The 70919-nt window shown below is 32.1% G+C and overlaps 7 protein-coding genes and 1 long non-coding RNA gene across 30 annotated transcripts in view; 6 read left to right on the top strand and 2 right to left on the bottom strand.

The window, feature by feature from the left end:
• LOC108903338 overlaps positions 1-7304 on the top strand; it is a 258607-nt gene extending 251303 nt beyond the window's left edge. For 3 of the 5 annotated variants that reach the window (XM_018705490.1, XM_018705503.1, XM_018705481.1), the window contains 5 exons: positions 2254-2835; positions 3058-4279; positions 4332-4474; positions 4531-4683; positions 6951-7304. In XM_018705490.1, the coding sequence (XP_018561006.1) occupies positions 2254-2835; positions 3058-4279; positions 4332-4474; positions 4531-4683; positions 6951-6952 (2102 nt within the window). In that variant the 3' untranslated portion in view covers positions 6953-7304. The remainder of the gene's footprint in view (positions 1-2253; positions 2836-3057; positions 4280-4331; positions 4475-4530; positions 4684-6950) is intronic. The other 2 variants (XM_018705494.1, XM_018705511.1) reach the window with 2 other exon arrangements.
• A 5761-nt stretch (positions 7305-13065) lies between these two features.
• LOC108917991 lies at positions 13066-18733 on the top strand. Of its 8 annotated transcripts, none has more exons than XM_018724836.1 (13): positions 13066-13154; positions 13385-13515; positions 13655-13970; positions 14106-14237; positions 14396-14536; positions 14601-14744; positions 14809-14952; positions 15100-15243; positions 15384-15536; positions 16560-16816; positions 18126-18227; positions 18363-18509; positions 18601-18733. In XM_018724836.1, exons 2-13 carry the CDS (start codon positions 13447-13449, stop codon positions 18652-18654), a joined length of 1803 nt encoding a protein of 600 aa, XP_018580352.1. In that variant the 5' UTR covers positions 13066-13154; positions 13385-13446; the 3' UTR covers positions 18655-18733. The 8 variants fall into 8 exon arrangements, with proteins under 8 accessions (XP_018580352.1, XP_018580367.1, XP_018580360.1 ...); XM_018724851.1 differs by having other exon boundaries at positions 13132-13154; positions 13390-13515; XM_018724844.1 differs by having other exon boundaries at positions 13151-13169.
• A 1610-nt stretch (positions 18734-20343) lies between these two features.
• On the top strand, positions 20344-22086 carry LOC108903227. The gene is made up of 3 exons (XR_001964203.2): positions 20344-20893; positions 20962-21063; positions 21794-22086. It is a non-coding gene; the product is annotated as an uncharacterized LOC108903227 (long non-coding RNA).
• Positions 22087-23703: 1617 nt separating this feature from the next.
• LOC108917970 lies at positions 23704-30293 on the top strand. 3 transcript variants are annotated; one of them, XM_018724809.1, is made up of 11 exons: positions 23704-23806; positions 23869-24195; positions 24260-24587; positions 24762-24980; positions 25111-25266; positions 25487-25696; positions 25846-25947; positions 26153-26391; positions 26500-26601; positions 26650-26808; positions 28891-29108. In XM_018724809.1, exons 2-11 carry the CDS (start codon positions 24151-24153, stop codon positions 28981-28983), a joined length of 1653 nt encoding a protein of 550 aa, XP_018580325.1. In that variant the 5' UTR covers positions 23704-23806; positions 23869-24150; the 3' UTR covers positions 28984-29108. The 3 variants fall into 3 exon arrangements, with proteins under 3 accessions (XP_018580325.1, XP_018580333.1, XP_018580320.1); XM_018724817.2 differs by lacking the exon at positions 28891-29108 and adding an exon at positions 29754-30293 and having other exon boundaries at positions 23704-24195; XM_018724804.1 differs by having other exon boundaries at positions 23704-24195.
• A 4318-nt stretch (positions 30294-34611) lies between these two features.
• LOC108903383 (cyclic AMP-responsive element-binding protein 1) lies at positions 34612-55650 on the top strand. 9 transcript variants are annotated; one of them, XM_023454803.1, is made up of 7 exons: positions 34612-34735; positions 39462-39561; positions 42759-42908; positions 42969-43095; positions 50405-50476; positions 52749-52886; positions 55421-55650. In XM_023454803.1, the coding sequence occupies exons 2-7, from the start codon at positions 39481-39483 to the stop codon at positions 55648-55650; spliced, it is 798 nt and encodes a 265-aa protein (XP_023310571.1). In that variant the 5' UTR covers positions 34612-34735; positions 39462-39480. The 9 variants fall into 9 exon arrangements, with proteins under 9 accessions (XP_023310571.1, XP_023310568.1, XP_023310567.1 ...); XM_023454800.1 differs by having other exon boundaries at positions 39462-39645; positions 42969-43083; XM_023454799.1 differs by having other exon boundaries at positions 39462-39645; positions 52749-52880.
• An 8126-nt stretch (positions 55651-63776) lies between these two features.
• LOC108903165 (lanC-like protein 2) lies at positions 63777-66789 on the bottom strand. Its single transcript, XM_018705257.1, has 8 exons — positions 66653-66789; positions 66434-66598; positions 66233-66375; positions 66024-66171; positions 65754-65968; positions 64370-64478; positions 64132-64278; positions 63777-64065 (listed from the first exon to the last, which is right to left on the bottom strand). The coding sequence occupies exons 1-8, from the start codon at positions 66728-66730 to the stop codon at positions 63883-63885; spliced, it is 1188 nt and encodes a 395-aa protein (XP_018560773.1). The 5' UTR covers positions 66731-66789; the 3' UTR covers positions 63777-63882.
• Positions 66790-67023: 234 nt separating this feature from the next.
• On the bottom strand, positions 67024-68509 carry LOC108903322 (RING finger protein 37). Its single transcript, XM_018705455.1, has 2 exons — positions 68426-68509; positions 67024-68365 (listed from the first exon to the last, which is right to left on the bottom strand). The coding sequence occupies exon 2, from the start codon at positions 68341-68343 to the stop codon at positions 67075-67077; it is 1269 nt and encodes a 422-aa protein (XP_018560971.1). The 5' UTR covers positions 68344-68365; positions 68426-68509; the 3' UTR covers positions 67024-67074.
• Positions 68510-68616: 107 nt separating this feature from the next.
• LOC108903306 overlaps positions 68617-70919 on the top strand; it is an 18291-nt gene continuing 15988 nt past the window's right edge. Inside the window, exons 1-6 of one of the 2 annotated variants that reach the window (XM_018705444.1) lie at positions 68617-68698; positions 69117-69350; positions 69406-69549; positions 69612-69778; positions 70242-70313; positions 70366-70919. The exon at positions 70366-70919 is cut by the window's right edge and continues 617 nt beyond it. In XM_018705444.1, coding sequence (XP_018560960.1) covers positions 69159-69350; positions 69406-69549; positions 69612-69778; positions 70242-70313; positions 70366-70919 — 1129 coding nt within the window. In that variant the 5' untranslated portion in view covers positions 68617-68698; positions 69117-69158. Of the gene's footprint in view, positions 68699-68795; positions 68828-69116; positions 69351-69405; positions 69550-69611; positions 69779-70241; positions 70314-70365 lie in introns of those variants that run through there. The other variant, XM_018705436.2, reaches the window with a different exon arrangement.

Genomic DNA, 70919 nt, shown 5'->3' with positions numbered 1-70919 from the left:
CGCCGCAAGCTTCCTTATGCTATTTGAAGGATTATTAGCAACGTCTTCCAATATTTGTTCCTCTACATGAGGGTCTCGTACTCTCCTCGGGGCTCCTGCTCCACCACGGCGTGGCAAAAAGCTTCCTAAATAAAGGATTCGGAAGAAATTAGTTTCACTAACGTTTTTCACTATTTTTTTTTACCTGTTTCTCTTAAACTACGATCAACTCTTTCAAAAGTTTTTGGACTCGGCAAATGTCGACCCGGAAACCTTTCCTCATAAAGTCTTCTTGCCTCCACGGAGTTGCATAATGCTTCCCCATAAATTAGGTGCATATCAGCATATTCTGCACAGGAATATTCTTCCATTTTTAAATGTTATTTCTAACGGCTTAAAACGAATACCACAATAAAATTGAATTTTTATTCTGTCACGCGCCTTTGACAAGTACTTTAAAATCAACAGGGTCTAACAACGAAAACAATAGAAAAGAACTCCATGGAGACAAGAGCAATAATAATTTGTAGATGTATTTTGGTCATAGATGTTGATTTTACAAGAAACGGCATTATTCATTCCCTTAATTCACCACCAGTAAATGTTTATGGTGAATCTGTAGGCTGGCACTAGCGGGAATGATTTTATTGTAAAAAAATAAATTTTAATTGTTGTTGTATTTGTTACCAATTTTTTTCAAAACCGATTTATCTCGCAAACCGTTCATTTTTTCGAAATAAATAAAGAGTACCATTTTTAAAGAAAAACCTTCAGAGTATCTAATAATAATATTTTCAGTTTGATAAAATTACTTCTGTCAAAATTTTGAGAAAAATTGTGATAGGGCCAGTCCGTTTCTGGACACCTGATAATAGCAAAAAGTTGATTTTAGCATCAAATCGTAGAGCTCCATGTGTAATACAACGTACGAAAATTTTATTAAAATATACAGGGTGGTTTCAAAGTTATAACCCTAAACGTTAATTTCTAGGTACCCCTTTGACCCCCCATAACTCCGTTAGGGGGCACATTAGGAAAAAAAATTATAGGAAGGACTAGTTTTACTTTGACCTCCCCTATACACTCCCGAGAGATTAGGAGGTACTTACCGGACACCCTGTATTTACTAGTTTTAGATAGTATTTGATATGAATTTTTTGCATTTTCACCCAATTACATACAAGATGTTCCATTTAAGGCATATTCTTCCATAGCTCTGATAACACCAGTAATATAAAAGCACATTTCAAATAAAAGTTGAACCAAAACAATTTTCGCACACAGAGTATCCCATTTTCTCTAAGTGTTACCTAATTTCATTTTTTCAAATAGAATAACTTGAAAAATGTGTGCAGAATGTAATATTATTACATGTTTTTAATTTCTTCTTGAATATAACGCCTACTTTGATGAATAGATAGCGGGTTATGTTATGTGGCATTTGTTTTTTAATGATGAAACAGGAACAAAAAAATATAAAAAATTATCTCACAAACTACATATAAAAAGTAGAATCTAGCATACCTAAATAAAATAAAAAGAAAAGTGAATAAAAAGTCAAATCAATCTGTTTCAAAAGCTGGAATTTCTAATGTCCATAATTACTATTTTTCTGTTTGAATTTTTTTTTTTTTTTTTCATAAATGAGAGAACTAATATAATAACACAGAAACGGTACATTTTTGACCCAATATTCAAATAGAAATTCAAAAATGCAATAATATACAAGGTGTTTCATTTGCAAGAATGAAGTTGAGCAACGTCCAGAAAAATGGGACCCCCCTGTATAATCATAAATAGTTTTAGTATGTGAAGAAAATGATTTGGTGTAACTTTTATTTGAAATATTTGTTTATGTTATTAAGATTTCCAGAATTATTGAAAAATTCATCTGAAATGGGACACCATATACACTAGTTTTTACATCCATGATAATATTATTACAATTATTCATCTTTTTGCTTCTCCAAGTCGTAAGAAAAAAATTATAAACTATTTAAAGTAGGAAAGTAAAAGTAACGCCAACAAAAATGCAATATAGAGCAACAAAACGTGGAAGGAAATTTATTTAATTTAACAAATTAAGGTCGTTAAGAAATGGTGCTCCATAGTGCATCCGTCAATTTACAAATAGTAGCATTTTAATCGTTTGTTGCGTAGCTGTCCATCTGTAGTACCTTTTTCTCTTTTTGTGCATGAAGTCTTTAGTAGATTGTTGAATCCGCATCCATTAACCTAAGCTTTGCGCAAAACTTTACCGCAAATACGTTCCAGACTCAAAACAGATACTGAACAAGGGATTAGTAGTGAGAATAGGAAGGGAAGACTCCGCCTCGAACCACACAGTGTGCTCTAAGATGACGACGACTCAGGATACTAACAACACCATGACTACCACAAAAATAACCATCGACCTGTCCCCATCGCCCCCGACGAAGACGGACAACTGTTTCACCTATGCCAAATACAAAAGATCTCAGAACCACAGCTTCAAGTCTACCTCCCTCATACTAAACACCATAAAAGACAAAAACCAAACCAAATACTTCGCCGATAAGACTGGACTAGATTCTAGTTACAAAAAAGACGGTGGTATACCCCAGCAGCTAGAGGCTCTCAAAAAGCTGTACGAGGACGTTCAGAGTGACAGTGACGCTGATAAGGAAGTCCAACTGTTAATGTCCACCATCGCCGAAAGGGACTTGAACAGTTTCGAGGACGATAACAGTAGCGTGGTGTCCGGGAGCTGGAGCAAAATGAGGGCATTCAAGAACATCAGCGAACATTTCAGCAGAACAAGCACCAAGGAGGCTGTGACGAAACACGATCTCAAATTAAACACAAAATCAGAAAAAGGTACTAGTCAGTCTAAATTTAGCTTCGCCTGTCTCTACTCCAGCATATTAGCAAACCATCGAGCGGAAAATAGTTTCAAAAACCATATGTTTTGTCATGATTACATTTTTCTTACACTCAATATTATACTTTTATAAGAACGCTACATTTTTCCAGTCAACTGCAACCATAAGCTTTTAAAACGCAATATAATAACTATTAACTCGTTTTCATTCATTTCAGATATAAAACAAAGACTAACAAACGAGACTATCTCATCCACTTCAAACGTAGATGCCTGCAGAAACACTTCTAAATACGTCATAAGTAAAGAAAACTCATCTCCTGTAGCTTTAAATAAAGTGATTCCAATGACCTCTAGACCAGATCTAAAACCGGCTGTGACTACGAAGAAACTTGCTAGTCCGTCTTTAGTTGGTAGAAGCAACCATTCGTATGATTATCCTGAAAAATTGGGTACGACGCAACCCATCGAAAACACCAGACAATCTCCAAGCAAAGAATTTAAGAGTAGTTTTGATAAAAAACTACAAACGAAACACGTAAACGACAGCATTGTCTTAAGGCAACCGAAGAAGTCGGAAATGACTTACTTCGGCATTAACTTGTCGCCCAAACCGGTGAAAAAAATCTCTCAGGCTGTGATAAGGAAAGAAAGCAAACTGTCCGACAAGCCAGATCTCCTACAGCACTACAAGAAATCTCCCTCGCCCGCGAGAAATGCAGCAGTTAACAAAAATAAACCGCGATTGAAGTCTCCAGAATCAGTTAAAGTAAACAACGAACCAATCTACGAAAATCTGAAGGACACCAAAGGCAGATACAGCAGAGAGTTCGACAGTAGCATTCTAGATGAATTAACGAAGGCAGCTGACCAAATTCTCCAGGCTGTTAACGGTTATACTGATGAAGAAAATCACAATAGGTACAGCACTGATGATGAGGATTCAAAGAAAGTTAGAAATGAGAAATTGGAGACAATATCTGAAACGAAGTCCTGGAAGCAGCAGCAGGCTCAGAGAACCAAATCTAAACCTCCCAACACCAGAACAAAACTGAAACACACATCCTCTACTTCTTCGGTGGAAAGTTTGAGTCGAAGAAAAGTTACGTCTTCCTCGGTTGAAAGGAAATCAACAATCCCAAAAACTACACTTGAACATCAGAGGAAGAAGACGGAAAAAGGAGACTCCAGCACCGCTAAAGCTAATACTAAAGCGAGACGGTTGCAAAGAGCGAGCAGTAGAGAAGCTCTTCTACAGTCTCACGGATCTTCGTCCGAGGATTTGACGGCCAATGTAGAAGTTCCAGTGCGCAAGCCTAGGCTCATCAAGAAAACCAAAGCCATGCAACTCACTGTGACTAACGGTTTAGAGCTCAAGAAACCTACAAGTAGCAGTACCATAAGGAAAAAGGAAGAACTTCCGAGTAAATCGGAAGACAGGTAAAATTCTAATATATGCTGATATGAAGGTAATTATATTGGTGTCTTGTAGAGTACTAAGCAGTTTGCCAGAAATCCGACACAAGACTGCTGTGTCAACGATCAGAAGCACCACCGATAGGTCCACCAGGGATAGGACAAGGCACCGAAGTGAAGATTTGAAGAAAACGCCGCAGAAAAGAGAAGGAAGTAGAGGTAGGCGAAACTTCTTCGTCTCCTAATCTTTCACTAATCTTTATTTTTATTTTTAGGGATAAATCCTTCCACTCGAGAGAGAGAGAAGAACAAAACCACTGCTTTGCATAAGGAGACTGTAACTCATCGAATTTCTACTGCGTATGTACCTGTTTGTAGAAATAGAAGTCGACAAATGCATGCAAGACACCAAGACACAGATTGTCCATGTTTGTGTTCATGAAATTTACAAAACCTACCTTAGGTAGAAAACACAATTAGTATCTATAAATCAAGTTTTCGTACGAATTTTGTAATTGTTTTTGTGGGCCAAGATAGGCTTTTTCTATTAATACTTAGATTTACATACTGATTTCTAATTTATTTATTTGTTTATTTTTCATTCATTTGTAGAGGTAGTTCCTATAACATTTTTGTGAAGTAATCCTTATCATTAGCCAAATTTTTTTTATTTCCACCTCAAAACATTCTTAAATTAACAAAAAGTTGAATATTAAATTAATTTATATTTGGAATCAAAAGGGAATAGTATAAAAAGACAGTAGATGGCGTATTGCATTTCACAGTAAAATAATAGATGGCGCGTACTCTGTTTCTCGTGAAGAATAATAGGTGCCGCTTTATAATTTCATTTTGAAGTAGGAGTGAGTTTTTAAATTCATCTGTGAAAAATTTTATTAAAACATTAAATTAATCATATATTACCATTCGGGGAATTACATACAACCGGTTTTACAAAAATGCCCATTTCCATTCCACTGCTTATCAAATTCATCGGGGTTGGAGACCAACGAAAAATGAAAAGTGAAAAGTAAATCAGTTGAGGTTAGGTTCATACTATTTGTCAACAAATTAAATTTTGTAGAAAAAGTTATACTAAAATATGGATTTAAAGATTTTAAAAATTATTTAAGACTATCAAAGGAAACTATTGAGGTATATATGTATATATTATTGTCTGAAGTTATTTGTGGAATAATTTTATTTTTTTGTCAAAACAATGAGGTTATAAAAAACCCAAAATCATTGAAACGTTTTTTAAATTGTCAAACATTCCAGTAAACTTATTAATGGCTTAATTTTTTATTCAGTGCATCGAACTATTTTATCCAGATGGATTTAAAAACTTGCCCTAGTTATCCCAAAACTGTAAACTGAAAACTTATTTCACAAAAAGTGTAATTTTTCCAAGTGAATTGAAATAAGGAACAATTCTTCAATTCTTTATATTTCTTTTTTAATAATCAATCTTTTTGGTAGGTATCGGAAATGAAAATGTTCAAAGTCTATTCAATCTTACTAAAAATAATTAGATCTTAATATTAATCTAGTAAATTTAACGTTTATAATTAAACGACTAATAAATAGAATAAATGTTCCTAATTTCAATACCAGGAAGGCTTTTACATCTATATATTTCTGTCCCTTATATAACTATATATGATCTTAGTAACTTCTATGCTAGTAATAACCAAATAATAGATACCTACTAACTTTATCTAACAAGTAGTAAGTATATTCCTACTTTTAGAATGGCTGTCTACTCTAATTCTATCCTCCAGTAAATTTAGTTGTCATCATAAAGTAGATACTATTGTGGTTTGATACCTAATGTAGAACTAAAACATAGTTACCGTTAACAGTCATGTCATGTATCATAATCTTCATCAAGCCAAAATAACTTTTCTCATAGTCAAGGTCAGTTAGGCATTTTTAGCTAAAAGTTTCATAAATTAGCTTCTGATAGTTTGAAACTGCATATTAATTAAGTTTGAAATCTTTTCTATTTCTAAGCATTTATGAACTGTCTCTTATCCTTACACTCAATCAGAAGAGAAAAATCAACACAAAGTGCAGATAAAATTTTTATTAAACATTTATTGGTACCGATATTTTTCCAAGATAAAAATTTTGATCACTAAATATGGTTCAATTAAGAAGAATTCTTTTCGGTTTTTTTGGTCTTTAATAATTTCTCACAAAGTAGTTTCCAGGATTTTCATGTGTCATTCGAGCAGCAGCTGCCATCTAGTACACAGCAGCATGTATTAATTTTTAGATTACATTTTTATTCACTTTGAGCATTACATAAAAAGGCTGTGATTCAATTAAAAGCATGCTTTACAGTAATTTTACCTATTTTGTTTGGATGAGTAACCCATATGTTCAAATCTTATCTTATGCTACTGCATATGCTCGAAGGAGGCTACCTCTAGTAAGAGGTAGCCTCCTAATGGCTGGGCAAGTTACAAGGTGAAGAGGGAGATAGCTGCTATGAAGGTACATGCTATCTCTCTCTCGTTGATTGTGTTCCTGTCACGTGGTCAGACAGGGGATGAGTCGTGAGCCAATCACGTTCGGCGAGAGAGAAATAGCATGTACCTTCATACTAACTATATGTCTCTTCACCTTGTACGCTACCTCCAGTAGTAGTAGTAAACGCTCCAAAGTTTAAATGATTCTTTTGTTTTTACAGGAACATCAAGAAATGCCACCGTTCTGATGGAGGGACGAAGCACTAGCTTCCATTTTTAGTTTTATATAAATCGAACTGTTTTTTTTTATTTTATTTAAAGTTTAAGTATACGAAATTGTAATTCCTGCCAAGTTAGCTTTTAAGTATATGACTTAATCTTTACTTAGTTTGTCTTTTTTAAGAAGTTTTGATATGTAGCTCGACAGTAACATTATTGTAAAATAATGCTTTCTTAATGCTTTATTGTTTGTGTTTCCTTGTAATTTATTTTTAACATTCTCAAATAATTGTGATTATAAACTGCTTTGGTTTTGTGATGTTTACGTAATAAAGTTTTTTTTTTAATTTTTCTCAAAGAAATAGTTGTTTTTCTCCACAATATTGTAATGGAATTTAATATACGTATCATTTTTCACACTTCACAAAAATGTTGTTTTGAGTTGCCCTGAAATTTAAATTTCCTTTATTCTAGGGATAATAGAGGTGTGAAACTAAACGCAATTTGTGGTCGATCGTTTTGACTGCCATTACTTTAGCATGAGATAGAGTAATCATAAATGAACAAAAAAGTTGTATTTTACAGGGGCCTAAGATTAACAGTTTTCAAAATACAGCGAGTATTAATATTGGGGAGTTTCATCTCAACGTGACAACAGTGCTTAACTTAACGCTACACAGCTAATGCATACCACTTGTGCACGCGGCGGACTTGTCCTACGGAAAAAATGTAAACAACTACCTATTGTGAAACATTTAATAAATTTCAAGACAATTTTCCAGTTTTTAAATAAAGAAAATATAATGTATTGATTTTGTGGTACGAAGATAGTGTTAGTGCTTAAATTTTAGCTTGAATTTTAGTAATTATGAATCTCTTAAAACAGAAACTTACTGTGAATTTGAAAGATTCACATCATCCAAATAATCATATTAAAAACAATTTAGGTACTCACCAAAAAGCAAAATTCATCAGTAATTTTTAAACGCACAAGTATGAAACAAACTAAAACATATGCTCAAAATGTCCACTATTTTCGATACACGCACGATACCTTCGAATCCAATTTTCGCGCACTCGCTGGAAAATACCCGGATTTAACCTTATTTGATGGGCACCTTGTGAAACTTAAACGAATGTTCTTCTGTTAGGGACATGCTGGTGGGAAAAACGTCGACGGTAAATGCATCGAGCTCTAGCAGAATTGCGGTGAGCCTCCCCATAAATTAATAACATATCCTGATACTCGCGTATGGTAAATATTTTAAAAAAGCAAGGAGAAACACCTCAAAAAAAGGAAATAGTGGTACGCAAAAAACACTCCGATACGGTCTAATTCCAGATACCAATCTGAATTGTGTATTGCTGTTGGTGGACAACTTCGTACCATCGTGTTATTATAATCGCCGCGCCGTTGTCTTATTACTCGATATGAATTTTATCGAACTTTAAATTTATTACAACGCTAATTATTTTTTACAATTAAGCATAGAGAAGTTCAAAAAAGTGATAAACATTAATTGTATTTTATGGTATTCTATGCACGGAGACTTTGATAATTTTTTTCTCGGAAATGGTTGAGTTTAGGAGCCATGTCATATAAGGTTTTTTTGTTTATTTTAATGTATTCTATCGTCTGTTAAAATTAAGGCCGTCAAACTTCTAATACCCTGTATATTTTGTATGGCGACATATAAATACACTAATACTGTAGCAATTTATTAGAAAAAAATGGGGTTTCAATTGTAGTTTGTTTCAAATATTATCTAATTAATTTCAGTCTCAGCAGTATTTCAACACTTTCTAACCAAGAGCGCTTAAAAATGTTTTATAATAAACATTTCGACTTCGACTAACAAAAAACGAGATGATGTCGTTGGAATTATTACTACGTGCATTATTACACAACAAAGTGGGTTTAAAAATAATTGTCTGTCTTTAATTTGACAATTTACTTATCCTTAAAATATGACGTCCTCTGTTACGTCTTTGAAAGAACGCACTTTTTTAAAAAACACCATGTATTACTTACCTTTAAACGATCAGTCAATTTTATTTACGTCTGTAAAATGGCCCACATTAGAGAGATCCCCCTGAGCAACGTGATCACCTTTTTCTCCTTGATAGACTGGTTGACGGCCATAGATATATTTTCTATGGTTGACGGCTCAGGAGAGCTGATCTCTCGCTGGGAGGATGCACAAGGGGCCCAATGGGGTCTAAGTGCTGTAGCTCGGTATACTAAAGCTACCCTCCAAACTATTCCAACAAACTTAAATAACATTTGGTTTACTTTCATTATACATTTATTTCAACAAAATAAATTACAATTAAAAATATTATTAACGTTTAATAACTAAAACTCAGGAACTACCTATCTGATTTTAAAAATGTGTCACATAAGGCACATTCTACATAAGGTAGTTTATATCACATCATTACATCTTATTATGTATATGCAACCATGTAATTATGGCTTTATCATAAATTTTATATACGCTACGTTATCAAATAAATTAAAGGTAGGTACCTAGGATTGCCAGCATCGAGCCGATGTTGACCGACAGAAATAATTATTTCTTTAACCTTTTAACCGTGGATGGGAGACCTTAAGGTCGTTCAGAAAATCGACTTTTGTCTTAGTACAAAGCCCCTTCGTTTTTCAGTTATTTCGGTTTTTTTTCCAAATTTCCGCCCTAGGTTATTTCATTGGTCACTAAGGCCACGAGAGATCGTATACGCTTTGTTCCTAGTAGAATCCTAAACAGTTTCCAACAGTCAGACGCATGCGCATATGGATATAAAGCTTACATAAGGTTCAAAATTCATCGTTTCGAAGCAAATGCGATTGCGTCGGACTGTTGGGAACTAATTCTAATGCACTTGGAACAAAGCTATTATCTTTCAGTTATTATTTGATTTTATTTAAAAATTACAGTAAACGTTCAAATTGTCTGCCGCTTTCAATGATTCAGGCTCTGCACCTTCTTATGAATGCCCTTCGGAGCTTTCAATTATATGTTCGATTGTTCGCTGACTTAACATAAAATTTAAGTTTAAAATTTTTTTAAACAAGAACTACTATTGCTAGTTAAAAATTCTAATAAGCTTCTAATAATAACACAATTCAAGAATATTACGCAAAATAACTGAAAGTAGTGACCAATAAAGTTAACCTATGGCGGAAATTTCGAAAAAAAAAACGAAATAACTGAAAAACGAAGGGACTTTATACTAAGACAAAAGTCAATTTTCTGAACGACCTTAGAGTACCCCATCCACGGTTAAAAGATTATCCATTATATTTACCTGTGTGTACCTGGTGTATCCTCAAGTATAGCGTAGCTTGTACATTATATAATCAATGGTTGCATTTAACATTTGATATACTGTAATGTTACACTATTGTACGTCTGGTTGCGTCTCTGTTGATTCAAAGATACAGGCTACGACTTTTACAGAGTTTGTTCAGAAATCTAAGCCAAGTTTAACATCTAGCTAGACACTCTAAATATATCTCTCTGCCTTTTCATCTGTCGCTATTAGAAAAGGACGACATACCTCCAGACCATTTAGATGTTAGATGTTAGTACCGATACCGAACTAACCTCTTGGATACAGAGTACAGACAACTATTTTATACAAGTTCATGCCTGTCTGATAAAAAAATGGAGGGGGCGAAAAGGTTCCAAGTGACTTAACTGTGGTGACTCATTAAATCACAAATCAAATCAATGTTGAACTTATAACATAAATAATTCATTCACAAAAAAATTAATATTGTTCTAAACGAAACTAGGGGAACCCCAGATTTTGAACTAATAACATTCCTCCACATTTTACAATTTAAATATAAATCATAGGGGGAATGTACCATGAAAAAAAATTGTAAAATCCTCAATGCTGTTATCTCTTTTTCTTGGCAGTAACTTCCAATGTCGTTTATCATTCCGTCGTCGTTTTCCACAATTTCGGCAAAATATCCATTTTAAAAATTGTAAAATAATACGACATTTATAAAGAGAAACAATATTGAAATAATTTGATACACAGAAGGGCGTGGCATCAATATCGCTTCTAATATAATTTGTCCCTCCTCTTCTGACAAAGGGCAGTCGAAATTCCAGGAACCATCTTCATTTTGCCGTGCAATTCGGAAAAATATTACGCCCGTAACATTGTTATTCCGGTCTACAATTACATAAGACATGTTTGTGTCGGAACAAATTTAAGAAAAAGGATAGCAACGTAGAATTTTGATTAGAAAATGTTCTAAAAATTGTTCTTCTTGACTAGTAGACCCCGAAAATCGAAATCTCACAGCAAGGGAGCTCTTCGTGCAGTGTGGCAGAAGTAGAAGACACAACCAATCACACAAACGACTCGTAACAAAATAAGTCGTAGGAAAGATAATAATGACTTTTATATTTCATCAAATGCATTATGCGCATGTGCTACTCTAGAAATTTAGCGGGAACTCGTAACTATCATAACTAACTTAGATTAATAAATTCCCCTAAAAAAATAACCAACAAAGCCAGAATATTTTTATTTGCGTATGTAGCAACCATTTATTCAGGGTAGTAATTGAAGTTGTATAACATCTCGTCTCAATAATACTATAGTAGGATCATATTCGATGCAAAGTAATATAAATCATTGCCTGTCAACGGATCCAGTGACATTCGCTTTTAAGGGTTTTAGAAATTATAGTATATGTAAAACTAGTATAGGTGTATGTAGAATAATTAATATTGCACCATATTTGTTGAGATAAAAATTAAATAACACATTTTTCTTTATTACTTTTGTTTTTAACTTGAGCCCATATCATTCAATCGGATGAACGGTGAACGCCGCTAATGTCTTTCTACCTCAGGTGTCGAATGCCAAGAAAGTGAGGCAGGGGTCTTCTTGGAATTCTATCTCAACAAATATCGTACGGACTGTATAATATTTTTCGCTTCTAGATCTGAACAAGACGAACCGAATGAAAAACATATTTCATCTCATTCTTTCTATGAACGTGTTCAGTTTAATCGAAAGTGAAGTATAAAACAGCAAATTATGAATTAGTCTTTTAGTTGTTTCCACATACACCTGCATTCTACTCCAAAGTTGCCAATATCATATAGGATTACATTTTTCAAGTAAAATTCATTTTAGTTTTTAATTTATTTTATATTCTCATATAATCGTTATTATAAATTGATTTTTGATATTTACTAATATATTTTTTTAAATCTTTTTTCGATAAAAAGTTCTTGTTTTTCTCAAAAATATCCTAGGCACTTCATAAAATCTATGTAAACATTTTCTTTTATTTTACATTATTTAGATTATAAATTATAATTGAATAATTTATAAACTCATGCTATAAACAAGCTTACATAATGAGAAATGTATATCTGGTTGCATACAAGTAATAGCATTATATCTTTTCAGTCATTTAGTAAGTCCAATGAAGTATAGATGGCTAATACTACATTCAAAGTTTCTGTAATTCCTTTTAAAGATGCGTGCACACTAAAAACAATTCACCTCAAAAACGACAATATTTGTCCGTATCCATCGATCTCAAATTTTAAATTTTGGTCAACGTTATGTTTTTCGTTGCGCTTAGTTAATTAACTATATACCTAGATTATATGTAGGTACATATTGTCTGCTACCAAAGAACGAGCTAAATATCACCACTAGATATTCCAATGAAAATTGTGGGAGTTGTTCCTATAAAAATTTTCGGTTTCTTTTTCAAGATTTTGCGTTCAACTTAAAAAACTTAAAACTTAAAAAAATAATATTAGTTTTGGTCATGTCTCAGAAGAATAATATGTCATACATTGTGCAAAACAAAATAAGTTTTTAATGGTGCATTTTATGGATATGAGAGAGGAAAAAAATTTGTTACAGAAAAATGTCTGTGGATACCAAATATGCAAAAATTTTTATTCGAGTCAGTGGCGTATAAATATTGGTCTCTGAAATATGACTATTAATTATTAAGTTTTTTAACTTAAATAATTTGTATGAAATGTGAAACTGTCTAGACAATTTTTTATATGAACTAGGCTCTTGCCTTGATGGACGTATAAGTGTGTACGGTCCCTAACAGTCTAGCAATAGCCATAGAGAAAACATATGTTGAATTGTCTTTCTTTTCTTTGTGCCAGTAGTTTTCAGCACGATAAATGATTAAAAACAGTGTATGTATATATAGTGTAGGTTCGGCTTAGTTACTAATGTGAATGTGCTAATAAAATTAAAAATATACAAATGGGAACGATAAAAAAACATTTTGCAATGCATGTGTAACTGTTGCACTTTTGCATTTTTATTAGAAAAATAAAGCGAACAGAAGAATCTATACGTATTATATTGAACAAGCTTACTATTAAAATTTAAGTACCTCCATTATGGGATCATATATTTTTAGATTAGTAGTAGAAGGAAGAAATGGAATTTATTTGGAAATTAAGGATTTTTGATTAACCACAAATGGCAACATTTTTCCCAAAGATATTTAAAATAACTAGGACAATAATTCCAAAAAAAGAAATTCTATTGGTAAGTTTAAAAATCATTTTCTATTAAAATAATAAATATAGGTAGGTATCTAAAAATTATGATTTTTTTGTCATATAAAGTAATTTAATTAATTCTCGAATTAATTATAGATAGGTACTTTAGATGTTTGCAATTTTAGAAAGTCCTTGCTAAAGACAGATTTGGTTCGGCTTTCAAAAATGATAAGAAAAGGATTATATTCGGGCTTACATCTCTTTTGGAAACCCATAACCAAAGTCAAACAAAAAAAACTAGTACAAGAGGTAGACTAGTCGCATTAAGTGCTATCACATTCGCCGGAGGAGTTACTTTGTGCTATGCTAAGTATGATCCAGATTTTAGAAGTGTTCTTACGGAATATGTTCCTTTCATCGATCCCGTTATAGAAACCATATTTTTGGAGAAAGACAAATCAGATACAAGTAACATTATTCAAGCAAATGATTATAATAAAGGTAAGCGCTAACTATAGGATGCAGAGAAAACATTAATAAATTTAAAATTAACCAATTGAAAAGTAAATTTAAAAACCCTAATATATGCAAATCCAGATATCAGCTAGGGCTCTAAAATATACTTCTCTAATCTAGGCTCTAAATGTTATATTCCATCACTTGGCACCATTAAAGAGAGCACTGGACATATTTTATCCACAACTTATAATGGTATAAAAAAGCCCATTAGTAGTTTATTTTCAAGAAGTGAACCAAATGAAGGCAAAAGTAAGGGTTTTATGATTAACATTGATAAAGTACATATATGATTAATAGAACTGTAAAAACTAATTTGAAACTGAACTTCAACTTTTAAGATGTAGCAATTCAATATATTGATACTTTTTTACTTGAACTTCATTTATCTTTTATCAAACGTAAACCAGATTTCAGCAAGGGCCTTAAGAATTATATTCCATCAGTTGGTACAGTTAAAGATGGTACTGGACATATTTTATCCACAAGTTATAATGGTATAAAGAAACTCGGTAGCTTATTTTGTGAAAGTAAACCAAATGAAGGCAAAGGTAATATTTTCATGCCAATTTGTTTTACTTGAACTTCATTGATATTCTAATAAATGCAAACCAGATTCCAGCAAGGGCCTGAAGGATTATATTCCGTCGTTTGGCACTATTAAAGAAGGTACTGGGTATATTTTATTCACAACTTATAATGGTATAAAGAGACCCATTAGTAGCTTATTTTCTGGAAGTGAACCAAATGAAGTCAAAGGTAATATTTTCATGCCAATTTGTTTTACTTGAGCTTCATTTATATTTTAATAAATGCAAACCAGATTCCAGCAAGGGCCTGAAGGATTATATTCTGTCGTTTAGCACCATTAGAGAGGGTACTGTGTATATTTTATTCACAACTTATAATGGCATAAAGAGACCCATTAGTAGCTTATTTTCTGGAAGCGAACCAAATGAAGGCAAAGGTAAAGACTTCATGATTATCATTGAAAAAGTGTATGATTAACAGAGCTGTAAAAATTAACTTGAAAAAGAACTATTCACTTGTGTGATATAATATTTTCATTCCAATTCCTTTTACTTGTACTTTTATATTCAAAAACACAAATCAGATTCCAGCAAGAGCCTGAATGATTATATTCCATCGTTTGGCACCATTAAAGAGGGTACTGGGTATATTTTATTCACAACTTATAATGGTATAAAGAGACCCATTAGTAGTTTATTTTCCGGAAGTGAACCAAATGAAGGCAAAGGTAAGGACTTTCACGAGTAACATTGGTAAAGTATATGATAAATAAAGCTGTAAAAACTAACTTGAAAATAGAACTTTTAAATTGTAAGGTGTAATCATGACATTTTTCTTTACTTGAACTTCATTTATATTCTAATAAAGGCAAACCAGATTCCAGCAAGGGCTTGAAGGATTATATTCCATCGTTTAGCACCATTCAAGAGGGTACTGGGTATATTTTATTTACAGCGTACAATATTATGAAGAAACCCATTACTATTTTATTTTCTGGAAGTGAAGCAAATGCAGGCAAAGGTAAAGGCTTCATGATTAACAGATTAACAATTATTAATAAGTAAATTCTTAATAGAACAGTTGAGTGAGGAAATATCCTCACTCAACGATAGACCTGTAAAAACAAATGGGGAAGCTCGGGAGTAATTTGATATACAAGTAATACTGTGTAATATTTTGGTAATTTCTAAGTTTTTCAACAAATATGTCGCACTTAACGATAAGTGATCTCGCTCCCTCTTTGTAAAAATTTGCTTTTAAAAGAACTTTTAAGTTGTAAGATATACAGGCTGTTCCAAATTCGCTTCTCACTACAGGAATCTCCGAAACGGCAAGACATACAAAGTAGCTTAAATGCGGGCAAAGTTGCATAATCGAAGGACCAACATTATGCCTCTAAAAAATCAAGGCTAACATGATTAGTTTTCGAAATATTTGAAAATAAACGAAATTTTGGAAATACATTTTTATTTAATTTCAGCATTGTTGGAGGTGATATTGAAAAAAGAAGAACAGCCTGTATGTATTTGTATTTAATAATTAAAAAAAAACAAACGCATATAAAATAAAAAGTTTGCAAAAATAAAAAAAATTGTTTAAAAAATCCAGTAAATAATTCTGAACACCCTGTTTAAAATATTATTGTTATATTTTATAAAATTTAGTTCTAACACCATCTATGAAGTATTTATTCTAAGGGTTTATGAAAAACTCTCTCTTGATACACGAGATACAATAACAAAAGAGTATTTAAAAAAATCTTAACTTAATTAAGCAGTAATTAAGACCAAAGTAATATTAAGGTTGCATAGAGAACTGCGAAGGAGACTTCAATTGGAATAAGGAAATCCATGGTGTTTCGTTTAAAAAATACAAATTTGTACGCCACATTTCCTACACATATCGCTAATTTTTAAATGTCATTTATTTTGCTTCCTTAAAAAGTTACACAAGTCTTCAAAAATATATTGTTTTATTTAATTTTTAAGATAACTTGCTAAACTTTAAAAAAACATAATCATTACATTTTGAATTATCTTTTAGAAAGTACGTGCTCCTTAATGACAGTTCTCAATGGTCTTTCAGAACAACTGAAAATAATTGGTAATATATTGAAGAATTCTCGTGAAAATATATCAAAAGACGATAAATGGAAGTTATTGTGTATGTGGCTGCAAAATATTGACAATATTTACTATGCCATGGAAACATTTAATACACCCACTTCTAGTATAATATTGTCACAGTATCCCAAGTATTCAAAAGATTTAAGCAAACTGATCAGTAGTAGTATATCAAAGGTATATGACATAAATTGTACTAGGACTGTGAATTAATTTAGAGGGATGTAAAATAGATGGGGTAACTTATGCTGTATCGCATAGGACACTTCTGTAACTATATTCATGTCAAAACTCATTAGGCTTTACTTTTTATTACGTGTCATTTTACTGAAGTGTAAACAACATATTTTTTCTCAGCTCCGAAGATGTCGAATTATGAACCAACAAAACACTATTTGCAGGAAGTTTTATTTTCCGTTTAATTAAAAAAAAAGCACTGCTCAAAGACATCGAGTGCTGTTGGAAACTTACGTTGGGCATACTCCATTGATAAAACAGTAATAGTATTGGTTTCGACATTTTAGAAGTGGTAATTTCAATACAGTTGATCAATTAAAAAAGTTTGGAGATGAGTAGTTGGAAGCATTACTTGACCAAGATTCATGGCAAACGCAAGATGAAAATGCTGAATCGTTGAGTGTTGATCGCACAACAGTTTACTAACGTTTAAATGCACTCGGTATGATTCAAAAGCAAGGAAATTGGGTGTCATACGAATGAAGCCGGGAGATGTTACGACAATTTTTCACGTGAATAATTGCTTCAAAGGCAAAATAGAAAGGATTTTTTGCATCGTATCATTATTGGTGATGAAAAATGAATACGCTATGATAATCCTAAGTGTAGAAAATTGCCTGGTCCTGCATCAACATCGACGGTACTGCTGAATATTCATGGTTTGAAGTTCATGTTTTGTATTTGGTGGGACCAGCTTGGCATTGAGTACCATGAGCTGCTTCAACCAAATGAAACCATCACTGGTGAATGCTACTCAACCTAATTGATGAGTTTGAGCTGTGCAATGAAAGGAAATCGGCTGCAATTCGAGTCAAAGTTATCCTCGACCACATGTTGCTCATGAAGTCAAAAAATACTTAAATACCCTCAAATGGTATGTTTTACCCCACCCGCTATATTCACCAGATATTGCTCCATCGGATTACTACTTGTTTTGATCCATGGAACACGCCTGGCTAAGTAGCGCTTGCAATCTTGCGAAGATACGAAAAATTGGATCGATTGATGGACAGCATATAGATTAGTAGTTTCTTTCGACGCGGAATCTGTACGCTCCAGAAAGATGGGAAAAAGTAGTGGCTAGTGATGGACAATACTTTAAAAAATAATAATGTACACAATTTTTCACAATAGAGCCTTGAATTTACAAAAATATCCCTCAAAATTAATTCACAGTACTAACATATGTTATCAAAAAGACCTATCAAAGGCTAAATTATAACTTCAACTAATTAAAACTATTTTTTAGGAAGAAGATTATTCCAAGGTCGTCACAGTGTTGGCTTGTGCAACTGTGATTTCTATTCAGTTGCTCCTTATTGCTTATTTCAATGTGCCTTTCACTGGCCAGGTAACATATAACTGTTTAGAATGTAACAAAAATATATATCTAAATATTTTTCAATTTTCATAAATATGTAATTTTCAAAATTTCAGTTCCATACCTGTATTACTTCACTCTTTTATCATTTTTTTCACATTTTAGCTGGAAAATATTGCTTTTTCTGCGTTTAATGCCACCTTACTAAAGGACAATCCAAAATTTCAAGAGCTATTGGAGGTGTCCATGAAAACCATACAAAACTATGTTCCGAATAAGATACAATCAACAGACTGGCTATATTACGTTAATGTAAGAAATTTTTGTACATAATTCTTAAGGCAATGTCACTTTCAACTATAATTTACACGATAGAAAAAAAATTCCATTCTTATCTTTTTAGGTAATGAATATGGCTTATTCGTTTTTTACATTAGCTGCTAGTTACGTCAAGTAATGGAAGTGAATTTGTAAATTAAAGCAAAAATGTTTGAAACAGTATCTATCTATAAGGTATACATTTTTATTTACTCTTTTGTAATATTTGAATATACTTTGACAAAAAAAAATGTGTTAATTTAATTAAATGAGAACCCGGAAGAAAGTGCATTTTTAATAACTATTTAAACATTTAAATCATTTGTGAAATTCCTTGCCTACTCTACTAAAATGCATACAGCTGATATTGTTATTTTACGTAGTTTAAATAACTAGATAGATTTCACAGGGTCTAACGACACTTACAGTGTACGATAATTCATTAAATAAAAAAAGAAATCTAAATAAAAAATTTAGATAAATTTGGAACGAATATACTGAAGATGAATTCTTCGAGACAAAACGTCTGAATCTTGAGGGTCATGAAGGCTTGCAAAAAATGTAATAAAATTTCCAGGGTCGTATTTAAAAAAATTAAGTTGATGGTTCTGGAGAGACAAAACGTTGCATATAAAAATTAATTATGCCATTCGATAGAAGGCAAAAAGTGGCCATGAGAAAGTGTTCTTCTTTTTGCAATATCACCTCGAACAAGGCTGAAATGAAACAAAAAACGGATTTCCAAAATTTCGGTTTTTTCAAATATTTTGAAAACTAATCATGTTAGCCTTGATTTTTTCTTACCGTTTCTGAGATCCCTGTAGTGAGAAACGAATTTGTAACAGCCTGTATATAAGAACGAACATATGGTGTCTGAATAAAATTTGCTACACTAGGGCACGAAGTAATAAAAATGATCTTGAAACATTTTATTCCCTACATCAGTGGAGTACGAAGGAGTATGTGAACTACTCGTTTTCAAAATATTTCTGCACCTCCTAGGGTGCGCAGTATACAGTGATGTTTTTTGTATTTTGTATTTCTCTGCTTTTCTCAGAATGAGATTTTCGGTTAGCCAAAAATTATAACTTTTGACATCCTTTTGGTGCAAGGGCTTATTTAATTAATTTTTCAGTATTTTTTCACAAATGATAAAATACCGAATAAGAAAAAAAATTATTAATTCATCTGCCAATTTCACACAAAAAATGTTTTGTTAATTTCTCTTAAAATTGCTAAATTTTAAGTAAAAAAAAAATTAATATAGAGGCTTGGAATACCAAACTGATTGTTTATCTGCAAAAGGAAAGGAATTGGATGGACTTTTGAAAATATATATTTGTTGTTCATTATAATAACTACCTTTGTCCATAAACGGAATTAAAACAATAACAGTCGTAACTTTTATTTACTTTAGGATTTTGTGATGCAATTACCTTGAAAGCTATTCTAACAAGTTGAAAAAAATTAATTCTTTGTGGAGACATGCAGCAAAGCTGCAAAATGTTGAGGTTATCCTACAAAGAGTTGAACAAGAAAGCTGGGACAAGTATCAAGTTTCAAAAAGCATCATCAACGGGATCATAAAAACTTAAGTGTTTCACACTACCTACAGTTTTAACCGTACCATTTCGCCTGTTTAAGTCAAAATTGTGCAAGCAAAAAACACAACAGACATAAGAAAGTTAAGACAAACATAATGAGAATTTCGAAAAGCAATACCAACCAGATCATAAAAGAATATGTATGAATTATAGTCATTTTGATATTTGAAAAGGTTCTTTTTAATGTGCTGTAACTAATTCTCGTTCCTATAATCGTACTTTTATCAAATACTCTCAATTTTTACTCATAGATTTAATATCTGTTAGGAACTGTTTAAATGAAAAAAAACTAAATAAACAAATGAATGAACAACTATACTTATTTTCTCAATAAATGATAGGTTGTGTTTCATAGCATTATTATTTATGTAGATTCTCTTCAGTTGACGGTGTGATTCTGGGTTCCTGCGTGAGAGACGGGAGAGTCTTATTTCAGCAGTGTAGTGGGTGATACGTGAATACGTTCTTAGCGATTACTTACTAAAATCCTTAGTAATAACAGTACGTTATTAGGGCAGATCTGTCTCTATAAATCAGGTGTTATTATTATTATTGTGTCACTAATGAATGAATAGTAACGAGATAATGAATGGTGAGGCCGAGGGGCACCGTATCCAGGGGCTGAGCCGAGTGATACGAGGATGAATGAAGTGAGTGTGTGTGTGTATGTAGTTTTGATTACAGGTGATCCAGGTGCATGCACAACCTACAGCGGAGATGCTTATTCGAGTGACTACCAGATAGGACAGCGACGGACTAGGCGGGGTGCCCCCAGTGAGTGTAAACCATAATTAGTTACGTATTGAGAACATACAGCAGTACTTGTTTGTTACATATCACAGGTGATTGCCAGGAACTTCGATCACATCTCATCTGCCGATTGGATCACATCTCATCTGCCGATTGTTGCCTCTGACTGCAAGTTTACGTACCACACCCGTAAGGTAATGTAATCATTTCCATTAAGTAAGATCCATTTGAAAACTTACACCTAACATATCTAGCTACATATTTTTAATTGAAATGAAAATTATCTTCTAGACATTATTTTTATAAAGTTCTTATACTTAGGTCATGTCTTGTCTTGTCATGTTCATCGGAATAATTTATTATTTTTAACTTAACCCTCTTAATTTCACAAAACGTAGCCCCATACATAAATGTAGTTAAAGCCCATAATAAAAAAGGTTTTATTTTGTGGTTAAAGTATAAAATAATTATTATAACTTAACTTCAAGTACCTTTGTACGGCGAGACACAAAATGGGAGGTAGGGTAAAACCACAAAAAAATCATCTACTAACAGTAACAGTACTAACCTAAAAACTAGAAGTCAAGTCAATAATTATCGCAATTTGTTTTTATAGTAGTAAATAAAAAGTTTCGAAAATAATTTAAATATGGTAATAGTATGTGCAGTGAATGACGGTAAACAGATTTAAATGAAAAACAGTACGTTTGTGATCTGAATTTTCGATCTAATGATGTCCAGCAGTTCTATATTATAACTTGACCGACTAGTGGGTTAATATTATGGCAAAAGGTCGAATAATTCGGAAGTTGGAAGCAGCTTCTTTGATTCTCAATAATTTAGAGAAATTCTTAAATAGAAAGAATTCATAAGTGAAAATATTGTATAACTGAATGATGCATTGTTTCTTTATGTACCTTGCAGCAGCAACAACAACAAGATCCTCCGGTACACCAGCAACAACAGGTGCAGCAGCTACAAGAGCAGCAGTTATAACAACAACAGGAATAGCAAGTAAATCAAGAGCAATTACGTTACTATGAAATTATACTAGAAAGTGAGCATCCCGTATAATCTAATAAAAGAAAAGTTCTGTTGGCCTGTGATGAGGTCTCGACAAAGCAATAACGAATATGTTCAGAGCATAATATTGACAATAGCAACAAAGTATACTTTATTTATTTCTACATATTCTTGTAATTTATATTACATGCATAAATAATTAAATTCGTATCTTTCAGATAAGTCTTGCTAGTGTTATAGTTATTATCATTACTGAATAATTGAATAAATCATTTCCAATTAGTTGCTGTTTCTTTCCCGTTAGTAAAAAACTGATTGAAATTCAGATATCGAATACAATTTAAAGAGGATATGTTTGTGTAGTAATTGATATTAATAATACAAGAATTACTTTTTTTTTAAACGGAACTTCCTGTATAAAATGTGACTATTTTTTACTTAGATTAAACTAAAATCGTTAACAAAGTAATTATCAAAAACATAAAACTTATTTACTTATAGGTTAATATTAACAAGATCACGTCATAAATTCCTTGAAAACTAGTTGTTTATTTCTACTAACACCAAATTCTCATAAAGCTAATATTTTTGATTATCTATTTAGTTTAATTACAATCCGGAATGACATATTTTCATTATTTATATAATTCAAAGTAGCTTACATTATTTAATTTAAAAATTTTAACCACAAAAATAACATCATTGATTTATAATTCAAAATGCCGCTTTTTTATCTCCTCTCTCTAAACGGTACATATGGGACACTAGCGCCCTCTTATTTTGGTAGAATTTTTGATTACATGAGCTGTATTTGTTTTACCACTTGGTTAGTTCAGTTTAGTCAAATTGACCAAATTAGAAGTGACCGTGATTTGAACTAACTTTTCGTTAAACAAAACGCACATCTACTCCATTTTAAATGTTGACTTTTGACTTCTGTTCAATTTCAGTTTAATTAGGTTGTTGTTGTCAATTATACTGTTCCCAACATACTTAAAATCAACATATTTTCATCAGATGAATCCATATCCATTATCAACGCCTTATTTGTATTATTTAGATTTATGATTATTATTTGTTGGTTATGTCTTGTTCGGTTATCTTGTTCGCTTACTACCACGATATTAGGCTAGGTTAGATCGGAAAGGGGGGAACTGATTTTGGTCATATTTTGGTTTGTTCACTTGTTTAAAAAAAAAACTAACTTGGTCAGAACTCTACTGAAAGTGAATTAACCAAAATGACGCAAATGTAAAACAAATACAGCTATGAGCTGGTGGTTAGTAAGTGAACAAGATAACCGAAAAAACATAACCAACAAATAAAAATCATAAATCTAAATAATAAAAATAAGGCGTTGATAATGGATATGGATTCATCTGGAGAAGGTATGTTGATTTTAAGTGTGTTGGGCTCAGTATGATTGACAACAACGACCTAATTAAACTGAAATTGAACAGACGTCAGAAGTCAATATTTAAAATGGAGTAGATGTGTGTTTTGCTTAACCTAAAGTTAGTTCAAATCACGGTCACTTCTAGCTTGGTCAATTTGACCAAATTGAACTAACCTAGTGGTAAAACAAATACAACTATGGAGTTCAGCTCCTTGTGTAGTTTCCCTCAGGGCCTTTCGATTTGGCAAAAATAGTAGCTATCAGTTGCTAATAGCAACTTAGAGTTACTCTGAACTGATATTAGTTGCTAATAGGTACTATTTTTGCCAAAACGAAAGCCCCCCAGGTCACAAATGTAAAGTTTAGGTACTTTACATTACAACGGTTTGATACCAACATTACCAACCGAGGATGGTGTAAAATAAAAAGTCGGGGAAGTACATGTTGTTGTGGATAAAAAATGAACAAATATCATTTCTTGTCATTAGTGCGTTTTACACAGAGATAATAGAGATAAGGTTTTATAATTTATACCACAGTTAACCGTATTTTACACACAATAAAATGCTTTACATTTAAGAAAAAACGAGATAATAAAATAAGGATAAACACACTCGCCTGAATCCTCTACAGAACAGAATACAGTCGTAAACATCTACATGGTATAAATTTTTTGGAATACACAAAAAGAGAGGAGATAGAGAAATCCGTGCATACTTAGGTTTAATATTGACGAAAAGCTTGCTTGGAAATTTAAAGTCTATTATTTCGAAGATATGTGGATGCATCTTTGGTCTGAACTCCAAAGGAATTAAAATATCGAAGTTTATTCGAACAGGTTTGCAGTTATATACTTTTAAATATGTTGCCGATAATTACAAGAATTTTAAATAGAGGAGTTGCATATGTAAGTTTATCAATCATTGAAATAAATTAGGAATTAAATAGAAAAAAATAATTTATCATTTTAGAAGACACAACACACCAAAAATAGGTTTTATTGCTCTGTTAATAAAAATAATCGCAACCCAAATTCATCTGCGGCCAAGCCATTAAATGAGGTTAATAAAGATAAACACCATAGAAAATATATTTCTTTCACTAACAATTCAGGAAAAACTATAACAGGGGATGCAGAAACTATTTCGTTTGTTGCTTATGATAGTAAAACAGACACTCATGGAGGAAGCGCAATAACTCGTTTGTTTGTTACTTATGATAGTAAAACAGACACGTTTTATGCAAATATATCAAAACCAGATGGCATTGAACAAATTATTGAGTCAACGAAAGGGAAAGGTACTTAAGTCTTACAAAGCAACACGAACATCATATATGTAAATTTGTGATATAATTGAGATAATTTCATAACTGACGATCAGAATCATAAACCAGAATATTGAATACTTCTTTTATTTATTAAACTCGGTGTTCTAATAAATATTGTGAAATATATATATTTTTAACTTTTAGTATACTCTGTTAACTGTAATACAGATGTCAATAAGAATGATAAAGATTGTATTCCTTTCCCTGGCAATACAGAACAAGAAACCATTAAAGAGGGCACAGGAATTATTTCGTTGATTCCTTGCAGTGATACAAAAGGTCCCACTAATCGTTTATTTTATGGAAATACATCACAACCAGAGAAAGTTATGAAGCAGATTCCTAAACCAAAAGAGAAGAAAGGTATGTGCTTAAACATATAAGTTTATTAATAAAGTTGTTAATGATAAATGCTAGAAATATTTAAATTTCTGGTCATTTATTGTTACTTCTAGTTACATTACAAATCATAGCAATTTTTTGGAACTTGTAGTGTATTCTGCCAACTGCAGTATATATTTCAATAAAGGTGATAAAAATCCCATTAAAAAGGATACAGGAATGATTACCCATTTATTTTATGGAAACATATTACAACCAGACATAGTTGCGAATCAGTTTCCTAAAACAAAAAAGCAAAAGAAGAGAGGTAAGTGCTCAAAGGTGTCAGGAGCATATTATTTAAAATGTAGAATATGTACCTATAGTTATTTTGATTTTACCTGTTTTCCTTCCCTGTGAATTAGATTAAACAAGATAGCCTCAGATAATGTCTATTATAACACGTATAATAGTTTACTATTATGGAATAAATATCAGAAATCACTTACTACTTCTATAAGTATAACAATTTTTTTTTGAATTTGTAGTTTATGTACGCTTAGGTTTCGGCAAGCCTCTTAAGGATTATATTCCTTCCGTTGATACATTGCGAACAAGTTTTAAAAATGGCGTAAGAATTAATTTGTCGAATATTATAAGCAGTATTAAAAAGCCTATACCATTTTTATTTATTTTTGGAAATAAACTAAAACTTGGCAGAAAAATGGAAAATGATAATAATGAAAAGGAATACAAAGGTTAGTGTTGAATATAATATGTACCTAAATTTTCATAAATTTGACTGAAATTATTTCTTCTGTATGTATAAATGTCGACATTTAAGAAAACATAAAAATTACGGTAGTTATAAGATTATCAAAATAATGCATTAAAAACCCTGTTGTAGAAAGTGATAAAGAAAATACTTCATTTGATCTCAAGAGCAATGTAAACAATGCCCACTCATTTAAGAGTACAGAAGAAATCCCTGAACAAATGGAATATCCAGGTAAGTGTACCCAAAGAGAAGTGTTACTAAAAAATTAACCTTTGCATGGTACATTAAAAAAGATCTAAAAATTAATGTAACGAGCTTCTGTTATAGTTATCATGCTTTCTTAGTTCCAATTAGTTCTTTTTTGTACTTCATTTTATCAACGAATTGAAGAACATGTTGTTTAGTATAAGTATAAAATATTTTAATTATGTTTCAGGAAGCAGCTGCTCTGAATATGTTACTGATCTAATACAAAATATTGGAAGCCTTTTACAACAGATCAGGGAAAACATTTCAAATGAAGAAAAACATAAATTCTTACTTATGTGGCAGGATGAAATAAATAATATTTATTTGATGATAAAAGATTTAAATACTGCCACGTCTATCATAATATTGTCCAAGTACTCTAAGTATTCAGAAGATTTAAACCATCTAATCACAAGTATATCAGAGGTACGATAGAAATCGAATATCGGACGTACCAAATTATTTTTTTAAAATTAAATTGGAGATCATTTTTGGCCTCCAAATAATCATAGAATAACTGAAAATTACTTTTAGGATGAAGATTACGGAAAACTCTTGCCTGTACTTGCGTACATAACTGTTGTTTCTGTTCAATTGCTTCTGCTTTCCTATTTTAATGTCCCTTTCGCTGATCAGGTAAATTTTAGAACAATTTTTGATGTGAAAATAAATAATATCTTTTAGATGGTAAACATTGCTATTTCTTTCTTTCATAAAATACACTTGCTAAAAGACAACCCTAATGTCCACGAAATAATTGATGTTATTATGAAGAAAATTGATCAATATCTTCCTGTAAGTTTAGATACATTGCAACCAGCGGAATGTACATGGTACTTTAAAGTGAGTAGAAAAAATATTAAGTTAAAAATTAAACATCACTCCTTTTCTTTCTTTATAAAATCAGTATAATTAGCATTATACAGGGTGTTTGTAAATAAGTTCGAAATATTTTACGGGGTGGTTACCAAAGATATTTTGTGAAAAAAAAGTTCCTATAAAAAAATAATAATAAAGGTCCGTAGGACTAAATATGCTTCGTTTCCGAGATACAGAGTGTGTAATATTTAATATTTATTTATTTTTATTAATTATTTCAAAGTTTTGAACATCCTGAATCTCAAAATCGAAGAATTTTTTACCCACATTCATATCAACTTTTTATTTTCAATGTTGAATTTTTACTTTGACTGCGCTTTATTAAAAGAGACCCGTAAATAAAAGATTAACCTACAATAAATGTTTTTTTTTTCGTAAAAACGGTGCATCCTGCGAAAAAAGTTGAAGAGACCAATTTCATTCAGAATTGATGGCGGATTTTTAAAAAATATCAAAACAGGAAAAGGTCTGGCGTACCATTTATTTTTGTTAAAAAAAGTTGTGGCATTCTCGCACGCATGCCACTGGTGCAAGTAGAAATATTCGGATAAGCTCAAAAAATGTCCATTTATCCCTCAAAAGCGTGTTTCAAATTTCGAGTCAATATCTTCAAAATTCTTTGAAATAATTAATAAAAATAAATAAAAATTTCAAATTTAAACTCTATCTTGGAAATGAAGCATATTTCGACCTACGTTTATATAAACTTTTTTTCCACAAAATAACTTGGGCAACCACCCCCTAAAATATTTCGCACTTATTTACAAACACCCTGTAGAGGTTTTACTTTTTTGCTACATCCGGGTTTTCTTCGTTTCTAATTATCCGATCAGATGGAATATAAAAAATTAATTAATGGTAAATTGGAGTAGCAAACATGTAAGCATATATCTATAGACTGTCTTTTATATGATGGCACTGTCCGTTTGCTACTAGTATTTTTGTCACAAACAAAACCTCTATTGATTAGCCTATACAGGGTGTTTCAAAAAGACCTCCCGTAAATACAGGGGGTGATAGTACCACAAAAAATAAGAATTTTTTGTCATATGAACTATGTCTATCTCCTCTTGTTTTGGAAATACAGAGCGATAAAGTAAAATTTTTTAAATAGAATTTTTACGAAAATTTCCAAACGGTGCGAAATATTTTTATGAAATACATTCCTATTACATTTTAAGTTCTAATTTTTTTAAGGTTAGGTTTTTTACCATTTGGGCTCCAATTTATAATGTACAATTTTATTTTATAAAAATAATGTACTCTTGCTAGAACTTCTTAATGTGGACGGTTTTCGAGAAAAAAGGCTTTTAATTGAACTCTTACAATTTTACGGTATATAAAATAAGTGACTTTTCTCAAAGTAGGCTGATGTCAAAACTTATTGATGGATGTCTCATAAACAACACATACATTCTTAGTAATATTTTAAACTAATTAACCTTATATCGAAATGTTAGTGATTGTTAGTGACTGTAGTTAGTAATGGCTAATTATAGTCACTAAAATTTTGATATAAAGTTTTAATTAAAGTTTAAAATATTACTAAGAATATACGTGTTGTTTATGAGACATCCATCAATAAGTTTTGTCATAAGCCTACTTTGACAAAAGTCATTTGTTTTATACATAGGAATATTGTAAAAGTTCAATTAAAAGCCTTTTTTCTTGAAAACCGTCCACATTAGGACGCTCTATTTTTAGAAAATAAAATTGTATATTAGAAATTGGTGTCCGAATGGTAAAAACCTAACCTTAAAAAAATTAGAACTTAAAGTATAATAGGAATGTAGCATAACTAGCGCCCTTCATGGAATATCCAAAAAATAATTTGACCAGCGTATTTGGAGTCCTTAATAACCCTGGAATTTAATTTTATCGCTCCGTATCCCCAAAAAAAGGAGATAACAGTTATACAGTTCATATAGAAAAAATTCTTATTTTTTGTCGTACCCTGTATTTACGGGAGGTCCTTCTGAAACACCCTGTATATCATAGTTTGAAATCTGTAATACAAGAAAGAATTTATTTTAATACATTTTTTAGATGACATTTAAAGTTTATACAATTTTTAAATTAGTTACCAAAAGTTGGGACGAATCAAAAATGGAATTTCCTGATGATAAACATATTGAATAATGAGTAATGCTTATCTTATATTTGAACTGGAATTAATATGACAGCTTTGTTGACATGTATTTTTTTTATTATTATTATCTATTAAGCTGTAACCTTTATTATATATGTATATATTTATAATGGCAATTTAATATATATGTATGTATTAACTATCCCTTTTATTTATTTCAGTTGAATTAGCTATTTTTTAAAATCTACTGCAACACACGCTGACATAATTTATTGTTTATAGCACAATATATGTTTATGGTTATCACAAAGTATTTATGATTGTTCTCATTTTACTTCCTTTTAAATTCCACTTACATATATTTGTAAGTAACTTTAATTTAAAAAAATAGCACTTTACGATGAGATATCAAAGGGTGTTTAGTTCACGAATAACCACGAGGTCTAGCTTATATTTTTGCATTTATTCTGAATAAATATTAAAAGTGCTATTTGCATATTCCTCTACACGCTAATGATTTACAAACAACTAGCTCTAGTAACGATTAGATAGTGCTGGTTCTGTTATACAGGGTGTTTGGTACGTAGATAGAAAGCTTTAAAGGGGTTATAGCTGATATCATTTGGAATATTCAGGATGTACCTTTAAGTGGGGGGTTAGTTTTTTAGGGGTAATGGTACGTGTTTCCCTGAATACAAATCTGAATTTTTTTTTTTAATCAAATAAATAGTCAAGTTATAATTAGTTTTTTAAAATGCACTTTAATTCTTGTGTACACTGCCACTGTAATATTCATGTATTACAAATATATGAATTGTAGGCAACCTACAGTACATGTAAAGGGAGATAGTGCGGATCAACAGTGACGAAGCGAAGGGGGTCAGTTGTTGTTCCGCATTTGGAAACAACATCTAACTGTGAATTTGAATGCTTTTCAACGCTGGAATCCATCAACAGGTTGCTTTGGCTATCCTGTAGACAGGTCTGTTGTCTAATTAGCGACCATTATTCAGAAGGAAGCGACGACGATATTAAGTGTCTGTAATAACAGAGACCCGCAAAGACTACTTATTTTTGTGTATTTCATGTATCATTATTGATTATTGCTCAAGTTTTTTGCTAGGTTACTTGTTAAGTATTGTTTGTGTGGCCAACACCCACTCAACAAAAGTAACTCGCTCTGAGTGGTGTGGAATTGTGCATGCGTTGCGATTAGAGTGTGCCGTTATTTGAGGTTACACTATATTATCCAGCGGCGGGGTATGAAAATTACTAAAAGAAATGTTAAAAAAATTTAGTTTTCACGACAGAATTTGAAATAATTAACTATTGATATGTTTTTAAAGGTCAAAGAAAGCTGTGTACAAATATAACCCCCACTAAAAAAGTGTTACCGTTTTCGAGATATTCATAGTTTTTCTACATTTTTGTCTATTTCTGATTTTAGTATGAAAATTTTTTTAAATAAATAATTCTGTAATGTAATTCTTAGTGTAACTATCACGTTTTAAAAATTGTGGTTGTTTTGAAATAAAATTTGAAAACTGATTTGATTTGTTGTTTTATGATTATTATCAGTGATAGGTGGTCATGAAAATTAATTTGTGGTAAAGTAATTTACTGTAAATTACATAAAGGTTCGATTTTCAAATGCAGAATCTGCAAATATAATGCTGCTGTTGCTCGTAGACTGTTTCGCAAACATTTTTCCCAAAGAAGACTTCCAAATGGGAGGTGGTAGGTATTAATACTTATAGAAGAATAAGTGAACATGGATTGTAGATCAGAAGTCAGAATTAGAAATATTGTATATGGTTATGATGTCGATGAGAAAATGTTGGAAGTCTTCGAACGTGATCTCACGAGCATCAGGACAGCAGCGCAACAACTCCACATTTCCATGTAGAAAGTCTGGTATTTGTTAAGAATACAAGGGAAACATCCTTTTCATTGTACTCCTGTTCAAGGAATTGAAGAAGTTGACCCAATACGGCAAATAATTTTCTGTATTTTTGTGTTAAATACTGATATGGAAGACAGACTATTTCACAAATGTATTTTACGGACTGATGAGTCATGTTAAAGTCATTTTCATAATTTGCGTTGTTGCACTGAAGAAAATCCCTGATGGAAATTTTTTCAACATTTTAGACGGGTGTTATAGAAAGAACACTTATACGCTCTTATCTACCCGAAAATTTAAATGGTGATAATTATTTAGAATTTCTCCAAAATCACTTACATGAAATTTTAGATCATGTTCCACTTAATATTCGAAATGGGTTGATTTTGCAAAATGATGGATGCCCAGCCCATTGCCTTAGTACAGTTAAGGGCACCGTTTTTTTGCATAATTTTTAGTGAATTTATATCTGTGTTTTGACGTGGGTTTTAGAAAATCTAAGCCAGTTAGAAACAACATTTCTTCAGTGTGCCAGTTATAGAAGTTTTCTCCAGGGTATAAGCATTTTTTACTTCTTATGTTTATCATCACTTTTTCTGAACTTTACACGATTGTTAAATATACAGAAAATCGCGTACGGTATTATAAACATAATCACACCCCGCATAATGATTTTATGAAACTATCAACACATGAATTAATTATAATTATTGAGTATTTTTACAAAATTTCTCTAATCAGATATAAATTTTATATAAAACTAGCGGCCCGTCCCGGCTTCACACGGGTGGACATTTATTTTAAACATTTTGGGATATAAAAAATATAGCCTATGTTACTCAGGGATAATGTAGCATTCTAATGGTGAAAGAATTATCGAAATCCGTCCAATAGTTTTTGAGTTTATTCGTAACAAACTTACATACAAAAATACAAATCTTTCCTCTTTATAACATTAGTATACACGGTCGGAAAGTCCTCATGGTTCATCGGCCTTTACGTGAGAGCGATAAAGTAAGTCATAGAAATCCGTGCGATAGAGAGAGATGGCTATAATGAAGGCGTCTAATAGTCACCCCCATTTCGCTCTTCCACAAATAAGAAGTGGATCTTATTTGTGGAAGGGCGAAATGGGCGATGACTATTAGACGCCTTCATTGTATCCATCTTTCTCTATCGCACGGATTTCTATGACTTTCTTTATCGCTCTCACGTAAACGGCCGATGAACCCTGGGGATTTTCCGACCCTGTAGTTCAAGGTTAGGTTGTAATGTTTTATTGTAACGTGTGATGTTAATAGTTTAAATAACTAGGTGAATTTCACAGAGTCTAACGAAATTTAGAGTATATGATAATTCAAGAAAGATAGAAATCTTTAAAAAAATATAAATTTGGAACAAATACATTGACGATGAATTTTTAGAGACAAAACGTCTGAATCTGGTTCGGGCTGAGGCAGTACATTATTGGGGTGATGAAGGCTTGCAAAAAGTGTAATAAAATTTTCCATGGTCATATTTTAAAAAAATGAAGTATGGCAAAAAGTTGCCATGAGGAAGTATTCTTCTTTTTTCAATATCACCTCAAACAAGGCTAAAATTACACAAAAACGGATTTCCAAAATTTCGGTTTTTTTTCAAAATTTCAAAACTGATTACGCAACTTTGTCCCCAATCCCCCATTTAAGCTACTTCGTATCTCTTACCGTGTCCGAGATTCCTGTAGTGAGAAGCGAATTAGTAACAGCCTTTATGTATAGTAAATTACTACTAAAAGATTAAAAATAGTATCGATATAAAGTGATTTAATTCAAAGCTTCAGTACGTTTAGAAACTTTTATTATTTCATTTCCTCCAAAATTAAAGTAACAGTTTAACACGCATTAATTATGCAATGATAAAATTAATTAATATTTTTAGATATTTATGTGAAAATTCAAGAGAAAAATTGTGTGAACACAATTGTAGTTAAAAAGATCAACGTTTTAAAATAACAAAATATCGTTGATTCGTGCACAATTTTGAGATATTTTTGCTTGGGGTGGGCCCAGGCCTACAAACTTTATTGAGGCCTCTAAAATAAACAAAATTCACGCTGTCACCAACTTACCGCAATATGACAAAGATGATATAGATCTTTTTTTCTGGGATGGGCCGTGCACACCTACAACTCTATTATATATTTTGTGCCTACAACAAGATATGGTAGGTAGATATTAAATTCTTACTAAACCTAGAACCTGATCTTTGACAAGTACTTATTTAAATAGTATACTCAAGAACGTATGGTACAACATTGTGGTTGATTAAAATTCCCTAAAATACGAGTAAAGTGAATTATGCACTTAAAAGTTTCAAAGTTATTGAAAGGATTTTAACATTCCAAAAAATTGGATAAGGAACTTTATTGCAAGTATCTAACATCTATTCATGTTTAAATGTTTATTTATTGTGATATGTAACCAGTTATACTCTGTATTGTATAAAGGGTTGCATATCCTCTAATCATACCCATAATTTCAGAAATATTTTATATAATTTTTAATAAACATATTTCTGTATTCCAATAAATTAAATTTTTATAAAATTTGCATGAACGACATAAATTAAGGTACAGTAAGTAAGTAAGGTAATTTTTAAATTTTATTTTATATACGTGTAGCCAGGCAATTTAATAAGTTTCCACATTTTGCTGGATAGTAGACTTGAACAACTGATGACTCACGATGACGTCATTGAAGCCATGAATGACGCAAATATGGGGTCGACATGTGCTAAGTTACGTCATTTCGTCGCTAAGGGATGCTAACCTGTGATGCTAACTAATTTTCCCACTTGTTAATACATAATAGATACAAATCTCCAAACTCCCGACGCAGAAAAAGTTTGCTCCCAGCTTCAATAAAATATAACCATTTTTAAACAAGTATGCGTACTAAAAGGAAAACATACAGATGAACAATATTTTTAATTGTGGTCAAGGACAAATTTGACGCACGAAGTTTTCAACATAAGTACAAATAAATATTAATTAATAATTGCCGCTATATAATATCTTTTTTAAAATTCCAATAATGAAGGTGAAATATATCTACATGCCATAATTAGGCATACAATAGATTATGTTCATTATTCAAAGTTCTGTTAGTACATTTTTAAAATAAAAAATACAGTAATTGTAAAGATATTCTTATGAATAGTTTGCATACTACATGACAAATAATCAGGAATGTCTGATTCATTTAAGAATTTGCATTGCAGTTTTAAACAAGATTATAGGTAGCTACAGTTTTGGTGAATTCAATCATAAGATTTAAAAAACTTCTGTGTGATTTTAATCTGCCACATTTCTTTTGATCGTGAAACAATTAAAAAAATTATCTGTAGGTAATCTAAAGTCGTTAAATACTTTTAAATGCTTTTACAGATTAGTTACAGGCTTTTCTCTTTATAAACATCGCAGTACCTACCTAATTACTGGCAAATATTTATATAATGTTACACATTTTTTCTTTATACATGTAAAGGTATAATTAGTTGCCTACCCTTGTCTCTTTTAATTTTTTTATATTTATTTTATAAGTTCAAGTAATGTATTTTGATATATTTTCATTTTTATTTATTTTGTGCAGAACAAGAAAAACTTGGATTGAATTTGTTTTTCTGACGGTCCCGGAGGGTGTGGGGATTCGGCTGCGTCATACACTAGGTGGCTTCGGGTGATGAAGGGAGAGAGAGGGGAACTGTATCGCGCTCTCGGGCGCCATTATTGTGACGCGCACTTGTGTTCTGTGCTTGTCCAGTGACGACCGCCCAGAAATTTTGACGTGGCTACTACGTATCGCCCGTTTACCCACTCCGATTGCAGCAAAGTTGGTGACGAGAGGAATACGTAACTGGTAAGTACCCAGCTGAAGAATAATAACAATCTGACATGGACCAGACACCCCTTCGAAGGTAGTGAATTTAAAACGAAACGTGATAGTGCCCCGTTTAAAATGTCCAGGAGTTGTTTTGCCACTTTACTGGAAAAGGTATTGAATATGGCGTCATATTGGTCATTCGGTTTTAAATTTAGATTTGGTCGGACTCATTTATCGAGACCATGAACACTACTTTTTTTTCCAGGATTTTCGCCACCCATCTTTCCGGATAGTTGTCTAAAGTTTTTGCGTTGCCAAGATTTTTTTTGTTAGGCGATTGTGGTTAGAACTCGGCCCGAATATTGCTCCTGACAGTTGTTGATTTTAGCTGATTTGTTTTTTTCTGCGCAATTATTTTACTTCTATAAATAATTACATCATAGCCATTCGTTTATTGATTCCGTGCGCGCAAAATTTGAAATAATTTATTGGAACACTTGCTAGGAGCTGAAAGAAACAATTCAAAAATAATTTTACACAAAACGTTTTGAATTTTCATGTGTTTAATATAACTCAATTTAGAACTTTATTTACTAGATACATAATGAGAATGACAAGATATATATTTTTTTAAATGACCTTGTTCTAGTAATAAGCCATGCATATATGTATTAGGATAAGAGAATAATTAAATCAGTGACCAAAATATAGGTCTTAAAAGAATGAATAAAACGTTTTTATGTACATTTTATACGTAATTTCTATTTATACATTGTCTCTTAACAAGGTAAACAGTATTTTTCGGACAAAATTTTAACACCAACATGATAGAAAATCTTGGACATCTTTATCCACCTGTTAGAGTTTCCTATATTTAATAATATATAAATTTAAATTTTCTGTTACACTTTCAGAATGAATTTTTTCCCTAATCAATTATGGGTTCTTTTGTTTTTCACGTATATATGATTTTTTTAAGCCCTATCGAACTTTATACCTAATATGTATAAGCAGTTGTATAATACAATCTACTAGTGTGCATTATTCTTAAATGACAAATATATTGCAGCAATTTTAAAACTTCTGTTGATTTCCATATTTAAAAATGCAAAAATGACAATGAAATATTTGCATAACTAAGCACATTTAAATTTTGCATGACACAATTGTATTGGAAAAAATTATTAAACATCTACAGGGTGTTTTTGAATGGAGTAGCATAAATGATACCAGTGAATCTACATTTCAAAAGAACACGATCTGCAAAAAATCGCCTTAGTAAAATGTTCACCCCTGAAGAGATATGGGCCATCAAAGTTTCCAAAAAAATTATGAAAATTGGCTGTAATTTGAAAACCGAACGAGGTACAAATAACAAATTTTTTACAGGTTGTTTACTAATACAGATGCGAGTTTTCAACTATTTTTCGAAAATTTTAACCCCTCGAAAGGGGTTGAAATAACCACCCCTCAAGCCATTTTTTGCCATAACTTTTATATTTCGTAAAAACTCGATATCCAAAAATACGCATTAGATAAACTGGTTCTTTTAGAAACTTTTATCTCTCTAGCAATTTTCCTTTAAAACTTTTCGTTTATTAATAAAAAAATAAAATGTATTACCATTCACCTCACACCGTATATGATTGCAATCAATCAAAGAAAAACTAAGTGTGCTGCTGTCATGCCAGTTGTCACAATTAACTCTTCTGTAAGTTGTCACTGTTATCAGCTAAATACTTTTTGGGTGTAAATTAACAAGAATTATGCCAAATTTTACTAATGATGAATATGTGGACATGCTACAAGTGTATTTTGAATGTCGCAAAAACTGTGCTGCGGCAACAAGAGCGTATAATGAGAGATATCCAAATCGTCAAGTTCCCCACAGACAAACTTTTTCGGCGGTAGAACGAAGACTTCGGGAAACTGGAAAAATACAGCCGCATATTGAGGGTACCGGCCGAAGACCTACTGTTCGTACTATTTATCTTGAGGATGCAGTACTTGAAGAGTTTGACGAAAATCGTCAGACTAGTACGAGAAAAACAGCAATGCACTTAAATGTGTCCCATAGTGTTGTTTGGAATATTGTCCATGATAATTTATTATATCCTTTTCACCACCGGCCAGTTCAAGCTCTACTTGAACCAGACATGCATAAGCGAGTTGTTTTTTGCGAATCGTATCTTAATATTCTAAGAAATAATTTGAATTTTGCCTCAAAGATACTTTTCACAGATGAAGCAACTTTTCAAAGACATGGTTTAACCAATATGCACAATCTTCATTCCTGGGCTCATGAAAATCCTCACGAAGTATCTATGACAACATTTCAACATAATTTTAGTTTAAACATTTGGGCAGGAATTGTAGAAAATGTGCTTGTCGGCCCTTTTGTTTTACCTCATCGACTTGGTGCTGTTGAATATTTGCAGTTCTTAAATGAGCATCTACCACCACTTCTGGAGGAAGTACCATTAAATGTACGTCAGGCCATGTGGTACATGCATGACGGGGCTCCTGCTCACAGCACTGTAGTAGTTAGGCGGTGGCTTAATTTAAATTACCCGAATCGTTGGATAGGTCGCGGCAATGAGGCACCTATCTCTTGGCCTGCACGTTCTCCCGATCTAACGCCCATGGATTTTTTCTTTTGGGGACATATAAAAAGTATTGTTTATGCGACCCCAGTTGACAGTGTTGAAGAGCTACAGGAAAGAATATTCGCGGCGGCTGATGAGATTCGCAACAATCCCATAATTTTTGCTCGAGTCCGTAACAACTTTGATAAACGTGTTAGGTTGTGTTTAGAAAGAAATGGCAATTATTTTGAAAATGTCCTTTAACTAAGTTTTTTGTTTTTTCTCTTTTTGATAATAAATTATTTCTTAGTTTCGTTTTCATTGTACTTCTATTTAATAAAAGTTTCTGCGACATTCAAACAGTTATTTGTGCAACTACTGTAAAGAGTGTGTATTTGTTGTACGATGCATGAAGTTTGCAGCTCGAGACGAAGTTGAGAGCTGCAATCATGTTAAGTGCAACAAATATGCTTTTTGCACATGTTGCACGCAACATTTTTTCTACGATTGTTTTTATTTCAAATTTTATTTAACAGTATTTTACATAATATTAAAATTTTAACTGACAACTGGAAATTAATTGCGCAAATTGTCAATGTCAGACGTTAGGTACTTATGGATATGCTTAGATTAAACTTGTAATCAATATTTTTTTTGTACTACTGTAAAAAAAGTTAAACTTTTGGCACAGTAGGTAGTGCAATAAGTAGTAAATTTTGCACGATCGTAGAAAAAAACACTTGTAGCATGTCCACATATTCATCATTAGTAAAATTTGGCATAATTCTTGTTAATTTACACCCAAAAAGTATTTAGCTGATAACAGTGACAACTTACAGAAGAGTTAATTGTGACAACTGGCATGACAGCAGCACACTTAGTTTTTCTTTGATTGATTGCAATCATATACGGTGTGAGGTGAATGGTAATACATTTTATTTTTTTATTAATAAACGAAAAGTTTTAAAGGAAAATTGCTAGAGAGGTAAAAGTTTCTAAAAGAACCAGTTTATCTAATGCGTATTTTTGGATATCGAGTTTTTACGAAATACAAAAGTTATGGCAAAAAATGGCTTGAGGGGTGGTTATTTCAACCCCTTTCGAGGGTTTAAATTTTCGAAAAATAGTTGAAAACTCGCATCTGTATTAGTAAACAACCTGTAAAAAATTTGTTATTTGTACCTCGTTCGGTTTTCAAATTACAGCCAATTTTCATAATTTTTTGGCAACTTTGATCTCTTCAGGGGTGAACATTTTACTAAGGCGATTTTTTGCAGATCGTGTTCTTTTGAAATGTAGATTCACTGGTATCATTTATGCTACTCCATTCAAAAACACCCTGTATATGAAAATTTAAATAAAAATCTTGAATTTAACAGACACATTAACAATCTGGTTAACAAACATATGACATATTATAGTGTACCCATGGATAGAGTTCACAATAAGGAAAACTGTTTTGTTGAATTTATAAAATAAAATTATTCTTTATAAAAAAAAGTCTGCTTATCTTGAAACTACAGTTTCTGATATCAATAGTGAGAGAATCGATATTAACATTTTTAATGACTTCGAAATTATGTAAAAGAGTAATAAATTCATTATCAGTTAAAACATTTGTTTTTCTCTTTCTATTGACACTTAATTGCAAATTATCGAGTGTTTAAAAAAAAATTAATGCATTTGAAATATTCAGAAATATTATTTTCATAAATTTGTTTTAGGTTACTTAAAAATATATATAAAAAAGTACAAAAGACTACAATTTCATTAATTTTAAAGGCACCGAATAACTGTATTAAAGGAAAAGTTCTTCCATAATATAATTTATATGTGTTTTAAAAACCAGTGGTATTTTGTATTTATTTTTTTATATCCTTTTAAATATTAAAACATACAAATTTATTAAAATACTATAATTTGAACATTTGCTAAAATTTTTTGCTACAAAACTAATTGCATTAAATGTTTTTTGCATTAATTTTTTTACACAGTTTCGTGATTTTCAAATATGTATATATAAAAATTAAAAAAAAATTGAAATTGTTTGTAGAATAATAAGGCCACAACTACTAAAATATGTTTGCGACAAAGGGAAAAAAAATGATTATCCCAAGTTTTTATTAAATATGCAATTTTTTTAAACTTTAAGAAGTAAAATGCGTTTTTGTTGTCAGGTGCCTCAGTCTTTAGGTGATGGACGGAATGGTGGAAGAGAATGGTCAAGTTGATCCATTGGCCCCCTCCCCTGATCCTCAGGGCCCGATAGCATCATCGGTAGGGGTCACTAATTCCCAACCTCATCTGGTGGCAGCTACTAACATTGTACAGCTCACCCTACCTTCTCATACGCAAGCACAGGTAGGGGTTGCAGTACCCCACTGTGCGTCTTACCTTCTTTTAGTTTACATTCATAGAAATTCTCCAGTAGCTGCAATTTGGGGTTTTAGATCTATTAAAACTCAAAACGGTTCTTAATAAATTAATCTGTCTCATAAATAATTCAGTTCTTGAGGTTTTAATAGGTTTAAAAATGTTGTTTAAGATATTTCAGCTATCGTGAGATGACACAGTTGACACTTATAATTTCAGGATTCGTACAGGATTTGTCAATTTGCTTAAAATCAAAATTAATATTACCTACATTAAATAATTTTATTGAACTTATTTAATTTGAGCATCCTGATTAACTTATGGAAATTCAGTTTTGTGTTGATTGTGTACATAAAAACTAGCAAAAAGTCAAAATATTGGCTATAATAATATTATTGAATAATCGATAATTTAAAAATATTGTTCTCTTTAAAACTAATTTTGATTAATTTATCTAAAGACTATACTCGTAAATCTTGTAGAATTTAGAAGATATTGAGTTTTGTTTAAAATACATTTCGCTATCGGCACCCACAAATATCAACAAATGCAAATGCAGAAAATAAGCCTTATTTATATATCTATACATAGTTAAACAAGCAGTCAAACATTGAAATGAGAATATTATTGTTGTATTTCAGTTTAAACATTAGTTTTATAAATTTGACTCCTACCCGTAAATTTTGACGTTTGTAGGCCTCAGATCCTGTGGACATTGCGATCAACATCTTTAGATCTGATAAGTGATGCAATAGACAATAGATTTGGATTTGTATAAAAATCGGTACGAAATTATGCAAATTCTTAACAAATTATTTGTACGAATGGAGCCGTTACGTTGCTTTGTTGTTAAATTTTAAGTAAAGTAAAATCAATCCAAATTATTTAATATTACAGTGTAACCGGTCACATGTAAAAACATATATTTGCATTAATCTGACATTTCATGTAAACAGATTTTCATATGAACAAACTATCTCTTTTTGTGGCACTCGTTATTAGATCTGAGGATGTCGACTGTGCTGCCTTCTAGTTGTGGATGGCCTAAACTCCTAAAACTAGGTACCTAATGTCAATAATTAGATGGAATCTCTTGTCCTGTATTTCCAACAATATAAATAATTGTGGAGAGATTTTGATCCCTTTCATTAGTTAACTATATAAATATATAAACGGGGATATATGTGCAAAAAAAAAATAAAAAACAAACCGTTCTAAAAGTGTCAGTGAATAGTGGTTTTTATGAAACTATTTTTGTTTAATCTCAATAACGAAGGAAAAACAAAAAACATTTTTCGAAAACTGTCATCAAAAGCCGACATTTTTGTTAAATTTTCAGTTGGCAAAGAAAGTCTTTTTTGTCACTTACCTGCAAAATACCGCTGCTAGAACGCCAGTCTTTTTCATTCTAGAACATAAAACAAGTGTCGAAATAATTTGTCATTTTTCGAAACTTATTTATGATTTTATTAAACAATATACATTTTAAGTAATATAACATTTCAATGCAAAACAGTAACTTTATAAACGGAACGATTACAATTTATTTTGCACTACATGTAAATTGAAAGTGCTGATATTGCAGTGAGTTAAATTTATGCCAGATGTAGTGTTGTCAGTTATCGTAGCTTTTTGTTCTGAATGTTCAAATGAGGTTGCTATTGTAATTAAGTTTAAGCGCACATATTATTGGCAACTTCCGTAGGCTCTGCTGAATATGGTAGCAATTTATTTTCAATCGAAATTTTATTTTATACAGAATCTTCTTTATATTATTCGCTACCATACTAAAATGTCGCACTTCTATGTTGTTTAATGGTGGTAATATCGGCCTCTGCGTCGGCTAACAGAGTGGTGGAAGAATGTCTAAAGCGTTGCCCTGTATAAGTTTCTGGATGAGGTAAATTGAGATAAGTTGCTATTTCTTTTGGTGCATTCCTTATTTTCTTGAGCCATCCACTTGGTTAACACATTTTTGCCTGACATACTTCATAAAAAATCTTTGACTTGTAGTAACTGCCGGACGTAAAGCACAGTAACAAAACATCTGGGAGTATGAGTTTTGGAATTGGGAATTCTTATAATAATAATTGAATCTTTGTCTTCTATATAATCGATTGTTGTCTTTAGTAGCTCATCTCTTCTCAAAACTCTACAAACACCGATTATTCTTAAAAGTTGTCCAAAATTAGTTAAATCGATCGATTTGTATTAATTTGAATTATCTTTTCTAGCAGAATTCTATTATCAGGTGCTCTTAACTTTCCGAGCTCATTTTAAATTAAACTCTTGAATATGTATGAATTACAATATATGATTCTGACACTACTTTTTCGAACAACAAATTTTTTTTGTTTATTAGGTTGCTATCGTTATGATAGTCACCATCTTGATTCAAACACGGTTCAAACGATTTCAAATATAAATTAAATTGTTAAAATAACACAATTGTCTTATTTTATTGCAGTTTTCGAAAAAATATTTACATCTTGAACACGAAATGCTTTTGCGTTCTCGAATGGATATTTTGCCTTGCTAAGCTCGGCAAAATAACTTCCATTCTTGAACACAAAAGTACCATTTCGCGTTCTAGATACAAAAACAACTATTATCTCTTATTAACATGTCAAAAATTAAACATTTTTGTTTTGAAAATTTCAACTGATATTTTATGTTATCTGCTGCTTTCATAGTTAGATTTTTTAATATTTGCAGCCAACAAGAACTCTGTTCACAGATTCAGAACTCAAATATTTGGAGAAACATCAGCCGTAGTTTTGAAAATGAAGAATGTTGACTAAGTGAAGTGATGATACCTCATACTTTTTATTTGTCCTCTTTTTTGACTTATATTTTTGGTGTAAGGGTATATTTAATTAATTTAAAATTTTGTTCGCATGTAGTAAAATACTCAAAACAAAAAAAAATGACATCTAAGTATGTCAAAAATAAGTATCCAATGAAATGAACTGTTCTAGCCATAATCCAATTTGATCATTTGTTAGTTTTTAATTGAACTCATTTTATGTAAATTTTGTCACATTTCATCAGCTTTTATGCATGGTATTAGCAGTATTAACGAGGATTTTTTGTAATTCAAGGTACAAAGTGTCATTCAACCCAATCAACAGTCAGTAATTCAAACGGCAGCCAACATTCAACCTATGCTCAGTAAGGGGAACGTCATATTAGTTAGTAGCAAACCAAATTCTGTTATACAAACGACACAGGGAAGCCTGCAGACTTTGAGAGTGAGTATTAAGTCCTTTTGGCAATACCGCAAGTTATTTTTAACTGTATTTTGAATACAGGTGGTAGAAGCCGGAAGTGATGACAGTTTTTCCGAGGAAGAATCTCCCAAGAAGCGAAGAGACTTGCTTACCAGGAGGCCGTCGTACAGAAAAATTCTCAACGATCTTGGCGGGGGTGAGATAGCTGGTATGTTTTTTAATGCATGTCTTGGGGTCTCTCTAATCGTGTTTGGTAAATTTCTCCCGATTTTTTTTTTAGTTCCTATCGGTTGATTTGTAGGACATTAGTTTTTATTTCGAATTGACAATATAAAAGTTACGAGGTATTTGTTTATATTTTTTTAATGGTTTATTTGCATGACTTATTATTAGAAGTGATTCACACGAATAGAACTGTCCCAATATAATGTATTACGAACCATATGTAATGTAATACAAGGATATTTTTTGTGTTGCCTAAATCCATAGATTTACGTCTTAAAGAAGTACATATTCGTGTGAATTTCACCTACTCTGTAATGCATGAGAGAGTTGTATCTAAATTAAACCGCTGGCAATATAAACGTGAAGCTGTTAATCCAACAACGGCATGCCGGCTCTCGCGTTTATCTTGCCGATTGATAAAAACCCATTGTTTTGAATTTACTCACTGCAAACAGAATTTGACGAAATCGAATTCTGTTCTGTATTGCATGCATGGGCTATAAGGATATATACAAATAATACATTCTTTTTTCCTGATCTACTGGCTAAAACTTGACGTTTGACTTGTGGTATGGGATTCACTGTTCATACACATCCAGTACAAACAATGGGCTTATCAAAATTCTTGCTATTGTAAATTGTCTAGTCGCTTAAGAAAATGTCGAAGAAAAACAAAGTTTCGCATGACATTGTAAATTTAAAACGTGATCGTAATCGGTTAAGTTAAACCGTTTAAAAGTGATTGAAATACTTGTCACAAACAATGTTTTGTAATTAACAGAAATGTGATTTTTTAAAAAATATACAGGGTGTTTTTGAAATACAATAAACTCACACAGTAGAAAATATTTCTTATGAACATGACCCGAAAACTATTAATAAAAAAAAATTTTAGAGTTATAAAGTTATAATTGTCATTGTATTTTGGATATTAGATAAGTTTTTTTTTTTGTTTGTAGATACTCTGGAAGTATAAGGCATACAGATATAATATTTTGTCCGGTTCAAAATGCACCAAACGACCAACATTTATGATAGTATGCAGTGTCATTTTTTTAAATTATGCCGAGTATCATTTTTTGGGAGGTAACGAAATAATTTCTTTTTATGGAACAGCATCTTAAAAGAAAAAAAGTCACCTTTATTAGATATTGATAAACTGCTTTCGCATTGTTTAGTAATTCATAACTTTTAGACTTCCAGTTAATAAATACCTACCCTTATATTGTACGCGGGAGCGCAAATGGCTCCATCTGTCGTGCTGACTCTCAACTGTGCCATTCAAATGGCTACAGTAGGAAGCGACCTGCCATATTGCAGATACTTGTTGTACGACTGACACCCACAGAGGACGAAGACAATGTTTTAATTGACCTCTGTGGGTTGCAGTCGTGCAACAAGTACCTGCAATATGGCAGGTCGCTTCGTACTGTAGCCATTTGAATGCCACAGTTGGGAGTCAGCAGAACAGATGGAGCCATTTGCGCTCCCGCGTACAATGTATTTCCTAGTCGTGAGGATACGATGCAAAACAGCTGATTCGTTCGTCGGTTATCTCGCCTATGACACATTGATGAGGACTAATAAGTCTGAAACTGGTCTGTGTCTGGTGGGTTAAACTGACGAACGCCCCTAGTTGTTGCACTAGGTGTTGCGAGTATAATTCAATGCCGGTAGGGGCATATAGCCCTAGGAGTAGTTGTTTCTCACAACACTGACAATTAAAACCTACCCTTATATATTACCCAAGAATTAAAAGGTAACAATTAATGGTACTTTAAGGAAATTATGTTCCAAAATTATTTCGTCTTTCCTCCATTGTTCTAATGCTTCGAAAATGACAGCATGTTGTTGTGCATAAATCAACCCCCTTTGACAGTGCACAGTTTTACAATTTTTTTTTTTAATAAGAACAATAATTTAAATAACTATTACAGTTTTGATGAAAAATTAAATCTTGTTTTCACCATGAGCGTTAGTAAGAATGTCCCTTTACCTTTTGACAATATATTTTGCTAAAAATAGACACAAACAATTTGTTTAATTATCCCTGTTGCCTCCGCCACTGTATCAGGAAAGATTATAGCTTCACAAGTTTATGACAATCGCTAATCTAAAGATCAGAATCAAGTTTGATTTCTTCTTCTTCTTTCCTAGTGGTTGGTCCTAATAAGTCTCATGGCACCGCGGCCTAATTAGGCCTATTGTGCGTCCTACTACTAGTCCTATTCAGCAAGTAGTTTTGTCCTTTTGACAAAGTCCAAAAGTTTCCTTGCTGACACTTTTCTCAGTTCCTTGGGTTCCAAATAAGGTCTCCCCAGGAGCGTCATTCTACTACGTGCAATTCCTGGGCACTCGCCCAGGATATCCAGAGAAGTTTCATCCGCCGAGTCACATCCTCGGTAGACCGGACTGTCTACAAGCTTTAGCTTATGTAGATGTTTCCGAAAGTGACAGTGTTCCGTTATGTTTCCCGTCACTCTCCTGAGCCGGATTTTATTCAAGATCAGTAAATTGTTTGCTCTTCGAAGGATATGCCATGAGCTCCTTAGAATGACTATGTCCTGGCCTTGAAATCCAGTATTTCCTATGTTCTGTCTCGGTCCATTTGCCCAGAGCCCGCCTGACTACACTGGGAGATGTACCACAGAAGGGCTCCGGGCCAATGAACTCTCCCCTATCTCATTCCCACAAATGCCTTTGTGCCGTGGCACCCAAGTTTCATTTAGATTTGATTTTAAAAAAATGTTTTTGGCAGTGTAACTTTATCATACAATTTTTTTTTACTTCTGGTTTTCGGCAGGGATATTCCGAATATTCATATTTTCATTTTAAATTCTCTTTTGCCCATTTGATTGCGGAAGTNTAAATCTTGTTTTCACCATGAGCGTTAGTAAGATAATGTCCTTTTACCTTTTGAGAATATATTTTGCTAAAAATAGACACTGACAATTTTTTTTAATTATCCCTGTTGCCTCCGCCACTGTGTCAGGAAAAATTATAGCTTCACAAGTTTATGACAATCGATAATCCACAGACCAGAACCAAGTTTATTTTCTTCTTCTTTCCTAGTGGTTGGTCCTAATGTCTCATGGCACCGCGGCCTAATTAGGCCTATTGTGCATCCCACTACTAGTCCTATTCAGCAAGTAGTTTTGTGCTTTTGACAAAGTTCAAAAGCTTCCTTGCTGACACTTTTCTCAGTTCCTTGGGTTCCAAATAAGGTCTCCCCAGGAGCGCCATTCTACTACGTGCAAATCCTGGGCACTCGCCCAGGATATGCAGATAAGTTTCATCCGCCGAGTCACATCCTCGGCAGACTGGACTGTCTACAAGGTTTAGCTGATGTAGATGTTTCCGAAAGTGACAGTGTCCCGTTATGAGTCCCGTTACTCTCCTTCGCTGCATTTTATTCAAGCTCGGTAAATCGTTTGCTCTTTCCTTTGAAGGATACTCCATGAGCTCCTTAGAATGGCTATGTCCTGGCCTTGAAGTCCAGTATTTCCTATGTTCTGTCTGGGTCCATTTGCCCAGAGCCCGCCTGACCATACTGGGAGATGTACCACACAAAGGCTACGGGCCAGTGAATTCTGTCTCGGATCCCTTCCTAGCAAGTTCATCCGCTTTCTCATTCCCACAAATGCCTTTGTGCCCTGGCACCCAAGTTTCATTTAGATTTGATTTAAAAAAATGTTTTTGACAGTGTAACTGTATTATACAATTTTTTTTTACTTCTGGTTTTCGGCGGGGATATTCCGAATATTCATATTTTCATTTTAAATTCTCTTTTGCCCATTTGATTGCGGAAGTTTAGGGAAAACAAAAATGCAAACAAAAAAGGAAAATTTGTAAAAAAATATGTTTCATTATAAAAAAAAAATATTTTTACACAGTCCGGCTATTATGTTTTAAGTTTTATTTAAGTATGTGGTGTTATCTATGGTCAACTGAACTATGTACTGGGAAACCTTCCAAGCGATGTAACAAAATTTCATCAGTATGCATTTATCTATCACGACGTTATAATGTTTTGCGTGAACCGATTTTTGATAGTTGTCATGAAAATGCACATTGGACAGCATATATGAAACAAGTTCTGTTTTAAAGCCGGTAAAAGAGCCATAGAGACATATCAACTGTTACAAACGGCGTACGATGTCACGTTCAACTGTGTTCCTGTGGTTCGGGAGATTTTGTGATGGCCGAGACAGTGTGCATGATGACGAGAAGACAGGGCGTCCCGGCACAAGCCGAATGAATGAAAACATCGAAGTTTTGCGCTGAAGTCTGATTGTTGATCAATCGTACATGGTCTGCCAACATTCTGTTGGTAAAACATAACTTCATGGTAGATACACAATGAAATTTTGTTCGGTAGCTCGGAAGGCTTCCAGCTACCTAGTTCCATTGATCGCACATAGATATTGCCACATACTTCGGTACAATAAAATCAGTCTTAAAACTTAATAGCCGGACTGTGTTCTAAAACAAGTTTTATTTACTTTGATAAAACCAAAATACGTTTTATTCTGTTGTTTAAATAAAAGCTTTATATTTTGTTTTGATTTATATTTTTTATAAATTACAAAACGATACTACAAAATATTTAAAAATTGTACTGACTCCTGTCATATATACATTGAGCCAGATATACAGGATGTAACTTAAATACATGAAAATATTTCAGAGATGATCATTTTAGGAAGAAAAGTTTNTTATATTTTAAATTTTCCTTTGCCCATTTAGTTGCGGAATTTTAGAGAAAACGAAAATGCAAAGAAAAAAGGAAGATTTGTAAAAAAATATGTTTCATTAAAAAAAAAAAAATTATTTTTACACAGTCCGGATATGTTTTAAGAGTTTTATTTGAGTATGTGGTGTTATCTATGCACAGTCAACTGAACTACGTAGTGGGAAGCCTTCCGAACGATGTAAGAAAATTTCATCGGTATGCATTCATCTACCACGAAGTTATAACGTGTTGCGTGAATCGATTTTTGATAATTGTCAAGGAAATGCACATTGAACAGCATATATGAAACAAATTCTGTTTTAAAACCGGTAAAGCAGCCATGGAAACGTATCAACTGTTACAAATGGAGTAAGGTGAGGAGTGCATGTCACGTCCAACTGTGTTCCTGTGGTTCGGGAGGTTTTGTGATGGCCGAGACAGTGTGCATGATGACGGGAGGACAAGGCGTACCTGCACAAGCCGAATGAACGAAAACATCGAAGTTTTGCGCTGAAGTCTGATCGTTGATCAATCGTATAGGATCTGCTAACATTCTGATGGCAAAACGTTATAACTTCATGGTAGATACACGTATGCTGATGAAATTTTGTTTGCTCGTTTGGAAGCCTTCCCGCTACGTAGTTCCGTTGACCGCACATAGATAGCGACGCACACTTCATCACAATAAAATCAGTCTTAAAACTTCATAGCCGGACTGTATTCTAAAACAAGTTTTATTTACTTTGATAAAACCAAAATATGTTTTATCCTTTTGTTTACATAAAAGCTTTATATTTTTAGTTGTGATTTATTTTTTTCTGTATAAATTACAAAACAATACCACTAAATATTTAAAAATTGTCCAACTCTTGTCATATACATTGATACAGATATACAGGATGTAACTGAAATACATAAAAATATTTCAGAGATGATCATTTTAGGAAGAAAAGTTTGATCTATTTTATAAATAGATTAGTTTGAGATATGGGATGTTAGTTTTTGAAAAATATTACATTTCCGAAAATTTATTTGATGTTCAATCTAGCTTGAATAAATGAAACTTGACCTAAAGTCTTTGAAGAGAGTTTAGATAATTTGAAGTAAAAAATCATTGAATTTGTATACAATTATGTAAACCAAAGAAACAAAGCATTTTGATGTCACTGAGTTCGAAGTACATTTCATTCTGATTGTATCTCAATGAAAAAGGAACTTTTCCATTTTATTTGGAAAATGAGACATTTTTTAATCATTTTGTAAATCTAAAATATTTTAGGTACCACAAAATGGAGTGAATAGCTAACTCTAAAACTGTTTGTTTTAAAGAAAAAGTCTATAAGAATATTTTTTTGCTTCAATTATTATTACCTGTACATTTTAATTAGCATAAAAAATAAAAATTAATATTTTTTTTAATTATAACAGACGTTTTTATGGCCCCCTGAAAAATTTTCCCAATGTGGGATATGTCATATTAGAACGAGTGTATCAATATGATATTAAAAGATAAAATAAAACATTAGCTTGAAATTTTTGAATTTTCTCCTAAAAAAATAATTTCTACTGCAATATGTTATTTTTAAACATTTAATGACTATGCAGTATTAAAAATTGTATTGATAACAAAAACTGCTTCTAGATTTTTTTCTGTGAAATAAGTAATCTTAATACATATTACTTTCAATTTATTTAAATGTAAAAAGCTTATTTTTGATTTAAAAACATAGCAACTCAGAAATGTTGTTTTCCAAATAAAACAGAGAAGATCTTTTTTCGTTGAAATACAATTAAACGTCAAACGCAGTAATCCAATATCCAAAATATTCAGTGGTGTTGAAGTTTTGAAGTTTTTAGTGGATATGATCTCTCTATTCTCTTATCTGTGTCGCTGTTAGAAAGGAATATTTGCAAAGAGCAAACATGTTTTTAATCGTTTACGATATAGGTTCATACGAACTTTTATTCTTTAAAAATTATTCACTTTACTTTTACATGCATTAATAGAAGTTGATTGATTTATTTTTAGTATTCGTGAATACCATTTAGAAATATTTATATTTGAAAATCTCACATCTGGCTAGTTTTCAGACTGAAGGTTGTAAGAGACTTTTATCTCAATTAGAAATTTCGTACAGCACCATATTTTAAAAACGCCCTAAATAATTTTCATTTTGTTTCAAAATAATATACGATTTGAAATACAAATTTCAGAGTAAATGCATCAAGACCCCAAAAATAGATGTCTGAGGAACACCTAAAAATGTTTTTAATCAAAATGTTTTTTTATTTTATAATGTTTAACTATATAAAAGCACGTTGAAAAGTTAATGTAAATGTCCTAGTTATCACACAATATTTGTAATATTTTAACATTTTTTTAATTAAATAATTAATGTGCATAAAAGATACGGTTAAGCTTAATCCAATACTCGATCATAAATATTTTTGTCAAGACATCGATGTGTGTGAAATTTTGTAATTCAGAAGTTTTTTTAGTGACTAGGCCCTAAAAATGTGAACATTGTAATAACAGGCATATAATTTATGGTGTTCACAGAAGGAAAGGTCGAGCAAACTTCTTCGGAGGCGGACAGTGAGTTGTCCTCACACTCTATCCCATACCACACAGGTTAGTCTGACGAAACAAACGTAAGCACTCACCTCTACCTATGTCTAGATTAGCCCAAGCACCACTTCTACTAACCCCGTAGTATATTAGCTTAGACGCTCCTGAGATCCTGTAGGTATAAGCTGGTTTAAGTTTATGCGTCGTTGGAAAGGCAAGAAACTGCAATTGTTCCATAAAAACGGTTGGAGATTAAATTTCAGTTTCTTGGCCTTCAGCCTCTACCGTTTTCCATGGATGTGTATGATTTTTTGAGTAGCAATACGTGTGTTAGAGAGAACATAATTACTATTTAATTAAAAAAGTATTTTTTCGAATGCAAATTTTGCAAATGCAGAAAAATAAAAAAAAATCACTGTAAAATTCTTTACTCCACTTTATATCCACTCCGATTCACATAAAACTTCCCAGCCTGATAATAAAAGATTTTTTGATTCTGTAAATATCAGTTGATAGAGTGTTCAATGTCGTTGATTAAAAGTCCTCATTTAATTTTTCCAAAGCAAATTGTAGGTGGCGCTAGAGTCAAAAGATATTTTTCTTTTGTAGCAAAGTTGGAAAGTCACTAGTGCACACTGCCATGAAATTTTAAGAAAATTATGTAATAATAAACCAAAATTTAATGGTTTTTGAAATGTTCCATGATGAACAAAAGGCAGTCGAAATTAATAATGATTTTGAAATGCTCAAAGATGAAGCGTTTTGAGTTTTCTGTTGTATAATTTATCAAATTTTTAATGGGAGTTCTCTTAAAAACTTTTTTTGTTTGTAAAAAAAAACTTACTGATAATTCAATTTGAATTCCAAAATAAATACAGTACACATTGTCTTATCTTAAATATTGCTACATTCAAAGTAGTCATACTGTAACTGAGCAAATGTATTCAGCTGAAGGCAACTAACCAATTTATGTCTGGGGACTTACTATATATTTATAATTCAGTGTTGAACGAGGCGTGTAGCTTGCAGAGTAGTTGGTTTCCCATAATGTTGGTTAAAATTACAAATTGTATCTGAAAATGTCTCAATTTTTTATATGTAAAATATACTCTATAGTGATTATTTGTAAGGTGAGTTTAACTTTTAGGTTAGAACTCGCGCGTTTAAATAAAATTGCTTTTGAAATTTTGGTAAGTTTTCCCGATGTCTACTATATTTTCAGTTTAGGTATCATCTAGCCTATACAGTTATTGTTGCTTTAATATTTTTTCATTTGTGTAATGAATCATCTTTGAGTTTAATAAAAAAGCAATTTATAAATCTTAATTTCCTTTAAAACATTTTTTTTCTAGCAATCACCATAAAATGCAGTTTTACGAACTAACTCATTTCTGAAAGACTCCATCAAGGGAAATAATTAATATGCTGACATATCCCCTCCATATTATCTTTTTGACCTCAGTGCATATACACGGCTGGAAAATCCACATGGTCCATCTGCCTTTACATGAGAGCGACAAAGTAAGGTAAAGAAATTCGTGCGGTAGACAAGGATGGCTGTATTGAAGACGTTTCATAATCTGAATAGTCACCGCCCGTTTCGAGTTAGAAGTGGGAGTGACTTCAGATTATGAAACGTCTTCAATATAGCCATCCTTGTCTATCGCACGGATTTCTTTACTTTGTCGCTCTCATGTAAAGGCAGATGAACCATCCATGTGGATTTTCCAGCCGTGTATAATGCACTGTATATTCAACGTTTTTATTACAAGGAATAATGTGCTTTAGCACACCAATAGAGAAAATACCAATTCTATACTTATTTTAAACATTTTAAGTTTTATTATTTGAATTCAGGTTTTTACAAAATCCAAAAATCTTTTTCCATTTTCATGTTTAAGTGTTTATGTGGTACCGGATATTTCAATTTACAGATGTACAGGTCATTAACATATTAAGAAAAAAACAAATGAAGTTCAAATCTGTTTTTATTAAATAGAAAAATGCACTTATTTGGAAAATATAACTTATCCATAATCTCCTGACGGGCGTAAAATAGTGTTATTAGATTTGGAATAAAAAAATTGTTAATACGTTATTAGATTTGCAATTGTAAGGAAATTATAGTTTTCAAGTATGCACATTCTTATGTATCTTTAATAAAAAAATGCTTCAGATTCATTGGTTTTTTACTTATTACACTAATGACTTAGTAAAGAATACGAATGTCTGGTATTTCAATGTTTTATTCGCATTTATTTTCTTCCATTTTGTATATACGAGTTCTGTCCAAAAGCCAAGTTCAGTGTTGTGATATTAATACATTTCCTTGCAGTGCTACCCGCAACAGCAATTCAAATTTCTAGTGGTGAGGGAGGTCAAGGTATTCATACATTAACGATGACGAACTCTACGGCTGGGGGAGCTATCGTACAATACGCACAGGGCCAAGAATTCTTCGTACCAGGTATTTGTATGTTTCTATATATTTTGTCTTATTTTAATGTTTTGCTTTTTTAATTTTTTTTTTTTTTTCATTTTAATTCACGATGTATATAAATGTGGAAAACTGATAATTATCAGGAAATTTCATAGATCCAAAGATATTTCTAAATTCATTGGAATTTTTTATACAGGGTATAACTTTAAGTGGGGGTCATATTTATAGAGGCTACTTTTGTTCATTAGAAATACATATTGATGGTTTATTTTTTCAAATTTTGTCATGAAATCTTATTTTTTAAACCTTTTTTTAATAATTTTCCTACCACTCCTCTGGACAAACTAGTGTGATCTCAAACAATGGCTCATGATAGTCCAGTGCATGCACAATTGAGAACTGGGCTACGCATTGTTGTCAAATCTTAGGAAGGATTATTAAAAAGCAAATTTCACATCACCCGCCGTGACATACTGCTCTTTAGATAATCCATTTGACATTGTCTTCTTGCAGCAGAATCGTTTTTCCGGACAGAAAGTAAGCTCTAATCATATCGGCTCTTTTTCAATGTTTTTTCATATCACTTAAAATCTTGAAAATGAAAACAATACACTGTACCGTCACTAAACACAACACTGAAATAAATATCTTCATAAGGTTATACACTTACACCACACAAAGGTACTATACAAACACCTTTTCATGAAATGATATAGTAAGAATAAGAATGTAACATAATTGACCAAGCCCATTTTGCGAATTAACGTGGCAGTTTGTCTTTAACGTGTTTAGTCGTCATATCAGAACACCTGCAACCTTGGCATGTTAAGAGAACAGCGGGGACTATCCTCCGCTGCCCCCTTCGTAAGCGTATTTCTTCACATACTGTACGTAGTGACAGTAAATCTAAGACAGTGTTACATAAAATTTGCACTACTTAAAAAAACAGTAACATATAACACAGATTAGTCGACACAAATGTGACATTTTTTCCCTTAAGGAGGTTCGGTACCAAAAAGTAAATGGTAAGAAAGTTTTCAAAGCAATTGAAATCTGTTAATATATATACAAACTGCCTCGTGCAAAAATATTGATTGATTGCCAACATAGTTTTTTTGGAAAAATGATATTAAAAATTATGCTCTTATACACAGACTCTTATGGGATTTGGGAAAAAACTTTCATCAAATGTGAATATTGCTCTTAAAAATGGTTAGGATCAAGAAAATAAAATTGTAAAGAATTGAATATTACTAAATATTTTAAAACAATAAAAATATGCACTTACAATGTAATTATTGAGATAATGGAATGAATATATAACCTTTTGACAAATTTCTTCGACTGACGTGTTATATTTGAATAGCTCGATTACAGACTATAAAATTATTCCAGTCGAAAACATATGTAATGTAATATTAAATAAATTTTTCGTGATCTAATGCAATATAATAGCAATTTGAAACAAAAATTCAAAGGATCTCTGGAAAAATAGATGCTTTGTCATAACCTTCAATTCGAAAAGGCTACGTCTCACAATCATACTCTGAGCTTCTTGATAGTTATCACATGGATTCATGGTTTGCACATTTTGCTTTTTTTTTCATCAATCCATATTCTATCTGTTCCATACACCTTTTACATTGCTTTTTGTTCATTCATTTTTATGGTATTCGCGCTATTAGCGCTAAGCACAGTTGACAGTTGATCCAACTTTTACCACCACGCCATACTGATGTGCAATGTTGCCAGTTTTCACCCATAGTTTTACAGGCTCTTAATGAATAGACAAAGTAATATTTTTCTTTACAAATGTCACTGATGTAATGGTGGCAGTTTTGGATATAATGTACTTTTACTTTTTGAAATACTTTTTCAATTCTTAACTTGCCACACTCACCACTAGTGTTGCTCAGACATTTCGTTTACTCACGAAAATAGAAAGCATTTTCATTTCAATGCAAAATATAAAATTTTTTTGTAATAAATAAATTTTTTTCCTAATTGGTACAATTGTTTTGGTGATCACTATAATTTTCGAAATAATCATACTCTGTTCATATTTATAAGGAATTTGGGGCATAATTTAGGTTTTTTTCTCTGTTTATTCGGTACTTTCCCACCTATAAAAAATTCATTAAATAAAGCTTTACACCAAAAGGCGTAAACTGTTATTTTTATGAAAATAGTTTTGCCAGTCCAGAAGCGTTATTAAATCATATACATCAGTTAGTTAACGTTTCGAAAAATTAATCTTTTTTTTGGTGAAAACTGGGAATGACGTTTCTTTTTTAATTAACCTGATTAATTAATAGTTATAGTAATTAATAACCAAATATAGTTTAATAAACCATTGTGGTGCAAGAGTTTATTTAATTTTTTCACCGGTGGCAAAATATCCAGTAAACAGAAAAATGGAAATTGATGGAGACATTTTCTTATTCTTAAAAATTTTTCAAATCTGGTTAGAAAACTTGGAAATATCAGGGAATTTTTTACCAAAATTTGCTATATACCCTGTCAATTACCGAGCGAAGTGAAATATGAAGTAATGTACAATTTTTCAGTTGTGGCCCAGAGCGGCAACATATCGGGCAGCGCGGGCGAAGACCAAGCCAGGAAGCGAGAGATGAGGCTCCTAAAGAACCGTGAAGCAGCGAGGGAATGTCGAAGGAAAAAAAAGGAATACATCAAGTGCCTGGAGAACAGGGTGGCCGTGCTAGAGAACCAAAACAAAGCGCTCATCGACGAACTGAAATCCCTCAAAGAACTCTATTGCCAACAGAAAACCGAATGAGGTTTGTCTCGCTTCTACAAATTGGTGAAGGACTCGTTTTTGTTTATCGCCAGGGGAACACTGGTCTAATAGGCTAGATTAAGTTCTATGTGTTTTTCTTCAGCGATGGACTTCGTTGAACGTACATTTGAGTGCATTTTTGTTAGCGATGCATTTCGGGCCGGGACTCTAGGGGTTTGTTAGGAGATATCTTATTTTTTTACCAAAAAGGAATGTGGACCTAGAGGGTACGGTGCACTTGAGTCGGTCGAGAGGTATTTATTGCGTTTTATATTCAGGGAAAGTCGGATCGTAACCTTACACTTTTACGAATTATCAAAATATCTTACAAAAAATGTTCATGTGAATTACTTCAGTTGAAAGTAAGATTATGCTTAACTTTCTTAAGGTTACGTCTTGGATATTCCATTTGGGAAAAACGTGAACTTGGATTATTACGGATGTGCAATATTTCAGCAAGAGTGGAAGCAATCTACTTTGTAAAGCACTTTATGGTATGTAATTTTTTTTTTGTTTAACAAAATTTTATGATATTGCTCAAAAAGTCACTTGTAACATTTACAAATTGTTTAAAAAATAAATAGTTAACAAGTAAAAATTTTAATGGGAGAAATATTCGATTGATTGTAGGGTAAATTCCTGTTTTCTGAAAAAAAATTTAAAATTGCTATTTTTCAAGGTACAGGGTGTCCCAGCAAATTCTCACAGATTCAAATAGAACTTGCAAAATGTCGCATATATTTTTATTTCACATATATTTTTATTTGCGCTCACCCTGTACATTTATTTACTTTTGATGTCAAAATTTAAATAATTTTTAGAAGTAATTAAAGTTATTTCTCCGTTTTTAAGTGAAAAAGGAGTAACTGTGTCCAGGGTGTCCCGGTTTTATTGGTCAGGGGCAATGTATAGGGAATCTTATTTTAATACAAAAGTTCATATAAACATAAAATCTAAAAATAAATGTTTTTATTTTTTATCTTCCAAACTATCAAGTCCAAACCAAATTTGGTATAGAAAATATATAAATAAAGGGTCATATGAGTGAATAATGTCGCTTTTCTAAATTAAATTTAACTAAAGTTAAATGGGTAATCATACCCTAATTAGATAAAAAAAATTGTACGGCCTTATATATAATAAAAACTAAAATCATTTTTTAATAAAGTTTTCAATTACAAATGTTTCTTAATATATTTTAGTATGTCGTCGTTTCGTGGTAGACTTGATTTTTTCAATTTAAATATTTTTGGAATTATTTTTTTTTATCTAATTGACAAAAAAAAAAGTCTGTATTTTTCATGCGACATATGTTATCCATAGTATTTTTGCCTCCTGATCACAAATCCGGTGTCAGAATTGAGCTATCACATCACAGAAATTTCCTAATCTCAAAAAACAAGTCAAAAATAGCAAAAATTGAAAAACCACACTGTTTATCAATAAATTCGTGAATTAATTGATGAAGAACTTCGTCAATAATAACTTCGTCAATGTAAAAGAGCTTTTATTTTTTGAAAGTTCGTGTTATCTGACCTTAATTGACCTGTCTTTTTTGAGATTAGAAAAAGAAGAAGATTCGCGTTCAGCGGGGTCTTACCCATATAAATGAACATTTGAATATAGAAACAAAATTTGTTTGTACTTTTCCTAGCACTTTTTTTGTGAATTTTTGCTATTTTTGACCTGTTTTTTGAGGTTAGGAAATTCCTATGATGTGATAGCTCATTTCTAACACCGGATTCGTGATCAGAAGGCAAATATATAAGGGATAACATATATCGCATGAAAAGTACAGACAACTTTTTTTTTTTGTGCGTGGCTGTGTAATCAGTGGGACCGATTATGCATATCTCCACCTCTAGTTAATATGACCTTTTATTCATATACCTTCTGTATTAAATTTAATTTGGATGTCTGATCATTAGGAAATTAAAAAATAAAAACATGTTTACCGAAGACATCGTACTATTTTCGACATATCTTGTGATAATAGTAATAAAATAAATAAATGCGTGAAAACAAAAATTAGTCATTTATGCAGCAAAGTAAATATGTAAAATCAAATGGTATTTGGCATTGCGCATTTATTTAGTTAAATAAAGAACCGCATTCATTGCTTTCAGATTTTTATATTACTAAGATATGTCGGAAATATTATGGTATTTTTAATGGTCAATGAATGCATTTATCTTGAAAACAATTGGTTGCATTGATAAACAATGGTGGTGACGGAAAATTTTCGATATTTTATTAATTTATAAATTACATATTCTCAGTTTCTGATTCCCATAAATGTTCCAAAAATTTTGTTCTAAAATTTGAACTATCAAAAAACATCTCATTTGCCTTTTTATAGCCATTATTAATTACATGTAATTGTAATTATTAAAACGTAAATATAATATAAATAATTTTAATAAATTTATATAATTTGATTATTTCTGAAAAATATTATGCCAAGAAATATTTTCTTTTGATTATTTTTCAGATTTAAGTAGTAAAATCACATAAAATCCAATAAGATAGTTAGATAACAAAACATAAAAATTAGTATATTGCAATCGCCAATAATACTGCAGATAAGTGTGTATTATAACAAATTAACTGAACCTTACCACGATTCGCAATGGCTATTTATTTACAGCGCCACCTATTGAAAATTGCTCATGGTACTTTCTAAACCTTCCGAAAAATGTTTCAAACATAACCTATAAATTTGAGCTCGATCGATCTACTGTATTTGAGTCTAAAACTGACTCACCAACATTGATTTGTATATGTACGAGGTCTGTCCCAAAAGTATCCGACCTTCATATTTACCCGCTGGTGTTATTCTGCGTTATCGGGCTGGTGGCATCCTTTGAAGTAGCCGTAACATTTTTTGGTATCGCCTTTAGAGCGTTTGTCATATTAGTTTCGATATTTTCGACATTTTTAATCTTGGGAACAGCCAAAATTCGCAGGGAGCTACGTCAGGACTGTACGGAGGCTGATGAAGCCGTACAACTTTGTGCTTTGTCAAATATTGCTGCACGAGGTTTGATGCATTAGCTGGCGCATTATCGTGTGAAGTCACCGCTTGACCAAAATTGATGCCGTTTTCTTCTAATTGCGTCACGCAATCTTTTCATAACTTCAAGATAATATTCTTTGTTGATTGTCTGGTGTTTAGAAGCACATTTGTGGTGCACAACACCCTCACAATAAAAAAAAACAATCGGGAACGACTTGATATTGCTTCGACTTTGGCGCACTTTTTTCGGTTGTGGCTCCGACGACAGCTTCCACTGTCGTTTTGTTTCGAGGTCATAACCATAAACTCACTTTTCATCACCAGTTATAATCTTTTTAAGCAGATTTTTATCGTTGTTGACCATTTCCAAATTGTCCTGAGCGATTTCAAAGCAAAGGTTTTTCTGCTCCACCGTTAGCATTTTCGGAATGAATTTCGCACACATACAAACCATTTGCCTATTTTCAGTCAAAATCTTCCAAACACTAGTTTTCGGTATCCCATGATCTCATTCTAATTCTCGCACAGTCAATCGATGATCTTCATTGATCGCAAGTCGCACACGTTCGATATTATCCGATGCCACTCTTTTATTTGTGCTCATACACTCGTCCCCAAATGCCGTCTTCATCATTTCAATGGTCTCCGCCCAACTCTTTTCGAGTTTAAAGCGAAATTTAATGCAAATTCGTTGCTCCGATCTTTCCGTCATTTTTTACAGTAGCAAATGCGACGAACGTAAAAAACTCTTTGTAAACAAACGCATGCTGAACGTGAACTAAGGCGTCCCAATGAAAACTGCGGCATCTAGGAAGTTTGTGAAGCTTTACAGTTGACACTCGTACCCGGCAGAGGGCACTAAAATTCTCAGGCGCGAAGTTATGAAGGAAGGTCGGATACTTTTGGGACAGACCTCGTATATAGATTAGTATGGAAAATTTTTCAAAATCAGTAATTTTGGGAAAAATTCTCGTTCTCATAATTAGGAACTATTCTCCAGTTTTTGTGAATGTTCTTGGAGAATTAACAAGAATGTTCTTGAGCTCGCATCACTTCAAAGTGGTATATTTTTTTCATTTAAAAAAGTACAAAAGTTCTAGAAACAGTGATAAAGGGAACATACATTTTTTTTTTGGAGTGGGCCATGACTTCCAAGGGAGCTTTGCCCCTTTCCCCCAAAATCGATTTTCAACTCTCAATTTCAACAGTTTAACTTCACAGGGTGGCCCCATATTTAAAAAAGTGTGTGATGTTATTTTTACAGCCCTACCCAGATCTGGGAGATTGCTCACCATTTCCTAGACACCCTGTATATTCAAGCTTATTAGTTTCACGTTGGTCTTTGGTTATTTTTTATGTCGCAGATTAATTACAGTCACTCTACTGACAGTTTGTGACCTACAAAATTTTTGTAATTGTTAACTTTTTATTTTTGTGAACTTCACCTAGATTGACTTTGTAAAATTTTTTGTAAGTTTTTACTGCAAAAGAACTTTCATCACTTTTTACTATTTACTGGGTTTTAGATTTTTTTTGTTACTAACCAAAGAAATCGATTTTGATTAGTAATTTTTTTGATATTGTAGGTGTTTTATGCATTTTTATAATACCACTCAATTTTTGAATGAAGAAAGGACTTATAACATTGAATTTGTACCAAATATTAAAACGTATACATTTACGTTTACATTAAAATTTTTGTCTGAAAAACTCTCGGTATATATTTAATTGTATATACTTGTGGATAAGTACAGCTTGAAATTTTTTATCATTTATATTTACTCTTGCAACTGCATATATTTGTATAATATTTATAATATGGACGAAAGAAGGCTTGTGAAAAGTAATTGTATTTATAGGTGAGGCCGATGTATATATTAAACAAGTTTTGTAAAAAAAAAATTAACAGTTTGTAGGTATTATCTGAAAGGTACACCTTTAAAAATCAGTTTTATTTTCTGGTTTTCTTCACACAAAAATTTAAAGTACAACTCTTGACACAAAAAATTTTATATGCAAGATCCAAAATTTTTTATAAAAAAAATTTCTAATAACACGCTTCATAAGTATTTGTTGTTTTTGCACAATAATGAAAATATAATGTTACATCCATCGAATTTCAAGCTTAATAATACTTAACGAATGAATCTAATTTATTGGTTTTTAAAGATGTACCAGTCCAAGACCTGTGGAGTGCCTTTTTTAGATTTAGATAGATCGCGATGTCCGTGCCGTTGCATCAAAATAGTTTTAGTGCCATTTCGGAGTAATATATTTAATGTTCAAATACATATATAAAATGTTATCCTTTCATCCAATGTTGCGGACATCGTCGATGACAATGAGAAAAGATGGTCTAATATTAAAAATTGTAAATATTTGTAATTAATGTATATGTATTTTTACATATCAGAGTATATCTAATCTAACTATTTTACACAGCCAAAGTCGTTGTGAAATTTGTTTCGAGGAGGGGGCTGGTTTAGAGGGGTCGACGAATTTTTCATTGTTTTTACACGATTGTTGCCTTGTTATTTGAAGATGGGAATGCGGGGATACGTTTGGTCCCGCGTTTCGCCGATTTTTTTGCTATTTTGGTAGTGTTTTGTAGTTAGGAGAATTTGTAAATAAGATTATTAATAGATGTTATAAGTATTAGTTGAATTCATTTATTATTATAATAAATTGGATATTTTCTTTGAAAATGTTGTTTTACTAGCATCATTCCTTTATACAGGATGTTTCAAGGCAATCATTGCAGAATGGAATAACTTGGTAGGTACAAAATTATCACCTGAAAAAGTTCTGGGCCAAATTTGTAGATACATGGTGATTTTCATTAAATAACGGGTACACAAAAAAAGAAATGTGGTCTATTCCGAAGACTAGACCTATGTATCCTTACGTAGGTCGCTCGGTAAGTCTTGCCGTTCCACTATAAAATGTTACTGTTTTTCAAAGTGTATACTGTCACTTATTACACACATGCATATGCTCAAACTAGTGATTCCATTTCTCTTCTGAGATGGAAGCGTAACATTTGTCCCAGGCAGCTAAAATCATCTGAAGAAAACTTGCGTCTGTTTAATTTTTCACTTACAGAAACAGTGAAGTCACTGGGCGCTAGATGGGGACTGTAAGAAGAGTGATTTAACAGACCGATACCGGAAGACTTCAGAAAATCTACGGTTCACTTAGCGCGATGAGCATTATGATGCAGCAGCCAAGTGCGCAGTTAGCATTTTGGTTAGTAATTCTTGAAGTGTACTGAAAAGCGGAAGCAAAGACGATTCAATATACCAATCTGCAGTAACAGTGTGTTGGTTATTTGAAGGAATTGTTTTAATTATGACGAAGACCAAAAAAAACTACGATTATTTTTTTCTTGACTGAACGTGACTGCTTAGGAATATTCGGATAGTCTTCACCTTCAAACACCCATAGTCATACTTGTGATTTTGTTGGTACATCATGATTGATTCATGATAATACATAAATCCAAGTTTCGGCTCTTGTAATAATTGAAGACACCTCAGAAGAACGTCCAGATTTGAACTTTATGAGCATCTTTTTGCACCATTTTACACAAAGTTCCCTTTCCTAATCAGTTAATTTATGTGGTACAAAAAGTGTACAAACTTTGCGTACTTCCAGATGTTCTTTTAAAATTTTATTTACGGTCCATGCAGAAATGTAAAGGTTTCCTGGATTTGTTTATATGTGATTTGGCGGTCTTCGCAAATTAGTTTTTGAAGTGGCTATTGTTTCGGGTATAATCACTTCGCTCAACTGGCCCGGACATGACTCGTCCTCTAATTAAAAAATGTCTCTTTCAAACTGTTTGTACCATCGTTTGATAGTCCTGAGGGATGCAATATCACCCAATAGACATTACATTTTTCGCATGAATTTGAGACTTCGTGAGAGACGCCATACTCGCACGCTTACACCTTGTTAACCTTGTTTACTCAATGCCTAGGCAGCTACACATGAATATACATACGTATATGCAGATATAAAAATAAACCGTTTTAGCTTTTGGTATTGTGCCAAACAACAAGACTTACCGAGCGACCTCCAAATGTATTTTGATGGTTGAATCTGAACCCGGGGCCAGAATTGCCCCATCCCTCTCCAACTTTTTTTAAATCGTGAAAAGTCTCCCTTAAATACATGTATTAACTAACAAACATTTGTGCAAAAATAAGTACATCGAAACTCTTGCAAAAAAGGTAGTATTGATAAGACTCGAATACTCGCAAGGTTTTTTTTATAATTTGATTTTTAAAGATTGGTAGTAGATTTTATGAAATACATTTTTTGTTAAAAATTTCTAAGAATATTGTGATTTTAAATGCGATGTTTTCGTAACTTCAATTTTTCGTAAAATGCATTGCCAATTATTAAAATACAAATTCAGTTCAGTCTTTTAGTAAATAATGTAAATATGTTACACAATATAAATTTTCGTCTAATGGCATAGAAAATTGAAAAATTCCATTACAAAATTGTATGTTTGTTGCAAAATTAAAAGAATTAGAATTTTAGCCTTATTCAAAAAATTATTATTTTGTTGTAGAATCATTTCATACCAGTACAATATATGATTCTGAACAAATAATTCTGAACAATAAAGAAATTTTTTCATTTGAGAGCCCGTTTTATGGGGATCTATACATAATGGGACACATTGTATATAGATCGATATATATCATAGTTTTGATATAGGACTTTTTGTCCCATAAAGCTATGTCAACGTACCAAAGTTTAGCAAAATCGCAAAAATCCTTTTAAATTTATAACAAGAAACAATCTAAAATTGACATTTCACGGCTGTCTAGCGGTAAAACTAATTACAGTTTTACATGGTCAAGGAAATTAATTCATAAATTTATTGAAATTAGTAACGGCCAAAATAAATTACAAATAATCATAAATCACCCTGTATATCAACAAGTTTTGATCCAGCGCTTTATTAAATCATATTCAAATAGCTTGTCTCAATCTGCAATTAATATGTACAGCTAGCCGTGAAATACTCTGTGTTAATAAATTCAGGCTCATAAATATTCATGCTTTAACAACAAACATTACTCCAGAAAAATGTAAGTTGAAGGTTACCACCTAGATAAAACATCGGATTGAGAACTTGTATTTTTACACCTTAAATTTCACAAGCATTAGAGCATTACATTTTTTAATATACAGATACAGCCTTATAAAGTAAAACCAGGAAATTTAGCCTCCATTGGTTTCTGGATATCCAGGAGCAGATACATAGGTCCTGCAATACCTTCATAGAGAGACAGAGGACGATCTGGGGGATGTTCTTCATGCTCTCTAGAGTAGGCTAAGCACCATTCTGCGAATTTTATAGCACGGTACAAATGTTTCTCTTCCTAAATTAAGCAAATATTAATGTAATATGTAATGCTCAAGTTGCAAATGGTATGTACAATTCTAACCTTTGTGGTCTGGTACAATTCCAAGAAACAGTAAGCGTTTCCAGACACACCATGACAAATACTGTAACCTTTCTTTAGCAAACCCCTTTCCCATATTACGTCCCCACAATCCTGGGCCAATTGTAAATACATGGAGTCATGATATGCCTATCAAAAAAAAAACTATGTCTTACGCTATAATAATTTAAAATATAAAAAAACTAATAAAATATATAAAAAACTTTATTAATCTCTTTACCTTATATGCTGCTGTGAATAAATATAAAAATCCTGGAGCACCATGGCACCATTGTACGTACTTATCACTGTCTCTCCCAAGAGAAGAAGGAAAGTTACCACTAGGAAATCTAAAACAAAGTAAATTGGTTGCAAAAATTTGTAAATATGCAGGGAGCGTCTATAGTATCATATGTTCAATATGAAACAAAATACAATCAAAGCTCCTTATTTGCGGTTCCCATATTCGCAGATTCGCTATTCGCGGATCAAAAAATTGTGACCACACTTCCTGTATTCACGGGTGAAACATTCTGTATTCGCGGACCCAAAACTAACAATACATATTGTACTTTTAGAATAATGTGTATTTATTTGTTAAAATAAACAAGTAGGTGTCAAAATATTTATTAACGAACAAATCTTAGTGTCGTGAAGACGAAAGTCCTTTGACAAGTCGCTGCTGATGCCGCTCTCTTACACGTGCCACTATGGCCTTTGATAAATATATTAAACTTAAACAGGGTTCATAGTTCAAAAGTAAGAATGAATTCCCTGACTTTTCCAGGTTTTCCCTGACTTTCAAAATAAAATCCAGGTCACTTGTAGTTCATTTTTACATACTAATTGGTGTTTATGCATTAAATTTTTTCTCAACTGGAGCCCATAATCTTTTTATACTCTAAGAACCTCTTATAAAGGTTTCAAAACCACAAATATTTTTCTCTTTCAAGAACCCAGGACCGGCTTTCACAAAATTTCCAGTTGCAAACATCAAATTCCCTGACTTTCATGAATATTTTTAAAATTCCCTGACCATTCCCTGTTTTTTATGAAGAATAACGAATTCCCTGACTTTTCCCGGTTTTCCCGGCCGCTACGAACCCTGTTAAAAAACCTGAGTGAAGGTTTGCGGACGGCAAGTGAGCTTTATGATTTTTTCATGAAAATATAAACAAGAAAGGGATATGATAACTAACAATCACTTTCTTAACGAACTGATAAGAGAAAACAACTAATGACAATGTTCTCAATTTGCAGAGAAAGCGGAGATCAGTAAATAATAAAAATAACAGAAAATGAATTAAAGTTGAATATCGTCCAAATTGACAACATATTTTTGCGTAAAATATGGTGATGTCTGGAGAAGAACCTCTTAGGTGTACTTACTTGTATTGTTACAATAAATTTGTGTTTCTCATCCTGCCTATTAATTATGTTTTTACCTTAAACCAGTAAATACTGCGTAAATAAAAAAAAAATAAATAAACTTTTGTAAGTTTTGATTTTAAACTCACAAAGTTCAAAATTTGTTATTTTTTTTTTGAAGATGGTTCAGTTTAGTACCCACGTTTATGAAACTTTTTTGCTATTTTCTAGCCCGTTTCTAAATAGAAAAAAGTTACCTTTGTGTGATAAGATAATCAATAGTAGGCTTAACGAGAGCATCCAACTCTTCCTGTGTTAAATACTCCTTCACTTGGAGAAGCAAATATAAAATGCCAGATAGTCCATGCGCTGCCCCCAGGTAATAACTGTCGTGCCACTGGTACATCAATGGACACTTAAATTTACCTGCCTTAGCCATATTTTGGCCGCAAATTAATATTGCTTCAATTACCTGAAATGGGTACTACATATTACAGAGCCTGGCTTAATAGTTATTGGAAATTCACCGATCGAATGAAATTATCATCAAAAGGTGGAGGTACTACATTTTTATTAGCATACAGAATGGCGAAAAGGTAGCCTGCACGTCCATATAAGTATTCGTTGGGTAAATCAGAATGCACGTGTAATACATCTTTTTCTAATGATTTTAGTCTAAAATGTGAAATATTGTTTGCTGAGTAATCTAAGTATGTCATCATTATGTCATATGTACCTTGCAGCGAGTTGTTTTACCTCCTCATTATTTCCTAATTTGTGGTTTACAACGATACCAATTGAGAGTGGTCCAGCATCGCCACAGAGAAATGTATGCCTCCTATTACGAAGTCTGTTCAATGACAGCAAATTTTTAGCCTCCTGTAATGATAAACACATTCAGACTCGACTCGATTTTTACAATGTTCTATATATTTACATGTAGGATTTCCACATTGTCAGGATCTTTTCTTAATTTCAGTAAAGCAATACCGGAGGTTCCAGTATACACTGAATAATCATTGTAATCTAAACACTGACATTTATTTAATGTTGCCTGCCATTTGGCACTTAAATTGCAAGATATTTTACATTTTTTACTAACCTAAAACACAGAAATGTGTGAATAGATATATATTCTTCAAGTCATATCCGCTACCAAATTATTTTCTATAAGTTCTTTTGCCACCTCTCTCGAATAATCATCAAAAGGATTTCGAAAATACTTTTCTGGCATACCGGCTTCTTTTTTTGTAAAAACTTGTTTACTAATAAATCTGAAAAATGCATTGACATTTGACAAATTTGCCATGATTTTTGTCCTTATCTCGCACACGCAATCACGCATGGGCGACACCTGAGGTGCTTTCGTTTTGGCAAAAATGGTACCTAATAGCAACTAATATCAGTTCAGAGTAACACTAAGTTGCTATTAGCTGCTGATAGCTACTATTCTTGCCAAATCGAAAGACCCTCTCACTAATAAAAATAAACAATTTGTACTTTTTTAGAACTTTTGTATTTGTCATTTTCAAACAAGAGAAAAATAGAAAATCAATTACAATAAATGCCTTTACAGCGTTACAAATGACATTTTCTGACATCGTTTTTCTTAAAAGACTTACCACAAATTAAACATTTTAAGTCTTTATAAATTATTAGGACACAAGTTCGACAATAAAAATGTTTGCATGGAATTTCATACATTGTTTCAGTTTCCACTTTACACCTTGAACACAAATTTTTGTCACTATTTTCACTTGAAAAATTAAGAAAACTGGGGCTTTGTTTTGTTTTTGAAATTAGTTCATCTAATTCGTCAACGTCAACAGTCTCCCTTTTCCTTTTATTGCAGCCATTTAAAGAATTCATAATCTGTCCACTTCCACCTAAAGTACGTTTTACATTAGCCAATTCTTCTCTGTGGGAGTTTTGTAGAAGAAACATGTCGATTCGACTCTTAAGAGCAACATTTAACACAGGTTTGAGGGTATTTGAAAATTTTACACCTGTAAATGGGTCACAAGGTTTCCTACCGAATGAAATTTCACTGTTTATATGCTTTTCTAGGGTAGTTTGATCTATAGTTTTACCGCTAGGTAGTGTCATTGGAATTGACATTATTTCATATGTCAAATCATCTTTAAAGTCTTCTGGAATTTTGAAGTCAATACATTCAGCATTTGTAATATTGCTAGTTGCATCTTGATTGGATTTTTGCATGATACGACTAATTGTATCTCTTGTTACAGCAGAACAAGTCCTTGAAGTTTTACCCCACACCTCTACCGAACTTAAACAAGGTACTGATTTTTCTGTACGAAAAATTATAATTTTTATAGTACTAGCATTAAGAAAATAGCTAAAAGTGTTACATTTAAAGAAAGCTAAGTGAAAATCGGAATTGAAATTAGGGGGTAAGTTGTTTTTAGAATACATCTTGCTATTACAAAAAACTACCCCAGGATTATCATAAACAGACTTGCAAATGGAGGTGTAAGTAACAGAGGAATTTTTTGCAAAAATTTCAATACCTGTACATTTTTGGGATCCTACAGTTGTATTTAATGTGATATAGTGAATATTTATAGGACAAATAAATTCAATTTCTATTTCCACTGGAGGTTTAATAGCCGAATAAGCTATAAATCCGCGCATTCTGTCTGCGTAATTGTCGCTTATTATGTTGTCTATTTCATAATTATCCATTGAGGGTGATCTGCAGGAGATCTTGGGAGATAGTTTTGAATTTAAAAAGTTAAACATTTTCCAACTGTTTGTATTTGAATTTGTCCAATCAAAACTAGCGAATGATTCCAGATCCTTAGTCAGTCGAGTGTTTGGTATCATCAAGTAAGTTAATAAATAATTCCTAAAATAAAAAAGATAACACTTCTATATTTTGTCAACAAAGTAGTATTTTTTTACTTACAGTAGTCATTTATGATCTCTTATATTAAGTAATCCAAGAATTTCAAATTGATTTTATACTACAGCTTGATCATCTTCAACCACGTATTTTTAAATCCACCGTTAACCGTTAAGCATCGAACTCCACATCGGGGTCAGTCGTGAACAGAAGAAAGCTCGGAATGTAAGTTTCTATGCTGCCGCGATCATTTTATGGAATTTATTTGTATTTTTTCATGGTACATTGATTATTATAATTATTTAAAATATAGCTATCTGCTGTTAATCGTTTTTGGTGAGTTTTTGACTTATTTTCTAATTATAAGGAACATTCACAAATGAAATTAGCTAGTTTTGGCGGTTAAAACTAAAAGTACAGTGGCTTCAGGAGTCCTGCAACCTGCAACATTTGTCATTTGTCCTTGTAAGTAAACACAATTGAATAAATTGGACGTTATCACTTGCACTGTTGTATTGTAACACAAATACAAGTTTTTATACAAATATACTACACTAGTTCTTTCTTTTAGTTTTGCTTATAAACACGAGAAAACTAGATAAATTTATATCGAATGCTTCTAGCCATCCGACTCAAGTATTATGTTTTACTAAGTTGGTACTTTGTTGTTGACGGTTGACGCTGTCAGTTAAAATATTGATTAATGAAATATGGCTTGTTTGTAATTTTGTTAATTGTAAACATCAAATTTCAGAATCCGAATAGTTTAAGTTTTAAAAAGTAAATATTGTACAAGATGAGTGAAGTGGAGGATAAATATGGTTCACTAATGTTTTTTCGGAAAACCGGAGAGCCGGGTACTTCTTATCCACTGGTTAAAGGAAAGACTTGTATAGGTTCCTCCATTGATGCTAATATTCGTCTGAAACTAAAAGATGAACGTTTGGAGGAAATACACTGCATTATAGACGTGACCCAAAATGGAATTGTAAGTAAACAAATTCATAATGATAAAATATTAAGTTACACTTTATTATTTTTAGGCTACAATACTTAACAAGTCCCGTGTATTCCCTATTTGTGTTAATACAGTCTCCGTCAGCAAATTTAAGGTTCTATATAATGAAGATGAAATAGATTTAATAGGGAAGAAGTTTAAATATGTGAATGATAATGTATCAAGAGAGGTATAGTTTGAAGTTGCATATATCGTCGGAAAATTTAGTGAATGTTGGAATTTTTATTTCAGGATGTAGAAAAGCACCAGGCCTCTTTAAGCAAAGCCATAGGTACTCCATTGAAAAAAAGACAATCTGTTGCCCCAGTTGTTAACATACAAAGTACAAAGAAAACTCCAAATTTTAAAACCAAAAGTACAGTACAAAAAAAGCCAATAGCAAGAAAGTCTTCTAATGGGTAATTATTTTCAGATATATTTAATATTTATCAGAGTCGACATATGTAAATTTGTGATATCAAAAAACATTGACTTCATTTGATACGATGTTTTAATAGAAACTCGGGGAGAAATTTTTTTCCATGATTGTTTTTCTTAAATTAAATTCATCACTATTAAACACTATTGTAATAGAAAAAAAGCATGAAACTGCATGTTTCGTTAATACAAAAAAAATAGTTTGGTTTATATCTCTGAAACGCAACATTTAATTATTTAAACATTTCCAAAAACTTTTGTTTTTTTCCATCTTTTTCTACATAAGAAAGCAAAAAAACAAATAAAATTTAAAAAAGTTATATAAAATATAATTCCATTCTGGTAGGTGCTTCTTTTATATGAAATATGTTCCAACAACAAAATATTTATATTAAAAAAAAGAAAAATTTTGCCGTCACTGATATTTACTCTCTCAATTTTTAGAAAAGGCAGAGAATCATCGATGCCAGAAAGAAATCCAGGCAAGAGTCGAGACTTAGAAAGACCTAAAACTACGTACATAACTAGAGATTTTATTATACAAAAATTATATGCAGTTATTTTTCAGGTCAAAACTAATTGTTTCGAAGGCACTTGCATCACCTAAAAGGACTAAAAGGCGACGATTATCCTTAGATGACAATTCTACGAAACTAGAAAAAAGTCTCCAAGTGTCTGAGAGGAATATTTTACTTTCTGAAAATATCATCTCATCCACTATATCCGAAGAAGAATGTGTACCTTCAGTATCTCAGTTAAAAGCCGATAATGACGCTGCTGATTTCTTGGACATAAGCAATAGAAGTTTGTCGGCATCTGAAGACCGGCGGTTCTCGATAAGAACTCCCAGCAGATCCTCTATTAGGATTAATGTTATAGAACCTACGCCAAAATCTAAAATATCTAAAACTCCTTCGACTCGGGCCAAAAGCGAGACACCAAAAATGATAAACAAATTAAATTCAATTGAAAATATAATCAAAACTCCGATGAAGCTGGAATTGTTGAAAAGAACTCCAAGTTCAACAAAAAAAATGAGAACATCCGTAACCAGTTCTAATTTAGGGGGAGTGGAAGCAGCGTCAGAATATTCCAACGTGGAAGCACCGTTATCTACAAAAA

This window comes from Anoplophora glabripennis, unplaced genomic scaffold (assembly GCF_000390285.2).
Source record: "Anoplophora glabripennis isolate ALB-LARVAE unplaced genomic scaffold, Agla_2.0 scaffold12, whole genome shotgun sequence".
Lineage (NCBI taxonomy): Eukaryota > Metazoa > Arthropoda > Insecta > Coleoptera > Cerambycidae > Anoplophora > Anoplophora glabripennis.
Note: the sequence above shows the minus strand (reverse complement) of the source record. Positions and strands in the feature narration are given on the sequence as shown.

What these genes read in the sequence shown, in the direction of transcription:
- LOC108917991 (XM_018724836.1), top strand. Translation starts at nt 13,447, where the DNA reads ATGGCAACATTTTTCCCAAAGATATTTAAAATAACTAGGACAATAATT. An exon ending in TGAACCAAATGAAGGCAAAA is followed by an intron (nt 14,238 to 14,395) that starts GTAAGGGTTTTA and finishes AACGTAAACCAG; the next exon opens with ATTTCAGCAAGGGCCTTAAG. An exon ending in CGAACCAAATGAAGGCAAAG is followed by an intron (nt 14,953 to 15,099) that starts GTAAAGACTTCA and finishes AACACAAATCAG; the next exon opens with ATTCCAGCAAGAGCCTGAAT.
- LOC108903383 (XM_023454798.1), top strand. Translation starts at nt 39,481, where the DNA reads ATGGACGGAATGGTGGAAGAGAATGGTCAAGTTGATCCATTGGCCCCC. An exon ending in GAAGCCTGCAGACTTTGAGA is followed by an intron (nt 42,909 to 42,968) that starts GTGAGTATTAAG and finishes TTTTGAATACAG; the next exon opens with GTGGTAGAAGCCGGAAGTGA. An exon ending in CTCTATCCCATACCACACAG is followed by an intron (nt 50,477 to 52,748) that starts GTTAGTCTGACG and finishes ATTTCCTTGCAG; the next exon opens with TGCTACCCGCAACAGCAATT.
- LOC108903322 (XM_018705455.1), bottom strand. Translation starts at nt 68,343, where the DNA reads ATGATACCAAACACTCGACTGACTAAGGATCTGGAATCATTCGCTAGT.
- LOC108917970 (XM_018724809.1), top strand. Translation starts at nt 24,151, where the DNA reads ATGTTGCCGATAATTACAAGAATTTTAAATAGAGGAGTTGCATAT. An exon ending in TAATGAAAAGGAATACAAAG is followed by an intron (nt 25,697 to 25,845) that starts GTTAGTGTTGAA and finishes ACCCTGTTGTAG; the next exon opens with AAAGTGATAAAGAAAATACT. An exon ending in TAATCACAAGTATATCAGAG is followed by an intron (nt 26,392 to 26,499) that starts GTACGATAGAAA and finishes AATTACTTTTAG; the next exon opens with GATGAAGATTACGGAAAACT.
- LOC108903165 (XM_018705257.1), bottom strand. Translation starts at nt 66,730, where the DNA reads ATGCCAGAAAAGTATTTTCGAAATCCTTTTGATGATTATTCGAGAGAG. An exon ending in ACAATGTGGAAATCCTACAT is followed by an intron (nt 66,376 to 66,433) that starts GTAAATATATAG and finishes TTATCATTACAG; the next exon opens with GAGGCTAAAAATTTGCTGTC. An exon ending in GTAAAACAACTCGCTGCAAG is followed by an intron (nt 66,172 to 66,232) that starts GTACATATGACA and finishes TTCACATTTTAG; the next exon opens with ACTAAAATCATTAGAAAAAG.